General features: G+C 38.5%; 1 pseudogene; it reads right to left on the bottom strand.

The window, feature by feature from the left end:
• Positions 1–6,694: 6,694 nt before the first annotated feature.
• Positions 6,695–19,145, bottom strand: LOC103433460 (uncharacterized protein At4g17910-like; annotated as a pseudogene).
• Positions 19,146–67,350: the final 48,205 nt, after the last annotated feature.

Here is a 67,350-nt window from a genome sequence, read left to right as displayed (position 1 = left end):
GGAGGGCGATGCCTCTTCGATTTTGGGGCAAGCAATCTTGTTGGGAGTGTTTTCTCGAATGTGAGTAAAGGTTGGGCATGTTTGCTAGTCTACCTTGCCATGAAGCACAGAGGTTGACACACCGGGACTTTCCAATTATCCAGCAGTGGTATTGTTCCTTTACCCTTGTGGGTAATAATATGGTAGCTAGGCCGTCAAAATTTATATGTCTAAACTTTGTTAGTGTTGTTTCTTTGTTATTCTTTTACCCTTCTTGGTCAGAGCGATGTAGTGAGAGTTACAAGCTTCACGTGTCTTGACTTTGTCAGAGAACTTTGGCAAAGTTATATGTGGTACCCATGAGCTACTGTTGCGTGTGGGAAGTGGGTGATTGAACAGTACGATTCATGTGCTTTCTACTTCGCCAGAAATCTTCGACAGAATGCCCATAATTTTCGCAAAGCTGAGTGTGCGTGTGACAAGTGCTGACAAGGCTGGAAAAGTAGTCTCAACTTTGTCAGAGAACTTTGGCAAAGTTATATGTGGTACCCATGAGCTACTGTTGCGTGTAGGAAGTGGGTGATTGAACAGTACGATTCATGTGCTTTCTACTTCGCCAGAAATCTTCGACAGAATGCCCATAATTTCCGCAAAGCTGAGTGTGCGTGTGACAGGTGCTGACAAGGCTGGAAAAGTAGGTGCATCTTCGATTTCTGAGATCGACCCTCGTGGTCTCTGAACAGCCCAGCTTTTGAGAAAGCAAACCTCTTCGATTTCTGAGATCGGCCCTCGTGGTCTCTGGGCAGCCCAGCTTTTGAGAAAGCAAACCTCTTCGATTTCTGAGATCGGCCCTCGTGGTCTCTGAGCAGCCCAGCTTTTGAGAAAGCAAACCTCTTCGATTTCTGAGATCGGCCTTCGTGGTCTTTGAGCAGCCCAACTTTTGAGAAAGCAAACGCCTCTTCGATTTCTGAGATCGACCCTCGTGGTCTCTGAGCAGCCCAGCTTTTGAGAAAGCAAACGCCTCTTCGATTTCTGAAGCTTCATCGAGTGCAGATTTTTATAGAGGCTGACATTAAGTTCCAAAGCACACTTGAATATCCACCAGTAGAAGCTCCATTCTTGCACTTCTAAGATCTTGATTTGTCTGACCTCTTCTCTCTTCTACACTTTTGAAAATGTCTGGCCCCTCCGACCGTCATTTTGACTTGAACCTTGTTGAAGAGGTAGCCCCGCCTTCTCCAGACAACATATGGCGCCCATCCTTCGTCTCCCCTACTGGTCCTCTTACCGTTGGGGATTCCGTGATGAAGAATGATATGACCGCTGCGGTAGTGGCCAAGAACCTTCTCACTCCCAAAGATAACAGACTACTTTCCAAACGGTCTGATGAGTTGGCTGTTAAGGATTCTCTGGCTCTTAGTGTTAAGTGTGCAGGTTCTGTGTCTAATATGGCCCAACGCCTATTTGCTCGAACCCGCCAAGTTGAATCATTGGCGGCTGAAGTGATGAGTCTCAAACAGGAGATTAGAGGGCTCAAGCATGAGAATAAACAGTTGCACTGGCTCGCACATGACTATGCTACAAACATGAAGAGGAAGCTTGACCAGATGAAGGAATTTGATGGTCAGGTTTTACTTGATCATCAGAGATTTGTGGGTTTGTTCCAAAGGCATTTATTGCCTTCGTCTTCTGGGGCTGTACCGCGTAATGAAGCTCCAAATGATCAACCTCTGATGCCTCCTCCTTCTAGGGTTCTGTCCAGTACTGAGGCTCCGAATGATCCCCCTCAGGTGCCTTCTCTTTCTGGGGCTCTACCGACTACCGAGACTTCTCCTAAGCAACCTTTGTGAAGGCTCCCTCTTGTTTGTTTATTTTGACTCAAGTATATGTACATATTTGTAATTTATCGGGGATATCAATAAATAAGCTTTCCTTCATTTCAACGTATTGTGTTAAATCACCAAAGCCTTCTTCGCTAAGTTCTTTGAATTTTCTTTTGTTGAAGCTTGTATGTTGGAGCTTTGTGAGTGGAGCATGTAGGTTGAGGTAGTGTTCCCTTAATTTCCCGAGCGAGGACAACTTCTCGGTTGGAGACTTGGAAAATCCAAGTCACTAAGTGGGATCGGCTATATGAATCTTAGAACGCCATTGTGTTCTGTCATGTGTCATGTCCTCCGTTAGATCCAAGTACTCTAAGTCTTTTCTTAGGGTCTCTCTCAAAGTTTTCCTGGGTCTTCCTCTACCCCTTCGGCCCTGAACCTCTGTCCCATAGTCGCATCTTCTAATCGGAACGTCAGTAGGCCTTCTTTGCACATGTCCAAACCACCGTAACCGATTTTCTCTCATCTTTCCTTCAATTTCGGCTACTCCTACTTTACCCCGGATATCCTCATTCCTAATCTTATCCTTTCTCGTGTGCCCACACATCCAACGAAGCATCCTCATCTCCGCTACACCCATTTTGTGTACGTGTTGATGCTTCACCGCCTAACATTCTGTGCCATACAGCATCGCCGGCCTTATTGCCGTCCTATAAAATTTTCCCTTGAGCTTAAGTGGCATACGACGGTCACACAACACGCCGGATGCACTCTTCCACTTCATCCATCCAGCTTGTATTCTATGGTTGAGATCTCCATCTAATTCTCCGTTCTTTTGCAAGATAGATCCTAGGTAACGAAAACGGTCGCTCTTTGGTATTTCTTGATCTCCGATCCTCACCCCTAACTCGTTTTGGCCTCCATTTGCAGTGAACTTGCACTCCATATATTCTGTCTTTGATCGGCTTAGGCGAAGACCTTTAGATTCCAACACTTCTCTCCAAAGGTTAAGCTTTGCATTTACCCCTTCTTGAGTTTCATCTATCAACACTATATCGTCTGCGAAAAGCATACACCAAGGAATATCATCTTGAATATGTCCTGTTAACTCATCCATTACCAACGCAAAAAGGTAAGGACTTAAGGATGAGCCTTGATGTAATCCTACAGTTATGGGAAAGCTTTCGGTTTGTCCTTCATGAGTTCTTACGGCAGTCTTTGCTCCTTCATACATATCCTGTATAGCTTGGATATATGCTACTCGTACTCCTTTCTTCTCTAAAATCCTCCAAAGAATGTCTCTTGGGACCCTATCATACGCTTTTTCCAAATCTATAAAGACCATGTGTAAATCCTTTTTCCCATCTCTATATCTTTCCATCAATCTTTGTAAGAGATAGATTGCCTCCATAGTTGAGCGCCCTGGCATGAACCCGAATTGGTTGTCCGAAACCCGTGTCTCTTGCCTCAATCTATGCTCAATGACTCTTTCCCAGAGCTTCATTGTATGACTCATTAGCTTAATACCCCTATAGTTCATGCAATTTTGTACATCGCCCTTATTCTTGTAGATAGGCACCAAAGTGCTCGTTCGCCACTCATTTGGCATCTTCTTCGTTTTCAAAATCCTATTGAAAAAGTCAGTGAGCCATGTTATACCTGTCTCTCCCAAAACTTTCCACACTTCGATTGGTATATCGTCTGGGCCTACTGCTTTTCTATGCTTCATCTTCTTCAAAGCTACAACCACTTCTTCCTTCCGGATTCTACGATAAAAAGAGTAGTTTCTACACTCTTCTGAGTTACTCAACTCCCCTAAAGAAGCACTCCTTTCATGTCCTTCATTGAAAAGATTATGAAAATAACCTTTCCATCTGTCTTTAACCGCGTTCTCTGTAGCAAGAACCTTTCCATCCTCATCCTTGATGCACCTCACTTGGTTTAGGTCCCTTGTCTTCTTTTCCCTTGCTCTAGCTAGTTTATAGATATCCAACTCTCCTTCTTTGGTATCTAGTCGTTTATACATATCGTCATAAGCCGCTAACTTAGCTTCTCTCACAGCTTTCTTCGCCTCTTGCTTCGCTTTTCTATACCTTTCACCATTTTCATCGGCCCTATCCTTGTATAAGGCTTTACAACATTCCTTCTTAGCCTTCACCTTTGTTTGTACCTCCTCATTCCACCACCAAGATTCCTTTTGGTGTGGGGCAAAGCCCTTGGACTCTCCTAATACCTCTTTTGCTACTTTTCGGATACAACTAGCCATGGAATCCCACATTTGGTTAGCTTCCCCCTCTCTATCCCACACACACTGGGTGGTTATTTTCTCTTTGAAAATGGCTTGTTTTTCTTCTTTTAGATTCCACCATCTAGTCCTTGGGCACTTCCAAGTCTTGTTCTTTTTTCTCACTCTTTTGATATGTACATCCATCACCAACAAGCGATGTTGATTAGCCACGCTCTCTCCTGGTATAACTTTGCAATCCTTACAAGTTATACGATCCCTTTTCCTCATTAGAAGAAAATCTATTTGTGTTTTTGACGACCCACTCTTGTAGGTGATCACATGTTCTTCCCGCTTCTTAAAGAAGGTGTTGGCTAAGAAGAGATCATATGCCATTGCAAAATCCAAGATAGCTTCCCCATCCTCGTTTCTCTCCCCAAAACCATGGCCACCATGAAAACCTCCATAGTTGCATGTCTCCCTGCCCACGTGTCCATTTAAATCTCATCCTATAAATAACTTCTCCGTCTGAGCAATTCCTTGCACCAAGTCTCCAAGGTCTTCCCAAAATTTCTCCTTCGAACTCGTATCCAACCCTACTTGAGGTGCGTACGCACTAATCACATTGATAAGTTCTTGTCCTATTACAATCTTGATTGCCATGATTCTATCTCCTACCCTCTTGACATCTACAACATCTTGTGTCAAGGTCTTGTCCACGATGATGCCAACACCGTTTCTCGTTCTATTTGTGCCCGAATACCATAGTTTAAACCCTGAGTTTTCTAGATCATTTGCCTTACGCCCAACCCACTTAGTTTCTTGTAGGCACATAATATTTATCCTTCTCCTCACCATAACTTCTACTACTTCCATAGATTTTCCCGTCAAGGTTCCTATATTCCACGTTCCTAAACGCATTTTGCTCTCTTGAACTCTACCCTTCTGTCCTAGCTTCTTCACCCTTCCCCGTCTAATAGGATCAAAGTACTTCTTTTGTGTGTCCCGTGTAAAGTTGATAGGAGCATATGCTCCCAAACAACTTTGAGTGGAGTCGTTCGAAAAGAAGTTTCTATAGCCCCCTTGCTCATTTAACACTGCATCCGGGTGCCGATGGAGATACAGCGACCCTTGCTCACTTATCACTGTGCTCGGGCCACACAGCGCGCCACTTACGGGTGACGCCCTAGCTTTAGCGCGATTTCGTTCTGGATTCATTTTCATAAGGATTCGACGTGATCATGGAGTGTCGGCTGTCGACTACCTGACGCCCTCCCCCTCCTCCTTTATCCAGGCTTGGGACCGGCAATGTAAGATAAACTTACACGGCAGAGTTTTTGATATTAAGTCACATGATTATGCAATTTTGGTCGTTAAAAGACATGATTTTAATGCGAGGTTAACTACAAATTTTAGTCCTCTTATTAGGCATTTCACACTAATGTAAGTGAGTATAATACCTATTATAAGAATTAGGTAACTGAGTTGGATATCTTATAATACTACTTCTACATTGGTGCATGTTTATTATATTGGTATTACACAAAATTTTGACCCACTATTTAAGTGTAATTCCTATGAGTTCAATATATTAGAGCATGTTTGGTATCTTATTTGAAATTTTTTATCATTTTTCAAAACATTTCTTAAGAACATTTCTTGAAAACAATTTTCTTTAAGACTCAAAAACTTGATTGGTTTGCGATTTTAAAATTTTAAATCTTACGAATTAAACTAGATAAAGAGATCTAAAAAGAGGGGGTCACAGGAGAGGGAGAAAGAGGAGAAAGGAGGAAAGAAAGTAAGAGATGATTGAAGGAAAGAGAAAGGAGTGAGAGAAAGAACCAAGAGAATGAAGAGAGAGGATTGGAGGAGAGACGAAATGTAAAAAAAAAGGAGAGAAAGAAGAAAAAAGAGAGATGGATTTGGAGTTAGAGGGGAGGCTGAAGAGAAAAGAAATGAGAAAGTTTGTGTTAATCTTGAGTTTAGTTTTTTAAAATAATCCTACCATACAAGTTTTTAAGGCCTAAAACTTGAAAATTGTTTTTGAGTTTAAAAAGTTAGATTCAAGTAAAGTACCAAACAAACCTTTAGTATCTTACTCACTTTTTTTGACCTACTATGAGTTCAATAAATGCTAACCAACTGATTTTTTAAGCCCACAACCACGCTAATCAATAAGTATGTTACTACAACAGTAACTACTTATTTAGACCCACTATGTAATGTAAAATCAGGATACGAAGCTTTCATATTTTAGGTCTTCATTCTAAGAGTGAAAAGGACATTTCCACAGTGGGGTCAAAAAAATGAGTGTGATATTAATAATATAAGAATCAAATTCTTACAATGTGCCAAAAAATCTGCTTAAGAGCGATTTTTATTTCACTATATTAAACTCATTAGTGTGATACCTACAGAATAAATGAAAAGAGACGAATCCCACATTTAATATATAACTCATCTTTATCAAACTTACACCATAGTAGCATAGTGTAATACTAATCAAACTCACGGTTATTGATTCTTTTATGTTGCTATCAAATCACCTTAACCACTATGAAGAGTGCCAATAGGGTCGCTCATATACTATCCATGAGAGAGAGAGAGAGAGAGAGAGAGAGAGAGAGAGAGAGAGTTGGGTGCCTCGGTTGTACACATAGGTGGCTCGGGAGAAGGAAAAAAAAAATCATTGTAATCAAGAGAGCAACAATTTTGTAGGAATTTCTGATGATTACATTGATATCATGTCCTTAACTAATTAGATTTTCAATTTCGACCTACCAAAATTTCAACCGGATGCCGCAAAAATATAGGAAACCAACGATGAAAGTCAGCGAAAATGTATAGGCAATTAATATAAAAAAGGCTTTGACTGCCGATGCAAACAGGGTATCCACCATCAAGTTCACCAAACCCGTGAGCAAATTCGCCTGCACGAAAAAGCAGTATCAGATTGTTTTAAGCATGAGAAATGTTGATTGAACCAGACAATCATTTAATGGTTGCCACAAGAAGCTTAAAAAGGTTTGCTGTCGTATACCAGAAGAAACGTCCCGAGCAAATTGCGATTATACACTTCTTCAAGCGCTGAAGTTTTACTTCCGGGGAGAAAATCAGAGACCAGCAGTATTGCCAACACCTGAAAAAGGATTGACAACTTGAGTAGGAGTTAAACTGAAGGGAGGTTAGTCTTCTGTACAACTGTTGTTTTCTACAGATAAACATATTCTAAAGATGAATGAGGACATTTTCAATCACGAACATTATTCCATCACAACGACGATTTCAGAAGGGGGCACGCCATTTAAATTTTTTACATCCAAATCAATAATTTCAGAAGGGGACATGTCATTTAAATGTTAAACATACCAAAGGAGAAGTGAAAGTATCCAGACTCTAATCTTCGCCCATTTATTGCTTCTTAATGTAGCAGAGGAATGGTTATTGAATAGAAGAAAGTTTCCCAACTGGACACCAACAAGGTACATACCCCAATATCCTGGGAATGAAAACAATAAACTACTTTAAGCAATAAGAAGAAAATCTGCAAACAACACACTCGAAAGAGTATAACTCAGCTTTCTCTCGGTGCCATGCGTTGTTTATATTTTACTTCCATATAATTTCAGGTCTCAACATTTTGCATTTTTGTACTGTTTTTCTGTTTAACCTAATTGGTTTTGTAAATAATATATGCCAAGTGTTCAGCAGTTCACCTCGCAGCAGAAGATGGCGTTCTTTCCAGCTATATCAGAGATGTTTACGTTCCCCAAATACCCACGATTAGGTCATTCAATGAATTACATCATATGACTAAATGCAACCCAACTGCATCACGGCCAACTTATGAAACCAATTTCCACTTTGTTGTTTGAGTTACAGATAACACTAGGAAATATAGAGATGGGATTAAATGAGCTTAGTGCAAATGGTGATGATCATAACAATGATGCTAGATAATTTTAGTGACATTCGTTTATTACATGATAAATTTCACCTTCCATATTCAAAAGGGATACCATTATATAAGATAGGGTTTTAGCCAAAATTGTCTCTGAGATTGGCATAACTCATCACCTTGGTTCCTAAGATATAAAATCAATAGAATTGGTCCTTGAGTTTGTCCACCGTCAATCATTTTGGTCATTTTGTGAAAAATCTCTGTTAAATAAAGAGAAAATGACAAAAGCACCCTCAATTTTGTCAAATCATTTTGGCCCATTGTTTATTAAATTGAAGGTATTTTTTTCGTATTGGTTTTAATAGAGATTTTGACAAACTCAGGGACCATTTCTATTAATTTCAAATCTCAATGACCAAAGTGAGGACTTATGCCAATCTCAAGGACCATTTTGGCTAAAATGCCTAAAAAAATATAACTTCGGTATTGTATTAAAAAGAACAATTGACATACTTTCATATGGTATTTTGATTTAATTTAGAAGATATTATCAAGAACCTCCGGCTAAATATACTTATAATGCAAGCACATACTTCGTCTCCTTTTCATTCAGATTTTAAATCCTCTACATTTTCTTCGTCTCCTTTTCAATTCAGATTTTAAATCCTCTACATTTTCTTAATAATGCTTTGTTGTTGTTGTTGTTGTACATTTTCTTAATAATGAGTAAATCAAAAAGCGGCAACTCAGTTGCAAGATACTAGTCTTAGCTCCAAGCACCAAATTCTATTAATTACAAACACGACTCTGAATCTAGAGTACTTTCTCCTGGTCTGCAGAACTTAACAGTGTAAACTGAATGTGTTCTGGGGACATCAATCTTGGTGCAGACAATAGTATCAATCTTGAGATACTACTGTCTGTTATCACTTTTATCTCTCAATATATGAGCATAGAGAAACGTCATGACCATATTATATATATGCAGAGATTACGATTTAGAGTCTTCCTAAAAAGTAATCTGGGTGCAGCATTCATTTGGTTATCATACTACAGTATTGCTTGGGTCATCAACCCTATACACCGCAAAGATAACACTAATTCAGCTGCTTTTCCAAAAGAAAGTATGCAATAAAATGGAACGTGTGTGATGTTTTCTTTGGTGCAATTACTTGGTATGATACATCATTATGGAAAGGGAAGCTTATATCTCTTACAGCATGATCCAACCTATATCAGTTATGATCAGAACAAAAAGATGAATATTTCGTTAAGCAAACTCAGTCATGAGATTCGAGAACATTAACAACTTGACTAAATAAATAGATCCCATCTTCTTTTATTGGTGTATAAAGAAATTTGTGCTTTGAACTTGACAGAGTCCAAATTATTCAGAAGATCGAATAAGCATGAAAAATATTCAAGCTCAAGCACTTACCAAATATGCTAAAAAACCCCTCCTTATTTTGGCTGATTATATCAGCTCCCCTTTCATTAGAAAGCAGATATGAGTTTAACCCATGCATCAAGCAAACTTGGTAACCTGGAGGATAGAAAACCAATTAGGCTACAGAATATTGTTACATCTACTCAAAGGAAAAAAGTAATAAACCGCATACACCATAAACAACATTGCACAATAAGATTATACCTACTAGAATTAACGAACCAAGAATGCCAGAATACTGTGCGGGAACATTAATTATGGATGTAAGAATTGATACCCCAGCAAGTGTGAAAAGGAAATTCGAATGCACTCCATATTCAACCACATGAACCTACAATGTGTAAACATAACATGACAACAAAATGAGATTAATGCAGTATAGAACAGCCTATTGAACACCTTAAAGTATTGAAATGATCACGATGCACTTCAGTGTTTAAACGGAATGACTTATTACAATAGAAGCTGAATAGAAAGGTCACCCCTCATTGTCAAATTGGCTTAAACTGAAAACTAGACATGACAACAATGTACATACCAAATTGACCTGATAATCCCTGATATCATAAACCTACCTGATAGTCCACACCTGTCGTAGAGAGAAGACGGGCAAACCCAAGGATGATTAGTGGACTAGCAGATTGAATAGCAGTCTTCCATGACCTTAAAAAGCATAAACAAACAGCATCATCAACATCATATTTTCAGACTACGACAGGAGGACACTGCGGTCCGTTTATACCATTCAAGATCATATCATACAAACAAAAATATATAAAACTATAGGTGTTTGCACCCAAAATGTGCCCATTTTTACTTATTTGGGCCATTGGGGTAAAATATGGTATTTGAAGGATTAATATGCAAGAAAGCTAACTTGGAAAGATATTTGGCTGCAAGTGGATGGGATTGGCACTATAATATTGTTTTCCCCATTTGTTTGGGTGGTGGAGGTTTGTCAAGCCTTTGTTTAATCAAGATACATGCATCCTTGCAAATGGGTTGGAAGGCAACATACGGATGTGGATGCAGAGAACATGTGAAAAAATCCAACTAGCTTCTTTTAAATGTTAGTTTATTACAAGTGGGAAAACATGTGATGAAAGCATATGGTGGAAATGCAAGTTCCTCTTTTAATATTATTTCTCCATGCAAGTTGGCAAAAGCAATGCAAGCTGCCCAAGTTTCTTTCAGGCAAGTACAAGGTTCTCAGCATGTGACTCTTTTCAGATCTCTATCTAAAGGGGCAGATGCATAAGGATTATGGACACTCAATCAAACAAACAAATACAAGCACAAACTCTGCTCGAACCAGATTTGCCTTCACGAAATTGTAGTTAGTCCCCAAGCCTTCATCCTTTTCAGGATCAGCCCTTACAAAAGCCATCTTTTGTCTAGTTTATTAGCTCTACTGCTCACTTGTAGTATCGATCTCCTTTGTAGTTTTCATGTACAACTCATTTTCAGTCATTTAAATTACAAGCACTCTGCAATATTAGTCACTTTCCTCTGTCATTTACATTTCCGAGCAACTTTGTCATTTACATATTGTTCTATCTCTCCATATAAGTAAAGTCCTTATTTTTAAGGCAAAGAAAGAACCTTGATTTGAGCAACTCCCACTCAAATGGCACAATCTCTTGATTTGAAGTCAAAAGGCACAACCTCAATCATTCAAATCTCGTCTGCTAGCGGTATCTAGTAGTGGCATGCCCGCACCTACCAATCTCGTATGTGAAGTAAATCCCTAGCTTGCCCGGGAGGCCCATGGCGGATTTAGGGAGCAAACATATTTTGGCACGCCCGGTGGGATCCTTATATAGAGTTAGATTATGAACAATCCTTATGTTCATGATTTTTCTCAATATGCTTTTTCGGAGTATGAGGAGGATGACAGTGTTGAAGAGCGCCCAAGCTATGGCTATCACATAGAGCCAACCTATGAGTTGCCAACTTATGGGTACATGGCTGAAGAGTACTCAAGTCCCATAAAGCATGATTGTCGGCCAGCTAATGGCTATGATGAAGTTTATTATTCCTTTGAAGACAATCACATTCATGATAGGCCAAAAAATGGCTTTGAGTATCAAAATGCTTCCAATGAGTACATAGAGCCAATATATGAGATGCCAACTCTTGATCATCAGGATGAAAAACTTTACAAAGAGGATGTGGGCAAATTAGAGAAGGTGTCCAAACTCCATGTGGCAAGCATCGAATATGGTGAAGAGGTGACTAAGTGTTTTAAAAGGGTGGAGGAAAGCTATACAACTTTTGGAGAAACTTTGAGAAAGTTGATAGATCAAATGTGTCAAATCCCCTCTACAAAGCACATTCACCCTACTACAACCAAGGAAGAACAAATCATACACGTTGATGAAGGCCAAACAATAGCCCCACCCAATGAAAAATCCATGAAAATGGATATGGTTGTAGAAGACCAAGTAGTTGTAGGCCAAACACCAACGCTCGGGGGGCTCGAACTCACACCTCATGTGGAGCTCGAAGAAGAAGAAAAAAGCTCGTACACTCATCCCCGCCAACACAAGCATGTTATCCATATCGAGATCTCAAGGATGGCAAAGCTCGGGATCAAACATGAATGGCCACCTCCTATGGTTCCCAAGCTACATAGCATGACCAATTTAAAAGGTGGATCTGATCTTTCTATACTCAATTTTAAGAAGAGAAAAAGATTTGAGTGTTAAGAGGAAAATAACACATCAGCAGCCAATGGGCTCCTATAACATGCCCGAATGGCTTTCCCTTCTATTATCCTCTTGTGCATTTTTTTTTAGTTCCTTTCTTTCTCATTTTCTCTTTCTCTCTTTCTTCCCTTTTTGTCGGAAAGGGCCTTTCTTTGGCTTTTGAGTTATTAGGCAACAAAAAACAAGAATATATATATATATATATATATATATATATATAACCTTTTCTCATACTCTACCCGAAAGGACTGTAGTTTATGTTTCTATTGCCCGACAAGGGCTTTCTTTTTGTTGTTTTGATTTGTCAGAAAGGGCTCTCTCTCTCTCTCAGTCTTTTCCCTTTTGTTTCCTTTCTTTCTTTCTCTTTTCCTTTCCTTTTCTTTTTCTTTCTATTCCTCTGTTTTGCTTACTTGCCCAACTTGGGCAGATGTTGTCTTGCCCAACTGGGTTATCTTACCCAATGAGTGGTTGCCCAAGGGAGCTGCAATCTTGCTCGATGGGCAGGACGCCCGTCGTTACCTTCCAACATACAGCCAACATAGCAGCTGCAGCTTCAAAGCCAGCCACTACACTTCAGCCTTCATCTTCAACTCACCACTAGTTGGAGGAGGTGTGCAAGAAAGCTATGTGCCAATTTTTACTTATTTGGGCCATTGGGGTAAAATATGGTATTTGAAGGATTAATATGCAAGAAAGCTAACTTGGAAAGATATTTGGCTGCAAGTGGATGGGTTTGGCACTATAATATTGTTTTTCCCATTTGTTTGGGTGGTGGAGGTTTGTCAAGCCTTTGTTTAATCAAGATACATGCATCCTTGCAAATGGGTTGGAAGGCAACATACGGATGTGAATGCAGAGAACATGTGAAAGAAGCCAACTAGCTTCTTTTAAATGTTAGTTTATTACAAGTGGGAAAACATGTGATGAAAGCATGTGGTGGAAATGCAAGTTCCTCTTTTAATATTATTTCTCCATGCAAGTTGGCAAAAGCAATGCAAGCTACCCAAGTTTCTTTCGGCCAAGTACAAGGTTCTCAGCATGTGGCTCTTTTCAGATCTCTATTTAAAGGGGCAGATGCATAAAGATTATGGACACTCAATCAAACAAACAAATACAAGCACAAACTCTGCTCAAACCAGATTTGCCTTCACGAAACTGTAGTCAGTCCCACAAGCCTTCATCCTTTTCAGGATCAGCCCTAACAAAAGCCATCTTTTGTCTAGTTTATTAGCTCTGTTGCTCACTTGTAGTATCGATCTCCTTTGTAGGTTTCATGTACAACTCATTTTCAGTCATTTAAATTACAAGCACTCTGCAATATTAGTCACTTTCCTCTGTCATTTACATTTCTGAGCAACCTTGTCATTTACATATTGTTCTATCTCTCCATATAAGTAAAGTCCTTATTTTTAAGGCAAAGAAAGAACCTTTATTTGAGCAACTCCCACTCAAATGGCACAATCTCTTGATTTGAAGTCAAAAGGTGCAACCTCAATCATTTAAATCCAATCTGCTAGCGGTATCTAGTAGTGGCATGCCCGCACCCACCTATCTCGTATGTGAAGTACATCCCCAGCTTGCCCGCGAGGCCCATGGCGGATTTAGGGAGCAAACAATAGGAAAAAACAAACCATTAAAGAGTTAACAAAAATGATGATAATATTTAAACATAATCCCAGGATTTCTTGGAAGTTGGGACCTTCAAGAGACTAGTCATAAGATATTTGTTCCATTGGGGTGCTGCTAGTTTGGGAGGAACACTCAAACCTCCATATATTTCCATTATTCCGAAACACGTTATTCTCTTAACTTTTTTTTTTATTGCTGTTTGTCTAAACTTTCAAAAAAGATATGCCAAGAGAAAAGAATATCTTAGGAGTTAGAACAAATAAACATTTGCAAATTTATAGATGTATGCTATATGCGCACACACACACACACCTACATGAGAGAAGAGAGAGAAGAGAGAGTTAAGACGTTACACTAACCTTGATGATATATTTCGTGCTTGCCGTGAAACTAACGAATTTGCTATGACAAATGAGCCAACCCCAAGATCCATCTGACAAATTCATGTATGGAAATTTTTTCACTAGTGGTCATTTCTCGATTTAATTTTCACAATAGATATTCATTAAGTAGAGACGTTTAACACATGCGATGTAGGTCTCAAAGAAAAAAGAATATCTAAAATACAAACAATAAATTAAGAGAAGCTAATATAAAGGCACAGGAAGAAAAAGAAGTGATAGAAAAAATATGATCCGAAACAATTCTACTATTCTTATTTTAAACAAAATTTGGACAATTCTACTATTCTTATTCTAAACAAAATTTGGAACTAGTACCAGAGAACTAGTGAGCGCCGGTAACTTATGATTGCATCCCTAAGTCTTGTACTATATTGGCTATTGATAAATAATGAAGGAATTATTCATGAGGGTGTGGTATGATATCAAACGAAATTCAGAGATAGCGAAATTCAGACAGAATTAAAAAGTTCGCGGCAAATTGGAAGCTACTCATCAATTGATGGCAACCCAGAAGGAAATGCTAGTAATGGAACATATGTTATTTGACTTATCAATTTGAAGAGTAAGGTGGTACAAGTTATACTCTAATGAAAATGAACAAAATCTAGTCAAGTCAACACTGTAACAATAGGCTTAAGAAGATCGCAGTTTCGTTCCATATTGCTTGCAAAATTCTTACCCAGCCCGTACCATAAGTCTCAGTCTTGGCATATCTTCTAGGGAATATTCTGAAGTCAACAGTCAAGATACAAAGGCATGTGATGATCATCTGCAGCAATTACTTTTGTTCACACGAAAAAAATAGTATAAGTTACAGGAAATTTTTTATAGTAAAAAATTATACTATGCAGACCTAAGTGAAACTGCATACCGTAGCAACTCTGTAAGACGAAACATTTTGCCTTATAGAATAAGGATCCTCCTTCAAAGTAGAATAAGAACCAAACCTACATTTAAGTGAATGCAACTGTGAATCAGTCTACTATATCCAAGCATAAAAATACTCTGCTACTCATACAAACATCTTCTAGGATTGTGAACATGGCATGAATGACTACTCATAATGGGGGGAATACTGAAAAGAAGTAACATATTTACCTTTTTGCTGCAATACTGAAAAGCAGTAACAACATCAACAAAGTCGCCCAGATATACATCCACTCTGCCAAAACCTGACATGAGTTATGATCATAGTGAATATAATATGACATGTATCCCTGGATAAGAACAATGTGACCACAACAGAAGACCCGACTCTAGAATATACAGTTACACACTATCAATTTTGAGACACTTTGATGATTCATGAGCAAAGGCACTGCTTTCAGAAGTTTAAAAAGTGGTGGAGAAAAAAGGATTGCAATCTCCACTCTAAAGATTACTTAAAAGCTTGGATCCTTCCAAAACTCAGGGTTTAAACTTTGGTATTCAGGCACAAATAGAACGAGAAACGGTGTTGGCATCATCGTGGACAAGACCTTGACACAAGATGTTGTAGATGTCAAGAGGGTAGGAGATAGAATCATGGCAATCAGGATTGTAATAGGACAAGAACTCATCAATGTGATTAGTGCGTACACACCTCAAGTAGGGTTGGATACGAGTTCGAAGGAGAAATTTTGGGAAGACCTTGGAGACTTGGTGCAAGGAATTGCCCAGACGGATAAGTTATTTATAGGAGGAGATTTAAATGGACACGTGGGCAGGGAGACAGGCAACTATGGAGGTTTTCATGGTGGCCATGGTTTTGGGGAGAGAAACGAGGATGGGGAAGCTATCTTGGATTTTGCAATGGCATATGATCTCTTCTTAGCCAACACCTTCTTTAAGAAGAGAGAAGAACATGTGATCACCTACAAGAGTGGGTCGTCAAAAACACAAATAGATTTTCTTCTAATGAGGAAAGGGGATCGTATAACTTGTAAGGATTGCAAAGTTATACCGGGAGAGAGCTTGGCTAATCAACATCGCTTGTTGGTGATGGATGTACATATCAAAAGAGTGAGAAAAAAGCATAAGACTTGGAAGTACCCAAGGACTAGATGGTGGAATCTAAAAGGAGAAAAACAAGCCATTTTCAAAGAGTAATCACTTAGTGTGTGTGGGATAGAGAGGGGGAAGCTAGCCAAAGGTGGGATTCCATGGCTAGTTGTATCCGAAAAATAGCAAAAGAGGTATTAGGAGAGTTCAAGGGCTTTGCTCCACACCAAAAGGAATCTTGGTGGTGGAATGAGGAGGTACAACAAAAGGTGAAGGCTAAGAAGGAATGTTGTAGAGCCTTATACAAGGATAGGACTGATGAAAATGGTGAAAGGTATAGAAGAGCGAAGCAAGAGGCAAAGAAAGCTGTGAGAGAAGCTAAGTTAGCGGCTTATGACGATATGTATAAGCGACTAGATACCAAAGAAGGAGAGTTGGATATCTATAAACTAGTTAGAGTAAGGGAAAAGAACACAAGGGACCTAAACCAAGTGAGGTGCATCAAGGATGAGGATGGAAAGGTTCTTGCTACAGAGAACACGGTCAAAGACAGATGGAGAGGTTATTTTCATAATCTTTTCAATGAAGGACATGAAAGGAGTACTTCTTTAGGGGAGTTGAGTAACTCAGAAAAGTGTAGAAACTACTCCTTTTATCGTCGAATCAGGAAGGAAGAAGTGGTTGTAGCTTTGAAGAAGATGAAGCATAGAAAAGCAGTGGGCCCAGACAATATACCAATCGAAGTGTGGAAAGTCTTGGGAGAGACAGGTATAACATGGCTCACTGACCTTTTCAATAGGATTTTGAAAATGAAGAAGATGCCAAATGAGTGGCGAAATAGCATTTTAGTGCCTATCTACAAGAATAAGGGCGACATACATGAACTATAGGGGTATTAAGCTAATGAGTCATACAATGAAGCTCTGGGAGAGAGTCATTGAGCATAGATTGAGGCAAGAGACACGGGTTTCAGACAACCAATTCAGGTTCATGCCAGGGCGCTCAACCATGGAGGCAATCTATCTCTTACAAAGATTGATGGAAAGATATAGAGATGGGAAAAAGGATTTACATATGGTCTTTATAGATTTGGAAAAAGCGTATGATAGGGTCCCAAGAGACATTCTTTGGAGGATTTTAGAGAAGAAAAGAGTACGAGTAGCATATATCCAAGCTATAAAGGATATGTATGAAGGAGCAAAGACTGCCATAAGAACTCATGAAGGACAAACCGAAAGCTTTCCCATAACTGTAGGATTACATCAAGGCTCATCCTTAAGTCCTTACCTTTTTGCGTTGGTAATGGATGAGTTAACAGGACATATTCAAGATGATATTCCTTGGTGTATGCTTTTCGCAGACGATATGGTGTTGATAGATGAAACTCAGGAAGGGGTAAATGCGAAGCTTAACCTTTGGAGAGAAGTGTTGGAATCTAAAGGTCTTCGCCTAAGCAGATCAAAGACAGAATATATGGAGTACAAGTTCAGTGCAAATGGAGACCAAAATGAGTTAGGGGTGAGGATCGGAGATCAGGAAATACCAAAGAGGGACTGTTTTGGCTACTTAGGATCTATCTTGCAAAAGAACGGAAAATTAGATAGAGATCTCAACCATAGAATACAAGCTGGATGGATGAAGTGGAAGAATGCATCCGGCGTGTTGTGTGACCGCCGTATGCCACTGAAGCTCAGGGGAAAATTTAATAGGACGGCAATAAGGCCGACAATGCTGTATGGCACAAAATGTTGGGCGGTAAAGCATCAACACGTACACAAAATGCGTTTGGACATGTGCAAAGAAGGCCTACTGACACTTCGGTTCGAAGATGTGACTACGGGATAGAGGTTCAGGGCCGAAAGGGTAGAGGAAGACTTAGGAAAACTTTGGAAGAGACCTTAAGAAAAGACTTAGAGTACTTGGATCTAACGGAGGACATGACACAAAACCGAGCGCAATGGCATTCTAGGATTCATATAGCCGACCCCACGTAGTGGGAAAAGGCTTTGTTGTTGTTGTTGTTGTCAATTAAAGAACACTTTCAGTGTAAACTAAAACGATTGGAAGTGTAATGAGAAGAAAATCAAGGGACAATGAAGCCATGTAAGCCGCCCATCCCTTAGAACCAACTACTGCATCATCATTTTTCTTTAGTGCCACATCTATGGGAAAACAATCACACAAAAAAAAAAATTATATAAGAAAAACAAACATATTAGCTACAACGCACATCAAACAAGCTTGGAAATAAGAAGCTTATGGTAATGTGAAGGGATACAGTATAAACGCTAAATTGAATGACTACATTTCGTGTTGCTGAAAACACAGCAAGATAATGTTAGAAACTATGAGATAGACTCTTTTGGAGACTAGAATGTAGCCCCGCCAGACGATGTTTCTATCATATATGTAAAATCTAGCATACAGGACATGGCGCCTAACCGTGACCGCTATCATGCACACACACACGCACAGGCATACAACAACAATAATAGCAAGGTTTTGTTCAATAACCAAATCATTAGAAGGATAATATTTTGGTAATTTGAGAATATATTGAGAAAAAAAAAAGTTGGATTGGAAAAACGAAAGTCCTTGTGGCTTACCAACAACACGATGAGAGCCAACTTTGTGCCGCAGAAGTAACAGAATCTGACAACAACGTAAGAAAACTATCAGAGTTCACAAAAACAAAAATACAAACAACATAAAAGTGCATCAGCATTATTGTTCTAAACTTAAAAAATGCGAAACGAAGAAGAAATATGAAATATTAGGTCAATTTACAGGGATTATTGTGGTAAGCGCGGCAATCTCCATCATTGATGATCCGCTCAAATTGCTCACAAACCTGAAAAGGTTATCAAATTGCGCAAAACAAAGTTAAATTAAAATATAATCAACAGTTTAGTAAAGCAGATGATTTTAGAAAGAGTGAAAGAATAGTAACTTTTCTTTTAGACGTTTGTTTGGATTGAAGGAGTCGGGAAGAGAATCCATGGATAAAAGAGAATAGAGGTGAACTTCGCCGGAGGATTTGATACGACCCAATTCTCTAACCCCTTAATCAACCTGCAAGTCACAAAGGATAGAGAGGGAGAGGGAAGAAAGAGAGAGAAAGACAGAGACAGAGACAGAGACAGAGCAGAGCTATTGAATTGTTTTTTGGTTTTGTATTTCTGTTTGTAAATTTTGATCTGATACAATTGAGGGAGCTCAGCTCCTTTTATAGGCTTTTACACCTTTAATGCCAGCTGGCATTTCAAACAGACATCGCTAATTAACAGGAATAAGACTAACAAATCCAATATTAAACCCCTAATAGTGATTAAACCAAATCACTAAATCCTAAGTTCATAACATTGCCTACCCCTTAAGAACAACGTTGTCCTCAAGGTTAAATTGAAGAACTGGTTGTACTTCTCAATTACTTGCTTCTGCATAACATGCTCCTATTTGCAGCCCTTGCAATTGCTTTTCCAAGAAATGATTTCTGCCTATAATGTCAAATGGAGACCCACCATGGACCTGCAACCCATCTTTTGATGCTGCATCACCAATAATGGTAGTGGAGTCCGTAAAGATTGTCACCTTTCTGGCTAAACCAAGTTGCTCAACTGAAATGTTCTCAACTAGTAGACTCAGATCACTGGCTCCCAAAACAACATTGACATTTGCTTCCTGAGTTTTGTTTGAACTAGATAGGATGGATTTACCAATCATCAGCAACTGAGCTACTGTTGAACACCGTCATTCTGGTAATCTATAAAGCCCCTCTGAGTGAAGTCTCTCCAATCTCACAGTGGTACTACGAATTATATTGTTAACATGTCCTGCCAATGCACTTTTGAACCCAGTCACCATATCCATAGCCTTGCTCACACTTAAATCATGCAAACTCTCCATCTCATCAATATATCCACCATCTCCAGTTTTTTGCTTTTTTCCTTTATTCAAAGCTTCAACACTTCTATCCCATTGTACCATAAAACTACCTAACTTGGTTATTTTTGTAACCATGTTAAGCCACTCTGTCTTGACAGTTTTAGAGTAGAGTATCATCTTAACAATTTTAGCCGTTGCATCTCCCGGATCCCATAAAGGCCTAAAGTCAAGATTATAAGTGAAAAATAAAGAGAAATCAGCAAGCAAATCAGTAACCAAGGCACCAAAATTATTTTTCAGCTGACCTTCGAAAGAGCATACTAAATCCAAATAGGTGCCCATAGTGCATTCTTCACTCATTCTCGTCATTGTATTTGTTATTCCGTTCCCAGCAAAGTCATTACTCTTGTTAGCTACCTCTCTAATTAGAGCTTCAACAACATTTGCCATATTATGCCTTGTCACATACATCACATCTGAAAATGACCAGCCTCTCCACCACATGTGACAATAGCCTGCAGCAAGTGCAGCAACTGGAAATAAACATGAAGCATAATTCCCACTAGAGGAAGAATTCTCATTGTAGATGGTTACAAAACCAGATGAGGTTAACTACCTGATTTCTCGAGCCAATTGTTGAATTTGAGCTCTAATAACTGCACTATCAAACTTCTCCAGCAAGATATTAGCTTCATTTACACCCTCTAGTATATCCTGAAGCCGTGCATTAAGATCAGACCATCGTCGACTCCCAAAAACTATCAAACGGTTCAAGCCTTGTTCCATCTCCTTTATCTGTATGGCACTAGCAGCAGCATCATTCATGTTCCCAACAACCTTCTTAGCCTCTTCTGGTGACCTAAATTTAATAAACCCAAAACCTTTTGCCTTGACAGTTTTGAAATAAAGCAATAGCTTAAAGGTTAGCTCATCACCTTTTTTGATACAATCAGAAAAACCTTCACAGTTTGCTTGTCCTTCAATATCAATCATAACAGCAATTTCCTTCTCATTCATCCATTTGATCTTTCTAATGACATCACGGTGCCACTCCCTTGTGTTGTGACACATATTGAGCCTTGCCATATTCATTAAATAAAACTCTTCCAAATTGTTTTGTGAACTCAGAAGTGACCTAAATGCATTGACACCATGTTTGTCCAAAGTCAAGATACCTCAAGACATATCCGTCCAAGACCGAAGAAGATACATGCATGACTTTAAGAGCCTTTTCTTCTGACTTTCCAGCAGTAAAATCTAAAAGGTTGACTTCTTGCAATTGATCGTTGATAGATAACAAGATTGGCTTAGCAACACAAGCTACATCCATACCAAAGCTTCTCTTGCTAAAATATATATTGGTACACGATTTTTCATCATCCCTTGATGGCATTAATAGTTCCCCAGCCTTGTCAGCATCAATAAAGGACCTATGACCACTCAAAATATCACAAACGCTTCCACAGGTAGCAATAGCTTTCTCATGTTGCATCACCTGTAGTAGACAAGTAAAATGCATTGCATGATTGATGAGTGCAGCTGTGGGATAAAAATTGAGGGTACTTTTCACAATGGTTCTCTTGGTGCTTGGAACAGAGCATCACCCCTAGAATTTTTGCTAATCTACCGCCCGGATCCCATACATTCCAGAATTCACCCTCAGTTATGCAAAACTGAGAGCATACAACCATGTTATGAAAAAAAGGTGTCATTCGATCGAAGAGGTTTCCTGTAGCATCCTTGCTTTGTCTCTTAGCTAGTTCATCAAACACTTTCTCTGCATTCAAAACCATCACCAATTTGCCAACCTCATACATGTTGACCCACCCATTAATCTCTGCATTCAAAACCATCACCAATTTGCCAACCTCATACATGTTGATCCACCCATTAATCTCATTCAGATAAACATCATTCGTCCCTAATTTTCCATTAGTATAACATGCAAGTAAACATTTCAAAAACCAATGCCATTTGGCCTTCTTGTGTGACAAATTATGAATCAAAGATCTGAAAACCTCATGGCGACGTTTCGTGGTGTTTGTATGAGATAGACCTACAGATTTAGTAGCTCCTGCATTCCTAAGAGGAAAACCCAAAACATGGGCCATTATTGTAGTTTCCTTGGTGCTCAAAACGGGTTTGTGATTGTGAGTGTGGGCTGATTTAGTGCTAAAGGTTGCTGAAATCGGAAATAGCGGTGTTATGGTCACCATCGCAACGGGTTTGGTTTTCTCAACATTCTGCAATGGAATTGAGGCTGCTACAATATCATTTGAGTGTAGCGGCTGGCCGGGTGAATTTGCCAATGAAGCGTTCGAATTCGACGGTGGCCTGACAGGAAGATTTGCTAGAGCTCGTAATAACAGCAATGACGAGAGCAATGGTGGAATGTGATCAGTTGATGTAACGACTAGTGGAATTGTTTTCTGACCGGGATCGATTGCTGCAGCGTCATCGGAAATCATCGGGGCGGGATCAAAAATTCCTTCATCGCTGATAGCGAACATAGGGGTTAGAGTGGAGTCCCTATCACCGCTAAGAGCTAACTCATGGGCATGGTGGATCTTAGCAAGGTACGGTGCGAATAGAGCATCTAGGGTCTCGTGAAGCGAATCCTCGTTTGTAGCAACCACGAAAGAAAACGTAGGTGGGTGCGTGTGCGCAGGAGGGAAACCAGGATTCGAGAAGGATGATACCATTGATACGACCCAATTGTCTAACCCCTTAATCAACCTGCAAGTCACAAAGGATAGAGAGGGAAAAGGAAGAAAGAGAGAGAGAGAAAGGGAGAGAGAGCAGAGCTCTTGAATTGGTTTTTGGTTTTGTATTTCTGTTTGTAAATTCTGATCTGATACAATTAAGGGAACACAACTTTTTTTATAGACTTTTACACCTTTAATGCCACCTAGCATTTCTAACAGACTTCACTAATTAACAGGAATAAGACTAACAAATCCAATATTAAACCCCTAATAGTGATTAAGCCAAATCACTAAATCCTAAGTTCATAACAAAATTTGTGTTGGCCGGCGGTGGAGCTTTGAGTCTTGGTCCCGAATTATCCTACAACAATTCTTCAATTTACATACATAGCCATTGGGCTGAATTTTGACGCATAATTATTTACTATTACTTTTTTTAGGAAAAAGGTCCATTAAATCTTTCTTTTTTTAAATTTGTCATTCACGAAATTCAAATTTAAAAAATAAAAATTACACCGTAGTATTAAGTGATAATAAACCTATTAAACTTGGATACTAACTATAATTTTTACATGTATTTAATACAATGATCATCTAGCGATCCAATATTCCTGTGAATATATATGTATTTAATAAAAGCATAAGGCCAAGGGAAAATCAATCAAGCTAGACAGTTGAACCCCTTATCTAGTCCTATTATTCTCTCCCTCCAAATTATTATTTACTACAAGAGTTTATGCCCGCGCGGTGCAGCGGGTTGAAAAATTTGTCATGCAAATTTAAAAACTTCTAGATGAGTGTTTCAATAACCAGTATGCAAATTTGACGGCCTAACAAATAACTAGTGACACACCCTAACCGAGATTGAGGCATGCTGGCTGTCACGTGAGGGTGACGTAGCCATGTGCATAGTGCGGAAGCAATAAAGATAAGAAATATACGAATAAATAAAAACCGAAAGATGCTAATGTGCACTAATAAACAGGAAGTGCTAGGAGTGAGATACAAGTGTAAATACTTCTAATCAGAGCATAGAAAGTCTAGGTGCAGTCCAGTAGGACAAGTACTAATTATACAGTACCAGAAGACGTCGTACAAATATTTTATTCTGTCAGAACTGTCGAGATCCTTAAAGCCACCAACAGCAAGTCTACCTAAAACATGGAAGGGCACAAAACAGAAAATGTGAGTGGGCAAAAACAAATGTTTTTCAAAACCATTTCATCATTAAAATGCTCTAACCCCTCGCCATAAAACATGTATAAATTTCCCAAAAATAGAATATAAACATATGCATAAATATATATATATATATATATATATATATCTCAATTCAAATCATGCTTCATGTAACCATATTCATAAGTATGCCCTGCCAAAACATAAAATAGAATAAGTAATTCAGGTGAGAATAAGTTCATGGAAAATAACATATTAGCCATGTTGATGCACAAAATCAGTGAGGACTTTGGTACAACAGAAAGTATCAAGTTTGTGACCTTCGCTAGATTGCTCCGGTCACTAGTATGGATAAGTATGTAAATGGATAGAGATAGGGAAGCAAACACAAGATGTATGTGGTTCACCCAGATTGGCTACGTCCACGAAGTAGAGGAGTTCTCATTAATTGTGATGGGTTTACATAAGTACATAGGTTTAAGCTCTCCTTTAGTGAGTACTAGTGAATGATTTAGTACAAATGACATTCTGAAATATTGTGAGAGAATGATCTCTATTTATAGAAGAGAGTTTCTAGTTTCATTCTGACATTAACACGCGTTGTGTTGTGATTGGCTTCTGACGTTGACACGTTTCATGCTGTGATTGGCCTCCTGGTTGGAGGGAAACTCTTCTGGGCCCTTGATGGTATAATGTTGACCGGTGCTCAAGAGTTTTGGGATTGGTCAAGTATGGTACAATCAGTGCTCCCCTAAGTTCCCGAGTGAGGGAAGTTCCTCGGTTGGGGACTTGCAAGATCCAAGCCATTGAGTAATCACTAAACTCCTAAGTAACGAAGTGTGGTATCATTTTCACTTGCCTTATCTGTCTCATATGTAGATCTGGCATCTTCTCTTGAAGTACTTTTCCTCCATCCAAGGGTGGTATCTTCAACCGATGAAGATGCACAAGGTAATGTATCAATTTCACTTGAAGCTTACTTGTAGTTTCGGGCTTGGTCTAGTATGATACAAACCCTATAGTAGGAGTCCCCCAAATCACCGAGCTAGGAGATTTGCCGAAGGAGGTAACAGACAAGGTAAGCAATCAGACTTCCAAGCAAACAACCTGGATCAGAGGCTCGACTTCGGCTTCCGGTTGATTGTTCTCCTTCTCCTTATGTCATAAACAACAACAAGGATAAGGAGGAGCAAATGGAGAAGAAATGATGTGAGATACTTTTGCTTTTGAAGAAGTAACTTTCCACAGACTTATTCTTGAACTCTTCTAGAGGGTTTTCTAGTTTCCTCTAGAGTACAAGGCCGACTCAAGAATTTGAGGGTCAAAACAAGTCCATCAAATCTAGAGTACGTTCGACCTTAATGATATGGGATACTTTTGCTGTTGACAAAGTAGTGGATGTATCGGCATGTGTTCTGTTATGCTTGTCTCCACATGTTTCCTTGTATCCTTCTCACTTACCCTATTTATTCCTCTGGCAGATGTGGTATCTTCTCTGAAAGCATAAGATGTTAAAGATGAGTACTCGAGAGCAATGCCAGATAAGTAATAAGGCAAGGGGTTCCAGACAGTCAGTTCCTGACTGGAAGCTTGATTCCAAGTGCTGACTGATTGCTCTCTTGAAGGGAATATTATGAGATTCATGTGGGATTTCTAGTGACTAGCATGCATATACAATTCGAAATTTATATACGAAAGCAACGGAAGCATGTTATCAAATAATATCAATGCAATAGTCATGTAAACCCCCTTCAAGATGCATAGGTTTATGTAAGATGCATCAAAAACAAATTTATATAAGAACAAAGTTTAGGAGTAGTTTTATACCTCTTGATCTAGATCTTAGACCAAGGATGGACCACCTCCAAGCCCTTTTTGCTCCTTGAACTTCTTGAGCCTAGCCTCATTCCTTGCCTCCTCCACTTTGTTTAGAATGAGTGCTCCTAGGTTCTCTTCAAGTTTCCAAAATTGAAAACCTCTAAAGATCCTCACCCACTAGTGTAGTGAGAAGGATGAAAGAATTACCAAAGGGGTGAAAAGATGATTAGCTAAATCCCCCTATGGTGGCCGGCCCTTTGAGTGTTAGAGAGATATTTTTCTTTTTCTCTTTTGTTCTTTTAACACTTCAAAAAACCCTAATGAAACATTTGCTATAAAGTTCCTTTTATAGCCAAAAAGAAACAAATCAACATTTGACCTTTCTCTCCCTCCTTTGGGCGGCCCCTTTGTGTTTTTTGGGCTTTGGGCTTTCATTTATTTCAAGTCATTCAATGCTTGAATAAAAGCCCAATGGGTTTAGGCCCAATGGGCCCAATTAAACCCGAACGTTTCTTTAAGCCCAAAACGATCTTATGTCGCTTTTATGATTTCTTTAGACTTTCTAATTAATCACAACACTTAATTAATCCAATTAATTATTTCCATCATCCATTAGTTACTCACTACAAGAGTGTATTGGTGAACAATCGTTTTAGGTTCTAATTAGCAAGGCAGTGAGGTGATTGGCACCAATCTAATTGATTATATTTAATCCAATCACTTAGTGAATTAAAAACTTACTTTTAATTCACCTTCTTCTTTGACAACTACATTTAATTATCTAGAAGAACTCACAAGCCATGAGTGACATCTAACCATATATCATGGCTACCCAAGCTAATGTAGAAGTTGTTCGGAGAACCTATTCAGTTGGAATCACAATGTAATTCGATCATTATCTAAAACAATACTCTCAATCACATCACCAGGGTATGGATATATTATGTCAAACCCCTAATGTAATTATTCCTTCTTATAAGATTCAATTGAGTTGTATAGGAACGCTTTCCTTTATGACGCTCGATACTTCAGCAGAAGATTCCAGAATCATATCTTAGAGTATTCATCATCTCTTAACGAGGATTAGAGATTCCTTGTTGCGCATTCACTTGCCTTCATGACTAAGTGGCTTAACCCCGACTATGCCGTGGACACCCGCGGATGGAGTGACTTTGACATAATCAAAGATCAAGTGCTTAACCACAAGACAACGATGATGCCTCAGGTCAAAGGACTACTTACATTATTCCAACTATTAGAGTTACTTGCTTGACATGTGAGTAGACCTCCATGCAAGTACTCTCGTTCGATTGTGTTCATTGAACTCATTCCCTTAATGAGCACCTACATACTTGTCTTAGTGTCACTACACGAATGGGATGAAACTTTCCATCCTTCTAGTTGAAGCAGACATAGTATGTACCGGTCTATGCATTGTCAGTATCCCTCCGACAATCCTATGACCAGGAACCTTTTGGACGTGATGGTTATGTGAAGAAGGTCTTTGTAGTCTAACTTCATTAGATTACTTCTTCAATCGATCCATTGTCCATGGATTCACCATTTAGGACATATATCATTTATAGAGATAGTCCTAAATAGTATCTTTGCCATTTGATGTATAAAAGTCATCTATACATCCATTTATTGTCATGAAAGGTTTCTTCCAAAGATTGACTTTCAGGGCATATTTCCAACATCTCTTTCTCCTTGTCTTGCAGGTAAGAACAAGGCCAAAGGAAAAGACAGGGAAAAAGCATGATATGGGATACTCTTACTTTTAACCCTGATGATATAAGATATTGTTGCTCTGGTGTAGCTTGTTTGCAAAGGTATTATCAGGAGGAAAAGAAACTGAGTATTTCGAGAGACTCTGCTGAGAGTGCCCTCTCAGATGTGAAGAAAAGTTGAGCATTTTTTTTATTTGCAGGTCTGCCTGGCTGTGGAGGATAAAGGTCGACATATATAGGAGTCTCCCTAACAACAAGTAGTAGTGCTATTCCTTTACCCTTCTTGGTCATAGTAATGTAGTGGGAGCTGCAAGCTTCATGTGTTTTAACTTTGTCAAAACACTTTGAAAAAGTGGTCCGTGGTATCTGGAAAACTGATGTTGCGTGTGAAGATTGCAGACAAGCTTTATCCAAGGAAATCTGGCTCTCGAAGTTCGGAGAGCAGTGCCTCTTCGGTTTTTAAACAAGCAATCCTATCGAGGATCTGGCTCTCGAGATTCGGAGAATGGTGCCTCTTCGATTTTTGAGAAAGCAATCCTGTTGGGAGTTTGACTCTTGAGATTCAGAGAGCAGTGTTTCTTTGATTTTTGAGAAAGTAATCATGTTGGAAGTTTGTTTCTCGAGATTCAGAGGGCGGTGCCTCTTCGATTTTTGAGCACGTAATCTTGTTGGGAGTTTGGCTCTCGAGCTTCCGAGAGCGGTGTCTCTTCAATTTTTTAGAAAGTAATCATGTTGGGAGTCTGGTTCTCGAGATTCGGAGGGCGGTGCCTCTTTGATTTTTAAGCACGTAATCCTGTTGGGAGTGTTTTCTCGAATGTGAGTAACGGTTGGGCGTTTTTGTCAGTCTGCCTTGCCACGGAGCACGGAGGTTGACACACATTGGGACTTTCTAGTTATCAAGCAATGGTGTTGTTCCTTTTCCCTTGTGGGTAATAATAGGGTAGTTGGACCTTCAAAATTTATGTGTCTAAACTTTGTCATAGATCTTTGGCAAACTTATCTGTGGTACCCAAGGAGCTGATGTTGCATGTGGAAAGTGGTGCCTTTTCGGAATCCGGAGAGTGGTGCATCTTCGATTTTTGAACCAACAGCTCTGTTGCCTTTTCTTTTATAAGGGCACCAATTGTGTGCAAGAAGTAAATTCAGAGAGTTATTGCTTGTAGGAATTTTCCCCTTACTTCAGAGATTTATTGCACCTCATTTCTCCTTCATCATTTCTGAGAATGTTTGGCCCATCCGACCATCGTTTTGACTTGAACTTTGGTGAAGAGGCAGCCATGCCTTCTCAAGACAGCATATGACGCCTATCCTTTTTATCCCCTACTGGTCTTCTTACTGTTGGGGACTTTGTAATGAAGAATGATATGACCGCTGCGGTGGTAGCCGGGAACCTTCTCACTCCTAAAGATAACAGACTACTTTCCAAACGGTCTGATGAGTTGGCTATTAAGGATTCTCTGGCTCTCAGTGTTCAGTGTGCAGGTTCTGTGTCTAATATATGGCCCAACGCCTATTTGCTCGAACCCGCCAAGTTAAATCATTGGCGGCTGAAGTGATAAGTCTCAAAAAGGAGATCAGAGGGCTCAAGCATGAGAATAAACAGTTGCACAGGCTCCCACATGATATGCTACAAACATGAAGAGGAAGCTCGACCAGCTGCAGGAATCTAATGGTCAGATTTTACTTGATCATCAGAAGTTTGTGGGTTTGTTCCAAAGACATTTATTGCCTTCGTCTTCTAAGGCTGTACTGCGTAATGAAGCTCCAAATGATCAACCTTTGTTGCCTCCTCCTTCTGGGGTTCTGCCTAGTACTGAGACTCCTAATAATCACCCTCTGGTGCCTTCTCTTTCTGGGGCTCTGCGGACTGCTGAGACTTCTCCTGAGCAACCTTTGTGAATGTTCCCTCTTGTTTGTTTATTTTTATTCATGTATATGTACATATTTGTAACTTATCAGAGATATCAATAAACAAGCTTTGCTTCATTTCAACGTATTGTGTTAAATATAACAAGGCCTTCTTCACTAAGTTCTTTGAATTTTTCCTTTTGTTGAAGCTTGTATGTTGAAGCTTTGTGAGTGAAGCATGTAGGTTGAGGTAGTGCTCCCTTAATTTCCCGAGTGAGGAAAACTTCTCGTTTGGAGACTTGAAAAATCCAAGTCACTAAGTAGTCGTGAGACTTCCGAGTATCAAGGTGCAGTAGTATATGGTAGGAGTCCCCCAAGTCTCCGGTCGAGGGAGTTGACGAATGAGGCATTTCCTTTCTAAGTGGTAGCCCAAAACTCCTTCTTCATATATATTTGTTATGAAAGTTGTTAGGCCCAAAGAAGAGGAGGCCTAGGCAATTTTTTTTTTCAAAATTTTTTTTTCGAATTTTGTTTTTTTCAAATTTCCGAAAAAAAAAAAATATATATATATATATAGTTTAAAGCTTTGTAGGTGAAGCTTTGAGGTTGAAGCTTTGTTGGGTACCATGAATTGATTTTGCTTCACACTATCTTGATCAAGATAGTGTGAAGCTTTTGTAGGTGAAGCTTTTGTGTTGAAGCTTTGTAGGTGAAGCTTTTGTGGGTGAAGCTTTTGTGGTGGGTGAAACTTTTATGGGTGAAGCTTTTGTGGTGGGGGAAGCTTTTGTGGGTGAAACTTTTGTGGTAGGGGAAGCTTTTGTGGGTGAAGCTTTTGTTGGTGAAGCTTTTGTTGGTGAAGCTTTTATGGGTGAAGCTTTTGTAGGTGAAGCTTTTGTTGGTGAAGCTTTTATGGGTGAAGCTTTTGTAGGTGAAGTTATTGTGGGTGAAGCTTTTGTAGGTGAAGCTTTGGAGTTGAAGCTTTGTAGGTGAAGCTTTGGAGGTGAAGCTTTTGTTAGTGAAGCTTTTATGGGTGAAGCTTTGGAGTTGAAGCTTTGTAGGTGAGGCTTTGGAGTTGAAGCTTTTGTTGGGTACCATGAATTTATTTTGCTTCACACTATCTTGATCAAGATAGTGTGAAGCTTTTGAGAATTTGTAGTTGTTCTCCATTGATGAAGCTTTTGTTGGTGAAGCTTTGGAGTTGAAGCTTTTGTTCGGTACCATGAATTGATTTTGCTTCACACTATCTTGATCAAGATAGTGTGAAGCTTTTGTGGTGAAGCTTTGTTGGGTACCACGAATTGATTTTGCTTCACAATATCTTGATCAAGATAGTGTGAAGCTTTTGAGAATTTGTAGTTATCATCATAGATTTAAAAATCGATAATATCGGCGATATTTCGCCGATATTATCGTTTTTTTCATATCACGATATTTCGTGAGTATTCCGTTAATTTTCGTTAATATATCGCGATAATATCGATAATATCGCGATATTATGGATATTATCGCGAGATGAACCTAAAAATATTTGAAAATTTCTGAAAAGTCTCAAACATGCACATAAAGGGGTTCGAACCCCTCCCATCTAACTCCTTCAACGACTTGACCACCATACAACTTACGTTTTTATGAAAACATGCTAAACTATTTATATATATGGTTTTGTTTTGAATTCTCTTTGCAAGAAACAAATTTGCACATATTCCAAATTTTTTGTGGTATTATATTTTAAATTGTGTCAATTAATTACTTAGTCAATGGCATGTGGTTTTTAATTTTTCTATTTTTTTATTTGGTCACTTACATGTATGGTTGGAAAAAATTCCCGAAAATCCCAAACCAAACCGAAAAAGTCCCAAACCAAAACCATCCCGAAAAATACCGAAATTTTCGATATGGGATTGGTTTCCAAATCCCATTTGTTTGGTAATCCTGAAATCCCGAAAAATACCGAAGTATTCGGTTTCCTATTGACTTTTGGGTTTCTGTTCTTGAAAGCCATTGCTATGGTTGCTGACTACTCTTCACAATACACTTACTCTACACATAGTGATGATGAAGATAGTGAAAATTTTGAACCTCATAGGAACTCTATGTGGTACTTAGTCACTCATGTATCTTACCATGCAATGTATAAAGTGTAAAATATTGTACTAATTCATTATATATAAACGATTATGGTGTGTTTAAACTTCTTTCATTAATTATTATATATTTTCTACACTCACAATGTTTGCCAGCTCGCTATATAATCAACTTAAATCAGTTAAATCCATCATGCAATGCATTTCCTTCCAATTTTTTATGATAAATTAATAGATAATTGACTAAATAAACATCCTGTAAAGTTTCAATAAAAATTTCCAAGTTTTTCTTACAATTTCCGTGGTTTCCATGTAATTTTTATCGATATCGATATTATCCCGATATTTCCATCGATATTTCCGTGTTTTTGGACTACCGATATTTCCGATATTACCGATATTTTCTTCCTTGGTTATCATCCATTGATGAAGCTTTGTTGAATTTCCCTTTTTTTTTTTTTTTTGGGGAAACTAGAAATTTGAAAATGTGGGAGAGCCAACATATACAAATTTTGCTTCCACACTGTTGAGCGAGAGATTGTGATGCAAGCCACACCTTGTAGTAGTCGAAGGTTTGGATGAACCATATAAATTGAATTTGCTTTGAACAGTCTTGAATTTGCTTCGAAGGTTTGAGAATTATAATTGCCCTCCATTGATGAAGCTTTTGTTGGCACCATAAATTGATTTTGCTTCACACTGTCTTGATCAAGAGTGTGTGAAGCTTTTGAGAATTGTGGTTGAACTTCTTTGATGAAGCTTTTGTTGGCACCATAAATTGGTTTTGCTTCACACTATCTTGATCAAGAATGTGTGAAGCTTTTGAGAATTGTGGTTGCCCTTCATTGATGAAGCTCTTGTTGGCACCATAAATTGGTTTTGCTTCACACTGTCTTGATCAAGAGTGTGTGAAGCTTTTGAGAATTGTGGTTGAACTCCTTTAATGAAGCTCTTGTTGGCACCATAAATTGGTTTTGCTTCACACTGTCTTGATCAAGAGTGTGTGAAGCTTTTGAGAATTATGGTTGAACTCTTTTGATGAAGCTCTTGTTGGCACCATAAGTTGGTTTTGCTTCACACTGTCTTGATCAAGAGTGTGTGAAGCTTTTGAGAATTGTGGTTGCCCTCCATTGATGAAGCTCTTGTTGGCACTATAAATTGGTTTTGTTTCACATTGTCTTGATCAAGAGTGTGTGAAGCTTTCTACGAGTTGTAGTGTTTGCATTGTTACAGAGGAGAAATATCTAAAGCAGATGCAAGAGGGCTGAATAGCTTGATCTTTGTATGCCATGCACTGAAGTTGTTGTTGGCTTGCAATAAAAATTTGTTGGTGACTATAACTCTTGTTGGGCATAAGTGCTCCCCTAGTTGAGTTGTCAAGATTGAGGGTTTTTGAATATTTGTGAATGCTAGGAGTTCACATGTACAAGTTGTACCACTCGTCTTCTGGTAGGTGGAATGAATGGTGAGTTGCTTTCATCACTTGGTTGGTGGTACGAAGATGAGTTCCTTCTTCACCTGGTTGGTGGCATGAGTGGCAAGTTGCCAAATGATATTAGAGTATGGGTTGTACATGTCATCACCTGGTTGGTGGCATGAAGGAGAGTACGGGTTGTACATTTTATCACCTGGTTGGTGGCACGAAGATGAGTTCCTTCTTCACCTGGTTGGTGGCATGAGTGGCAAGTTGCCAAATGATATTAAAGTATGGGTTGTACATTTCATCCCCAAGTTGGTGGCATGAAGGAGAGTACAGGTTGTACATTTCATCACCTGGTTGGTGGCATGAAGATGAGTTCCTTCTTCACCTGGTTGGTGGCATGAGTGGCAAGTTGCCAAATGATATTAGAGTATGGGTTGTACATTTCATCACCGGGTTGGTGGCATGAAGATGAGTTCCTTCTTCACCTGGTTGGTGGCATGAGTGGCAAGTTGCCAAATGATATTAGAGTACGGGTTGTATATTTCATCACCTGGTTGGTGGCATGAGTGGCAAGTTGCCAAATGATATTAGAGTACGGGTTGTGTTGGAAATATGCCCTGAAAGTGAATCTTTGGAAGAAACCTTTCAGGACAATTGAATCGATGTATGGATGACTCTTATGCATCAAATGGCAAAGATACTAATTAGGACTATTTCAATAAACGATATATGTCCTAAATAGTGTATCCATAGACAATGGATCGATTGAAGAAGTAATCTAATGATGTTAGACTACAGAGACCTTCTTCACATAACCAAATGTCCAAAAAGGTTCCTGGTCATTGGATTGTCGGAGGGATACTGACAATGCGTAGACCGGTACATACTGTGTCCCCTTCAATTGGAAGGATGGAAAGTCTTATCCCATTCGTGTTGTGACACTAAGACAAGTATGTAGGTGCTCATTAAGGGAATGAGTTCACTGAACACAATCGAACGAGAGTACTTGCATGGAGGTCTACTCACATGTCAAGCAAATAACTCTAATGGTTGGAATAATGTAAGTAGTCCTTTGACCTGAGGCATCGTCGTTGTCTTGTGGTTAAGTACTTGATCTTTGATTATGTCAAAAGTCACTCTATCAGAATGTCAACGGCATAGTTGGGGTTAAGCCACTTAGTCATGAAGGCAAGTGTATGCGCAACAAGGAATCTCTAATCCTCGATAAGAGAGGAAGAATACTCTAAGATATGATTCGGGAATCTTCGGCCGAAGTATCGAGCGTAATAAAGGAAAGCGTTCCTATACGACTCAATTGAATCATATAAGGAATAATCACATTAGGGGTTTGACATAATATATCCATACCCTAATGATGTGATTGAGAGTATTGTTTTAGAGAAGGATCGAATTACATTGTAATTCCAACTGAATAGGTTCTCCGAATAAACTTCTACATTAGCTTGGGTAGCTATGACATATGGTTAGATGTCACTCATAGCTTGTGAGTTCTTCTAGATGATTAAATGTAGTCGTCAAAGAAGAAAGGTGAATTAAAATGAAGTTTTAATTCACTAAGTGATTGAATTAAATATAATCAATTGGATTGATGCCAATCACCTCACTGCCTTACTAATTAGAACCTAAAAGATTGTTCACCAATACACTATTGTAGTGAGTAACTAATGGATGATGGAAATAATTAATTGGATTAATTAAGTGTTGTGATTAATTTAGAAACTCTAAAGAAATCATAAAAGCGATAAAGATCGTTTTGGGCTTAAAGAAACGTTCGGGTTTAATTGGGCCCATTGGGCCTAAACCCATTGGGCTTTTATTCAAGCATTGGATGACTTGAAATATATAAAAGCCCAAAGCCCAAATCCAACACAAAAGGCCGGACACTTTAAGTGGAAAGGGAGAGATATTTAGTCAAGTGGTTGACTAGGTTTCTTTTTGTCTATATAAGGAACTTTATAGAGATATTATTCATTAGGGTTTTTGAAGTGTTAAAACAACAAAGAGGCAAAAGAAAAATAGCTCTCTAACACTACAAAGGCCGGCCACCTTAGGGGTGTTTTTACTAACACATCTTTCACCCTTTTGGTTATTCCTTCATCCTTCTCACTACACTAGTGGGTGAGGATCTTTAGAGGTTTCCTACTTTGGAAACTTGAAGAGAACCTAGGAGCACTCATTCTAACAAAGTGGAGGAGGCAAGAAGGGAAGCTAGGCTCAAGGAGTTCAAGGAACAAAGGGCTTGGAGGTGGTCCATCCTTGGTCTCAAGTCTAGATCAAGAGGTATTAGACTAAACCTTCACTTTGTTCTTCTCTAAAATTGTTTTGATGCATTATATATAAACCTATGAACCTTGAAGGGGATTTGCATGACTATAGCTTTGATAATTTGTTATAAATGCTTCCGCTGCTTTCGTATATTAAATTTGATTTGTATATGCATGATAGTCATTTTGAAATCCCTATATGTGAAAACTCATAATTTTCCCTTCAAGTGGTATCAGAGCCAAAGGTTTATGTATAATGTGTCCTTTTGGATTTTATGCATATGGGTATTAATGTTATGTATGACATATTATTGTTTCATTCAAAGTATGTTTATTTTTTTTTTCAATAGTTGAAAAATGTTAGTCAAAAGTTGAGAAAGATATGTATGCAAAAGATGTTTTGTATGCATGAATGAAAAATGAGTTTAGAACTAGTTTGACATATTATTTCTTCATTTAAAAGTATGCTTATCTTTTGTTTTTCAATAGTTGAAAAATGTTAGTCAAGAGTTGAAAAAGATATGCATGTAAAAAGATGTTTTGTATGCATGAATGAAGAATAAGTCATGAACAAAATTTGGGGTTTTGTTCTTTGTGGTTGGCACGGTTTTGGGGGTTTTTTTTTTGTGAGCATGTGTTTGTGTTTTATTGTAAGACACTCACACATCATTTTAAAGCTAGAAAGTAGAAACCTTGTCACTTTTGTTTTTTGGGTTTGAAAATCACCAAGAATACACAAATCTTGAAAAAGTGTTCATGGTTTTGTTCTTGGTGTTCATAGTTTGGTTTTGGGTGAAAATGGTTTTATTTGGTTTTCATGCATGGTTTTATGGTTTTGGATGATGTTTTTACCATCCATAACTATATTAAAACTTATAAAACCCTAGACTTGTCTAGGAGATTTCCATCACCTTTCTCATTAAAGCCTTTTAATGCCAAAACCAAGTGACATGCAAAATTTGGATTTTTTTCTACTTTGCATTGAATTAAAGCATGTGGGTGAGACTTCCCACCCCCCCCCCCCATTAATTGGCCGGCCACCCTAGTGGATTTATCCACTTGGGGGGGTTTTTTGTAATTTGAAAAAGATATTTTATAGTTTTGAGTATTTACGGTTTGATCCCTAACTTTTTCATATTTGCATTTAGGCCCCTACTAACTAGAAAGTTAAAATATTTGATTTTAATTTTGTTAGTTGTTTAAACTCGTAATACTATTATGCCCATATGCACTAAATCTAAATGTTTATGTTGTATTCCATTATGAGTATTTAAATGTGTTTAAGTAGTTATAAAATGGGTGACTATGGACTTATGCCTTAAACGATAATTGAGCTATGAGATAAGGCGCTAAAATCAAATTGTTTGAACCTTGGGAATGTGTTTTAATTACTGTTTAATTGGACCTTGTTACGTTTGACGTTAATCTATCTCTCCCCTTTTAGTATATGTAATTTATAGGAATTTGTACAAATCGGTTTGTAATTCTTATTACTTCTTAATCTCTATTCGTTAGTTGATTCCCTCTAGTGCTAGACTAGAGTTTCTTTAACTATTGGTAAGGAGACATAACTAAAAGAGGGTTTTGACATGAGATTAAAGATTAAATGGGTCCAATGCCCTAATTAGCAATGAATGATTGTCTTTCATTTCTAATGGCTCAATGAAAATGTTTTAATTGGATTGATAAGCACGTAATTAAATTGACACAACCTCCCCGAGTTTATATTCAACAATGTTGGCTCGTTGTTGCAATAACCTAATAAGTCCATGGTCATCCAAGAGCCTAAGATAACTATAAAGTCCAATTTCAAAGGAATGCAAAAACCTTAGTAGTAGTAGTTACTTCCAATATTTGAAAAATTCGTTTTTGATATTGATTTGTTTTTCTCAAAACAAATAGTGGGAGTATCATACGCTACTAAACTATAATGAAAACAATTAGTAGTTATATATATCTCCAATATTTTGAAAAATGTTTTGATATTGATTTGTTTTATGAAAACGAATAGTGGGGATATCATATGCTACTAATTTCATTAACTTTGGACTAGTAGTTGTAATAGGACATTATTTATTTGATTGTGATTAAATAAATAAAATTGATGAGACCTTAAAATCCCTCTACCAAACAATATTAAGTTGTAAGCGTAAGAGTGCTTTGAACACTTTTTCGTGGCCTTCCACCGTGGTAGGCTCCAAGCGTTTATGACTTGTACACCGCCTTCACCTTATAATGGGGAAGTGACAAAGTGCATGCTTATATTCAGGAGGAGTTTATTTAAAATATTTGATGAGGTGAAGGTAGGCAACGAGTGTGGCCAACATCGTATAATCGTGAGGTCATGCTTGAACCCCTATCTAAACCTGCATGGTGGGAAAGAACTTAACTAAGAGAAATGGTGCCAACATCGTATAATCGTGAGGCATTGTTCTCTAGAGGCCAAATAGATGGGTAATCAGAAGAGGTTGTTGTGAATGGGTAAGTGTACCCTCTCATTATTATTTTTGCTAGCTAACATCGTATAATCGTGAGGTGGGCTTGGTAATAGTGAGTCTCCCATAACCCGCTAGGAGCTTTCTTTGAAATCTCCCGGATTCCATCATGAGGGATATGGAATTTGCCAAAAATGGTGGGTGGTGTCATTCGGTTTAAAGACCCGAATCGTTTGACTTAATCAACAATCAATCTAATTATTTTATTTGTTTATGTATTTAGATATGGTTGGAAGCACACTCGCGAAAATACTCGACAAACATTGCCTAGAGGGGCACAATTTCCCATCATGGTACCGTAATGTCAAGATTCTCCTAACATTGGAGAAGATTGTTTACGTACTAGACAAGACTCCACCTCACATACCTCTCAGCCCTGAGGCTACTGAGGATGAACGTGCTAAGTATGACAAGCACGTTGAGGATGATATACAAGCCAAGTGCTATTTGTTGGCTTCCATGAATGAGGAGCTACAGAGACAGCACGAAGGCATGGACAGTGCATTTTCCATAATACTCCATCTTACGGAGTTATATGGTGAAGGGACGCGCAACCGTCGCTTTAGCACTGTCTGTGAGCTTGTAAAGACCAAGATGGTCAAGGGGGCTCCAGTACACCAACATGTACTGAAGATGATAGGATTCGTTGAACAATTGGAGAACCTTGGTACTCCACTTGACGGGGAATTGGCCCAAGACTTCGTATTGGCTTCTTTTTCTGATTCATTTGCGCAGTTCGTAATGAACTACAATATGAATAAGATGGATAGTTCTCTCTCTGAGTTACTAAATATGTTAGTAACTGCCGAGAAGACTATGAAGAAAGAGAACGTTGTAGGGACTGCTGCAGTAGCCTACAACAAGCCATCCTCTTCCAAGGCCATGCCGCAAGGCAAAGGCAAAGGGAAGGAGAAGAAGTCACCCACTTCTAAGCCAAAAGGAGGAGTGAAGAAAAAGAAGGCAATGGAGCCCAAGGGGACTTGCCACCACTGTGGAAAGGAGGGGCATTGGAAGAGGAATTGCAGGTTATACCTTGCAACTCTTAAGGACAAGCCACAAGGTATGGTTTATGTTCTTATCTTCAATTCTAATTGTTAGATCTTCTAAATATTTATATTTGATATAAAGGGCTAATCACTTGTATAATTGTATATAGGTGGAGGAGCCAAGTAGAAGAGGAACAAGCAAGGAAAAGTGTGGAGAAGAGTTCGGCCACCATGTTTTTGCTTACTACTTAGGAAGTTTGTTAGGCATTTAAAGATAGTCTTTAAACTTATTATGTGGCTTCATATGATGGAAGACCACTATTAGTGCCTAAATGTATAAAGGTATTTAAATTAGACTCTAAATGTATAGAGCTAATACTTTTTGTATTAAACATTATGAATGTTTGAATTATCATATTAATGTAATGTGAAGAATGCCTTTTCAATATACTATTTCCTTAAAGTAGTGTTATGAATTGAAAAATTGTCTTGTTGTATCCTAGATGAGATACAAGAGTTATATCACTTATTGTAATGTGATAACCAAACTTTAGATTTATCAATTATGGATAGATCTCACATGTAGGACATAAAAGGATACAATGAATCTTTAGATTTGGTTCCATTTGTCTACCTATGAGTTCTATATGAATTGACAAAAGTCTAGAGTATCCTTTCTTGAAGAAAAGGAAGATCACATTATAATGATATAAGTAATAAGAAAAACGTTTCTTATATGGTTATCACTTGAAACACAATGATCAAGATCACCTTGATTCAATTAGTAGTTTTGAACAACTAATTGGGCATTCTTTAAAAGGTTTTAAAATGTCAATTGTGTTAGTGATTAAACCAAGAAAGAAGTGTCTAAATCTATAAAATGTTTAAAGACTTTAGTCACTTAATGACAAGACATTAACTTAGTGAAGATTGAAACAAATGAGCTTGAAAGGGTTTTAAGCTACTACACAATGTCTTCTACCAATATAATCCACTTTTATACATTTTGAATGTATGAAATGATTTCTCATTAAAGTCATGAGAAATAGTGGGAGGTGTGAAAATGGATATAAACTTGAATATGATTGGTTTATAGTTGTCTAAAGGATAATAGTACTTGACTATTATTAAGAGTTTGTAATTTTAATTGTTAAAGGACTCAAGCTCTTCAAACGTTAAAATTCTATGTTGTGTGACATTCTAAAGAATAGTTTTTGAATGTTGGTTTCGTCAACCTAGCATAAAATGGTTATATGTTGGGAGTTGTCCATCATTCTCTTTTATGAGAACAAGCTAAATAACCAAGCATATGGACAAGTTGATGAAACAAAAGGGAATAAGTTTCAAAATGAGTCACAACATATGGTTTAAACAACAAGACAAACCAAATTCAACATCTCATGTAACAATATTGCTCTATGTAGTTTTGATAAAGAATTATATCAACCACCTAGAAGGAATGGTTGAGTTTCTATATCCTTAGAAGGAGCCATGCTTCACTAAAGACTTGGATAATTCTTATATGACTACATTAAAAGGTCTTAGTATGACTAAAACTTGAAGTATGGTGTATGACACCATATAATTTAAATGAATAGACTTAATGAAACAAGTTACACTTATCAAATGGAATTACTTGAGAAGGAATTCTTTTGTGTATGATTCATTTAAATTAGTGGGAGCAATATGCATTCAAATCAAGAAAAATATAATTGTTATTTTTGAATAAATGCTAAGTTACAACAAGGCCAGTGGGAGTGATGTCATAATTTGAGCAACAAGATGTGAATAAAGTCTATTTGATAGACTTGATAAAACATGGATGTTACTTGAGAAATGACAAAACATGACACGGTCAATTTTAAAGTATAGACTTGAAATTGGACTTATTGATATAGCAAGGCTATCTCAAGAATGTTATATGGGAATTAAATCTTAAATGTTGTAGATTTAAGAAAGCATTTTCCTATGTGATAGGAAATCACTTTCATAACCCTTATAATGAATGTGTCATAAAATCACAAAAGGGACACATGTATTGACTTGTGAAGTAGATATCCAAAGGTGAAGAAACCACTGAGTTTGTCACTTTAAGATATTACTATATCCCAGGATCAGAACCAAAGCAACTGATAGAGTATTATTGCCTTTAAGAAAGAAACATCAGAGTGGGACTCTGGAAGCGTGCATTCACTTAGGTTGTTAACCAAAGTGAAAAATAAGCCATTTTAACAAATGGAACTTCATAATGGATGAAGTACTAATCATATGAATGAATTGTTAGTATTGTACTACAATGTTCTCAAGGTTGGAGCAAAGTTTGTATAAAGTATACAAACGAAATATATGTCGATATATAGTTTTAGAAACTGCTTCAAAAGGTGTTTTGAATGGAAGGGGTTCTTATAGAACCAATGATTGAATCCAAACCATAAGGTCGTTAGTAGGATACTACGACGTAATGGGGCGATAGCTCAAGCCATGGAATCAAGGTCTCATCAAAGTATTCGAACACAATAAAGAGACATCATCAAATGTTTTGGAAACATTTGATAAGTAAATCCCTTTTGAATAATAAAAGGGATTAATACATAACCAAGTTAACCTACGAGCATAAACTCTCTCAACAAGATGTATAAGATACACTAGTGATTGACTTTAGTGCAGGTGGGAGATTGTTGAAAATATGCCCTGAAAGTCAATCTTTTGAAGAAACCTTTCAGGACAATTGAATCGATGTATGGATGACTCTTATACATCAAATGGCAAAGATACTAATTAGGACTATTTCAATAAACGATATATGTCCTAAATAGTGTATCCATGGACAATGGATCGATTGAAGAAGTAATCTAATGATGTTAGACTACAGAGACCTTCTTCACATAACCAAATGTCCAAAAAGGTTCCTGGTCATTGGATTGTCGGAGGGATACTGACAATGCGTAGACCGGTACATACTGTGTCCCCTTCAATTGGAAGGATGGAAAGTCTCATCCCATTCGTGTTGTGACACTAAGACAAGTATGTAGGTGCTCATTAAGGGAATGAGTTCACTGAACACAATCGAACGAGAGTACTTGCATGGAGGTCTACTCACATGTCAAGCAAATAACTCTAATGGTTGGAATAATGTAAGTAGTCCTTTGACCTGAGGCATCGTCGTTGTCTTGTGGTTAAGTACTTGATCTTTGATTATGTCAAAAGTCACTCTATCAGAATGTCAACGGCATAGTTGGGGTTAAGCCACTTAGTCATGAAGGCAAGTGTATGCGCAACAAGGAATCTCTAATCCTCGATAAGAGAGGAAGAATACTCTAAGATATGATTCGGGAATCTTCGGCCGAAGTATCGAGCGTAATAAAGGAAAGCGTTCCTATACGACTCAATTGAATCATATAAGGAATAATCACATTAGGGGTTTGACATAATATATCCATACCCTAATGATGTGATTGAGAGTATTGTTTTAGAGAAGGATCGAATTACATTGTAATTCCAACTGAATAGGTTCTCCGAATAAACTTCTACATTAGCTTGGGTAGCTATGACATATGGTTAGATGTCACTCATAGCTTGTGAGTTCTTCTAGATGATTAAATGTAGTCGTCAAAGAAGAAAGGTGAATTAAAATGAAGTTTTAATTCACTAAGTGATTGAATTAAATATAATCAATTGGATTGATGCCAATCACCTCACTGCCTTGCTAATTAGAACCTAAAAGATTGTTCACCAATACACTATTGTAGTGAGTAACTAATGGATGATGGAAATAATTAATTGGATTAATTAAGTGTTGTGATTAATTTAGAAACTCTAAAGAAATCATAAAAGCGATAAAGATCGTTTTGGGCTTAAAGAAACGTTCGGGTTTAATTGGGCCCATTGGGCCTAAACCCATTGGGCTTTTATTCAAGCATTGGATGACTTGAAATATATAAAAGCCCAAAGCCTAAATCCAACACAAAAGGCCGGCCACTTTAAGTGGAAAGGGAGAGATATTTAGTCAAGTGGTTGACTAGGTTTCTTTTTGTCTATATAAGGAACTTTATAGATATATTGTTCATTAGGGTTTTTGAAGTGTTAAAACAACAAAGAGGCAAAAGAAAAATAGCTCTCTAACACTACAAAGGCCGGCCACCTTAGGGGTGTTTTTGCTAACACATCTTTCACCCTTTTGGTTATTCCTTCATCCTTCTCACTACACTAGTGGGTGGGGATCTTTAGAGGTTTCCTCCTTTGGAAACTTGAAGAGAACCTAGGAGCACTCATTCTAACAAAGTGGAGGAGGCAAGGAGGGAAGCTAGGCTCAAGGAGTTCAAGGAACAAAGGGCTTGGAGGTGGTCCATCCTTGGTCTCAAGTCTAGATCAAGAGGTATTAGACTAAACCTTCACTTTGTTCTTCTCTAAAATTGTTTTGATGCATTATATATAAACCTATGAACCTTGAAGGGGATTTGCATGACTATAGCTTTGATAATTTGTTATAAATGCTTCTGCTGCTTTCGTATATTAAATTTGATTTGTATATGCATGATAGTCATTTTGAAATCCCTATATGTGAAAACTCATAATTTTCCCTTCAGGTTGTACATTTCATCACCTGGTTGGTGGCATGAAGGAGAGTACAGGTTGTACATTTCATCACCTGGTTGGTGAGAATAAGGGCAAGGTGTTGAGGCACATTGTAGCAAGTGTCGAAGACACAAAGTATGTTGAACCCTTTCGAAGCACAGTTGGCTTATGTATAGATGTTTTAGAATGTATGATGTTTATGTATGAATGTCTTGGAATGTATAATGTTTATGTATGAATGTGTTGGAATGTATGATGTTTATGTTGATTGATATGAGTGATGTTTATGAATGTTTTGCTATGCATGAAGGGATCCATGCTTTTGATATGTGAACCATGTTGGTTGTAACACTTAGTATCACATACTTTGTGTCAAAGTATGCATGTTGAAGCTCTGAGTTGGAGTATAAGGGTAGGTCAGCGTAAACCAAGTGTTCCAGTGCTAGGAAAGCAAAAGACTCAGAAGAAGTTGTCTGAATTCCCTCTTCTTTAAATATTTGCCGAATGGCTTGTGTGACAAAAGATCTCAAGCGGTTGAGAGTCAAAACATTTGTAATGTGTATGCCTTCTTATAATAGCATTTCTTTCAGTACCTAGTCCTCCACTTTGAAAGAGTGAGGCTTGGCCCCATAGTCATAATAGTCGACGGTACGTTTACCCCTGGTTGTCTTAATACAAACTTTTATCCCTCTTGTTGTAATGGGCTTGCTGAGAGTAAAAATCCTTCTTCTTACCAAGAGACAGATACGTTTGGTGACTTAGCGAGTAGCTAAATAAGGAAGGAGATGATGCAATGGGTGTCTGAATGACCAATATCTCTTCACTTGGTAGAACTTGACTTCCACTTCCCATTTGTTGATAGGGGTTAACTATATGGGGGTTCCCTTGGTACGTCCTTGTTTCGACGGAGGCATGGTTGTAAGCCTGTGCCATCACCTCAAAGTAAGTCTTCCAAGTGTTGACATTGATCATATACTTGAAGAAACAATCACGTAGGCCTGCCGTGAAGGCCTTGAGGGCGGTCTTGTTATCTGCCTCAGCGCAGCGAGAATACTCATTGCTGAAGCGACCAGTATACTCTCGTAGTGACTCGTTCGGCTTCTGGTGAATAGTGTACAAGTCATCTGCATAATGCAAGTGATTGTTCTAAAAGATGTGTTGAGAGACAAATAGTTTCCTCAATTCCTCAAATGAGTCTACTGTCTCAGGTGGAAGACGGCAATACCAGTTAAAAGCTCCGCCAGAAAGGGTGAAGGGGAAGAGAAGACATCGCTCTTCGTCGGTGTGCATCTGATATGCCATGGTGGATTCAAAGAGATTAAGGTGTTCAATTGGGTCCTCCCTTCCAGTATAGAGTTGTAAACCAAGCTTTTGTTTTGTCTTCACTTGAGGGGGTGTCAAGGATCCTTCTTGTGAGAGGGCCAGGCTTGGGTTGGTTCCAATCAAGTATCTCGGCCTGACGTTTGGCCTTTAACTTGTTTACTTCCTCAATGAGCTATAGGACAAGGGGGTCATGAATGGAGTTATGTACCACTGGAATTTTCTTTCGTAAGTCTTCATCGCCTCTTGGAAGTAGAAAAGTTTGAGCATGGGCGTGTGGTTTTTTCTTGGATTCGCTATACTGACTTCTAAGGTGGGTCTGTCGGAATACCTCAGAGTACCCCATACCTTCATGTTCCTTTGGGACCTGTCGTTCCTTCCCTAGATTGGCAGCTAGCCTGGGTCGTAGGAGGGGACCGAGTCTTTCAGAAACCCTTGGGTCATTGATCTTCAATCATATGTGGAGGGGATTCTCTCGACGTTACTTTAGGAAGTTTTAGCAGTTGCAAGAAACGGTTTTCGATCCTTCCAACCCTTCTGCAATGAGGTGTCTTCCTCCACCTCTTCTACTTCGGGTCAAAGCATCTGGGTTGAGAGAAGTCTCATGTTGATCAATGTTTTGATGATTAGCTCGCTTCTCATCAGGGATACCCATGTCGAAGGGAGGTAACCCTTCGTGTTGGGGGGCACCCAGATGATTGTTGATGTCCACAAAGGCAACGAGTTCGCGTGTTTGAGTACGCCTAGTTTCGTGGAGCGTCTCAAAGAGCTTCTCATATTGCTCCTGGAGGACCTCATTCTTCATTGCTATCTTGTTGTTCTGAGCTTCTAGCTTATCGACTTTAGCATGAAGAGCAACCCTCTTTCCTTCATTCTTTCGCTGCTTCACACTAGGTGCAAGAAGGGTGTCATTCTGTGTGCTGTGGCTTCCTTCGATCCCCATGTTGGAAAGGGATACTTGGTCAAAAGAGAGTGTATGAATGGTGGAAACTAGCTTGGTAAAGCTGAAGAGAGCGGGAATAAGTGTCATTCCCACAGACGACGCCAAATGTTGATGCACAAAATTAGTGAGGACTTTGGTACAACAGAAAGTATCAAGTTTGTGACCTTCGCTAGATTGCTCCAGTCACTAATATGGATAAGTATGTAAATGGATAGAGATAAGGAAGCAAACACAAGATGTACGTGGTTCACCCAGATTGGCTACGTCCACGGAGTAGAGGAGTTCTCATTAATTGTGAAGGCTTTACACAAGTACATAGGTTCAAGCTCTCTTTTAATGAGTATTAGTGAATGATTTAGTACAAATGACATTCCGAAATATTGTGAGAGAATGATCTCTATTTATAGAAGAGAGTTTCTAGTTTCATTCTGACATTAACACGTGTCGTGTTGTGATTGGCCTCCTGGTTTGAGGGAAACTCTTATGGGTCCTTGACGGTATAACGTTGACCGGTGCTCAGTAGTTTCAGGATTGGTCAAGTATGGTACAAACAAGCCGGAACCCCTGTAAAAGTTTATACGGCTGAATTCATAGCTCATTAGTCAGTCTAGCTAGAGTCACTACAATGACCTATACGGCATTACACTGCACACAAGTCGAAACCACTAAAAGGGTCTATACGACAAGACTGGGTGTAATATAATTATGCTCAATACTATGCTTTCATGATAGCTGGGCTATAAATTGCTAGTCACCTACGAGTCGGAACCATTTATGATGGTCTGTACGACAGGACTGTGCACCTAAATTGGATCTAATGTGAGCATATGGTGCGGGAGGTGACATTATAAACAGGCATGTACCATGTCTCGAGCTAATCACTAACACCGGGGTGCAGTATAAGCTCAATGTTTCTCAATTAATCACAACCATTCAATACACATTCACCATTCATAAACTCACTTGGAACTTACCTGAGCGCCCACAACACCAAATCACATTTATGCATGCAATTCTAACTCATGGTTTAAGCACAAATAAATAGGCATGGCATTTTCAAAGTATAACTCATTTCAATGCATTGTCTGGGAAAAATATCAAGCATATACGATATACTTAAAACCAAAAGCCCACTCACTTGTATGTCGAAGGGTCGTAGCCCCCAAGTCACCCTTGACTGCGCTCGTCTTCGGGATAAGTCTCCCCTCTATGTGAAACAACTATAAAAACGTTAATTTAAAGCACATAACCAACACTAGCTAATAACTTCTCATACATTGCTCATATGAGGTATATAAATACACCATCGTGATCTACAAAACTCCACGAACATCCCCATATTTTTAAAATAATTTTTGGACGTCTTACGCGCCACCATGCTCCGGCAAGGGCACGGCAACACGTGCGACCATGCGCAGGGACTCTAACGGAATCCCTTAACCCCGTTAGGAATATTTCATTAAATAGTAATGGAATCCGTTAAACTAACCAACGCCGTTAGGAATATTCCGTCAAAGTTGACGGAATATTCCGTCATCCCTTACCTTCGAACTTCAGCGACCGTTGCCGTTGCCAGAAACTGGAAAACTTTAAAATTTTCATTTCTCATCCATTTCTCTACCAATTTGTATGAAACTTAAACCAATTTAAAGCTTAATACGAATAGAACACAACCATACCTTTCAAAATCCCTAAAACCCACGGAACTCGCCAAAAAATCCCTCGATAATCCGGCTAAACCTGCAACTCGTCGAAACTCAACTTTTCGACGTCCAAATCACTTCAATTTTCTTCTCAGAGCTTCATGAAGACAATCTAAAGCTTTCTATGCCCTTAAAACTCCTAAAAACCTCACAATAATTAGTGCATGAACAGTACCTAAATCGGAGTTCAAGAGAAACTAGGGTTTTCGAAGGTTTGAAGTTCAAAAAATAGTACGAATGGACTCAGGAGCTTGTAGGGAACAAGAACGTTACCTTTTTAACGTCGATCCATGCCTGAAATGGAAGGCTTGGAGTTTGTCCGTACAAAGTTGACAGAAACAGAAGAAAATCAAGAGGGAGGAGTGAGAGAGAGAGTGCACGAGAAGGAGAAAGAGAGAGTGTGTTGGAGTGTGTGTGTGTGGTTCAAAATTGTTTGACTTCCAAACAACCACAAAATCATAACAACTTTAAGTCCTAATTGGTTCCAAATATTAGGGACTTAAGGTATTAGTTCACTTCCAAACTTAAATCACACAATCACACAAAACGTCTGAGGGCAAAATAGTCATTTCACATCGTCAAAACTGAATATTTTGAGACGGGCTGTGACAACTAGCAAGTGAAGCAAAATAATATCATGTGCTAACACGGAACTAAAACAAAAGGAGGATTCAAAAATTTCTAGAAAGGCATCAATTCACAAAACACTTCTTAGCGTAGTTTTCCAAAATATAATGTACTTGCATAAGAAACAGAGGTAACATACAGTTTACATATATTTTGTTTGTGCATGCAACATAACAAAATATACGTCTTGCAAACTCTATTAAAAACAATACTTCCAATTCATAATTTAACAAAGTATTCATGTTCGTCAAATTCATTCAGCATACATAATAATTAAAACACAAACATAATAATTAAAACAACACATGATTCAAGTCTCAATGGTTTTCAAATCTCTCTTTATATTTCCTCTTGAACTTCATCGTCGTCATTAGTAAATATCACATCCTCCAAATTGGTTCATCAAGTCAAAGGTTTGCAATTTCGAGCACACCTGCACGTTCCATACTCAAAGAATCAAATTCATCCCCACCCAAATTCCACATCTTGAATTTACCTTCTTTATAAGGGTTGGTCCTCCTAGTTTTGTAACCAAGTGAAGACACGGAATATAATGTCACATTTTCTAAGCATAGAATAAATAAGAGATGTAAAACTAAGTATGTGTTCAAGGTCACTATGAAATCCCGCTCCTGGATTTTACTATTGTAAATTATGTATTATGTGTTAGCGAGATTTTAAATTGTTTTCGGAAATTTATGAGTTTTATTAAATTTAGATTTTATTAAACTAATTATGATTTTTCAATTTTGGTCAGAAATTGTTAAAAATTCGTAGACATACGACGTCACACTAAGTACAATTTGACAAAGCTCAATCGTAGGAGCGCGTAGGCGAAAACTGTTTGTGAATCGAAGTTGAAACGCAGAAATTAGAGGCATTTAAAAAAAATACTGGAAGCTACCAGATGGCAATGCGGGAGAGGGGGAAAAGGAGAGACGCAGGAGATAAAAGGGGGAGAGGTGACCAATCAAGGGGAGGAGAAAGGAGGGAAAAGAGAGAAGGGGAAAATGAGGGAATCGAATCCACCTCCTTAACTCGTTTCCTGCATGACCCGACCCGACTGCAGCCATGGATTTTGACTCCAACTCTGGTGTTTCTCCGATGATTCATAGTGAAAAAAAAACACATGGGATAGCTCCATAACCTTCCCTCTTTCATTTTCATCAAAAATCTGATATAAATTGGTCCCATTTCGTGTGAATTGAAGCCGAGGGCTTCATGGGGTGCACGGCGGTGATCTACCATTTCTGAAAGGTATTATGACGATTACTACCATAAAAATGCTTCCCTTGAACCCAGGAGGAAACCCCAAGCAAGTATGGGTGCGACGGAGTTACGGATTTGACGAATCGAAGCTCACCATTTCTAGAGTTTCCGACAGATCGAGGGCAATTTCAGCTATTTTCCAACCAAATTGGACTTCAGCCCAGGTATGCAAGTTTTTCCCCTTATTGTGTTCTACAATTTTGTAAAATTTGGTAATTTTTGGAGTTAGTCGGAAAATTAGCTTTCTGTTTGCCGGAAACCACCGCATGCGGTGGCGCATGGCTAGAGGGCCAACTTTGTCTTCCTAGGCTAAATTCAATATTCTGATTTCATATTTGACCTTCGTTCGATGAAATTCCATCGTTTGAACTTAGTTCCATTAGGATCTACCACTTGACTATTGTAGCAAACGAAGATCTGACCATTAGATCATCACTAAATGTTAATATGTTATCATACATATTGTTTAAGGACTCTCAAAATGTATGGATAAGATATCTGGCAGGCGGATCTTCCTGATTGTATTACTAGGGTTGACTTTGTTGAAAATGTTCCTAACTATTCTTAAGTTCAAAAATTGGTACAACTAAAGACTAAGTAGAGTCTAGTGGGACTATATTGGTTAGTGGGCTATTCTAGTTAATATATACCTCGATTTACGTGTATGGGACGCAATATTGTGATATATATGTGTATTTAACTTCTTGTTAAAATAAATGAGATATGATTGCTAGTTTGAAAATATGAGATGGAACATTGTTAGAAATATTCCGTAGAACTCATTTGTTTGGGTGACCAGATATTAGGTAGTTAAGAGGAATCGCTATTATGTATATTTGAAATTGTGATTCATAATGAACTGACGTAGGTTAATGTGATTCGATATTCGTTTTTTTTTATTTTTATTTTTTTTTTATTTTTTTTATTTTTGTGGAATCGATAGTGTGTATGCTAGTAATTATAATTTATTTATGTTGATGTATATTTTGTGATGATGTGACTGCACCATGTAGTAGTAGTACATGGATGGTTCCGTCTATTTAATCCACATTAGGGAACCATACTATTCATGAGTTACACCTAGTTAATCCGCATTTGGCAACCCTCGTTACCTAAGTATGGCCGTACGTAGTTTAGGGGTGATCCAGCTTGGTTAATCTGCATTAGGTGATCATTGCTATCAACATGTGTAGGAGTGACGCCGCCTGGTTAATCCGCATTAGGGTGTCACTACCTACTTGGTTACTTATTGTAGGCTTCGGTCGAACTGTGTCACTCTAGCCCTAGTTTTTAGTGTATTTGTGAACAATGGTTTTGAGAATCTTGTGAATTGAATTAGAAAAGCCATTGGACTGCTGGGTGAGTCCTTCGGGATTTCTAGCGATTCAATTATGATTTCATAAAGTATGAATTTATAAGGTATGGATATGATTGTTATTATTATGGTCAAATTAGTTAATTAATGTGGCTAGAGAATGGTATTATGCTTCGTTAGTTCTTTATATGTTACATGATGCGAATTGTGGTATTGTGTTGAAAACCTAGTGATTTATATGATTGATGAAATGAAAATCTCGGTTGTCATGTGGGTTCGCAATAGGGCCTTGAATCTAGTAATTCATGCTTGTCGAGTTCCAACAATTGTTTGAGGAATGCTATGCCTTCCTACTAGAACGTTCTGTGATAAAAGTTGGAGTGTAGTGAGTGGTGAACTACGAATGGCTTGATCTTGTCGGAGGGTACGTAGGCAATGTAACAAAGAGGTTAGATGCAACCATAGAGTAAACGAAAAAATTACTACGCAATTCAAATCTTGAGTTGTGCTTTGTCCATATCCTGGAGGCGGGGTATGCTAGATATACGGGTACTTGGTGACGTCACGTGTCGATCATGGATGTATGTCGGGATCGGGACGTGACTGTCACACCAAAGCTTGTCACTTGATATTTTCTCTTTGATACTTCTTGCTTTTTCCACACAATCCTCTTGGTACGAATCTCATTCCTCACTAATCACCATTCTTTGTAAGTAACGCTTTATTTCCTTAAATTTCCTCATCATCACAATCATGGAAGCAAAGCATGTATCAACAATTGCAAGAAGCTTCAACATCGAATAAGAATTAAAGATGGCCAATCTCACGAATGCACTCATTGAGCAAATTGCCAATGAATTGAGCCTTCTTCGTCTCACCTTCATAATTAACCACCTTCAAGAACATAGTTCCACTTTCGCAAGCGGCCATAATATCGATAGGTGGTCTTCTTTGAGAATCTGACCAACCATCGCTACACATGCTTGCACCGTTTTCTCTCCACGAACTCATTATTGGATTTAATTTCATCTCAATGTGATTATTCTTCCTTTGGAGAAGTATAATCCTCAATGGATTATAACCCCGAGGCCTAAAATCCGGAACCGGATACTTACAAGCATATGTAAAGGCTTCGACATAATATGGGTTCTAGCAAGATTGAATGACAACCCACTTGTATAAAACATTTTAGCAATGGGAGCATCCAAATTCTCTCTACGTCCAATGGAAGTTTTCATCAATAAATCTTGCAGCTCCCTTTCTTTTCTTTTGACCAAGTCCACTATCCATTATGGAATCCAATGTGTCAAATTCTAAATCAAAGGAAGTAGACTTTGCTTGATGTGGTGGCTTTAGTAAGCACATAAATAGTTCTAGCTTTGGCAAATTTTTGCCTCACCTCTGCCTCATCAACCACTCGTTTCATGTCCAACAATTTCCTTTGTGTAACTTTGTTGCAAGGTCTAACCTCACCTCCTTTGATTTTCAACAAATTATATTTAACTCTAGAGTAGCACCCAGTAAAATCTTCTTTACAATAATTACACTTGAAGCTTACGTTCCCTCCACCCTTCACCACACTTGTTTCATGTTTTGTAACATACTTCCATAGAAGAACATTTTCATCATAAAATTGAGGTTGAGAAGATGCATGTAGTCAAATTAAGCAACTAATTCAAATTATGCACACCTAGTCAAAATTAAGCAACTAATTCAAATTATGCACACCTAGTCAAATTAATAGGCATATATTATCTTTGCAATAGACAACCAAATTCAAATCAATCAATGCCTAATTAAAATATGTAAAAATATTCACACCCAATTCATAAAATAGAAAATTGAAACTAGGCAAACCAATAACACAAAACATCTTTTCTCTGACTAGAGATGAAAAACGCATGGATAAGTATGTAATCATATTCATATATGCTTAAACACAAAGCATAAAAAATAATATTTCAATATCTAGTGATAATTGTATTTCGAATTTTAATTGACAAGGACAATGGATTCTAATTGATATTTCAAATTCTAATTGACATAGACTATGAATTTTAATAAAAGAAGAAATAGTGATAATTTGAATTCGAATTCATACTCATATATGCTGTTATTATCTATGAATTCTAATTGACACCAAGCATCAAAACATCATATATGCTTTTTCAAGATTGAAGTGATAACAAGAGGGTAAAATAACAAACATTTACTGTAGGATTCAGAGAAAAGCATGGTCGAGGATTGAGAGAAGAGCAAGGCCCCTCGACTGCTGGTGAGACAGAGAAGTTATACCAAGTGGTGAGAACATGAAAAGTTATGACGTAGCCTTCTGTCTCGAGTCTCGATTGGTGACTGCTGCAGGAGTCTCTTTGAAATAGAGGAAGAAGAGAAGTGTAGGAATGGGGAGGCGTAGTCTTGCAAATTAGAGATTTAGGTTAGGTGCATTGTTTTTAGGTTTTAGTTTCTATATTACCGTGATTCAGGCATTTTTTTAAGTGACCTATGTTCAAAGCATTCAAAGGTTCCGATTGTTTTTTTTCATAGCTTTGTGGAAAAATGGGCATAATTTGTACCACAATTATCTGTGTATCTAGTGTCTACATATAAAATTTCGTTGAATTTAGATAAGTGTAAGTCAATCTAATAATTATTTTTCAGTTGCTGGTCAGTAGGAACAACAATCTAGTTTTTGTGATATTAAGTAGTGAGATAAAACAATCTTCTGCAGGAAAGACCATTTTTTCATATGTTACAATTGACAAATCTTTGTGTTAATAAGGAAAATCAATACGACATTTGTGTGCTACTTTGTGGTATGCTTGGTAGTTTTCTTGTTCAATTTTATCATGGCAGTATGAGGCACAACTTTGTTTGGTGTTTTGTTGCAGACAACATTAAACTTGTTGATCTCGTAAGTGAATTCAATTTTTAGCCACTCTAAAAAACAAATGTCAATGTCCCAGGGGTTCATAGTTGCATGAATTGCATCTCCTTTTAGAGGGAGAAAAATTAATAAGATAAGTAAATGAATTAGGTTCACGGTTTTACAAACATACTAATGGTCCGTGATTATCAAATAAAAAAATGTAAAATAAATAAATAAAACTATAATGAAACAAAAAGTCACACACCACAACTTATTTATACGAATAAAACCATTACAACTAACAATTACAATAAAGCAATCCACCGATTATGCCAAGTATACTGTAGGTAGTACACTAGTGCATAAGCTATATATGAAACTTTAAGCATTGAATTTTTTTCACGCACCAACAGCCAAACAACCATTTTTAACTTCAAATAATTTTAACGAAACCTAAGCATAAAACCAATTCCAAATTTTTTGAGAAAAAAAAAAATAATAAACGCACTTTACATACCCAATACAACCCTTACGCAATTTAACCTAAAGTTCGATTTGCAAGGCGATCCAAAAACATAAAAGGGCTATCTTTAATAACCCCGATGATTGTGATAAAATTGTAATGTTTAAAGAATTTTAACAGAAAAATAAGCACAAATACAGAACGTTACCTCTTTAACAACCAACGCACAGTCCATATTTGCAGGTTGACAATCAGCTCCGATAGTCCTTGTTATCCAAAGTCTGCATATCCTCATTTGTAGTTTGTCCGCCGGCCTACATGGGTCCAAAAGACGAATCAAGATAGGCTTCATCAATCTAGATAGAATAAGAATTTATAAGCAAACAAAATTATGAAATTGCAAAAGCATATTCATGAAGCATTATTGACACGCCCCAACCCCAATTCCCCAAACATCAGGGTAGGTACGTGTTGGCCGACACTCAAAGTTGACGCAAGCCATGTAGGATTCATGAGTATTAAATATGAATAAGATAATAGAAATTTAATTATAATTATTATGCAATTGAGGAACATGTTCAGAGTATACACTAATCTAGAACACTAAAAAGAAAGTAATATAAAATCAAGATGGTTTAGAGGACTCGAAGATGTTGATGCGAGAGTGTCTTGACACCGGGATTGTACGCCTCTATTCTAAGTCCTGAGGGGGCACAAAACAAACATGAGTGGACCAAGTTTATATATATATATATATATATATATATATATATAATACTGAAACGGTTATCAACATACTAACCCCCAAAGTTTTATGAAAACTCAATAACGTAATATATAGTAGGTTTTTCCGAAATCCCTAGCATGCCATAGAACATTCATAAAACATATCTCATATATATAGTGTGCTAACTAGTGGTATCAGTATTAGTATCTATTCAATCAGAACCCTTCATTTGCCAAACAGGCCATTTAGAACACTTCCTTCATTTGCCAAACAGGCCCAACCTACGCTCGACACGAAGCTAATATAAATATCATTGCCAAACAGGGCCAACCTATGCCCAGCACGAAGCCAATATACATATCATTGCCAAACAGGCCAACTACGCCCGGCACGAAGCCAATATAAGTATCATTGCCAAATAGGCAGAACAGTGACCACTAGATACGCAAAAAAATATTGAACATAATCTTTCCAAACATAGGTACATATATCTCAAAATCATCTTCATAGTATAAAGTCATCCATCATCTATACTATAAAGAAGTGTGTGAAAACATGTTTTAAATAGTATATCGTCATCCATCAGATACCCTACAAGAACATGGGTTCTATAGAAAATATGGTATTCCAAAATAGGCTCAGTATAGCATGATAATCAATTTCTCATACAACGTTCACAAAACGTATTTAGTAAATCATACTTTTCATGTATGCATTTCTACTATAAAACATGCATTTTACAAAGGGTCTACTCGCAGTACTTCGCCGTCGAAAAGCTGCACAGACTACTGAAGGCTGAACGCCACAATATATGCACCTAAGCACATAAAGGGCTCCATTAGTCAAACTCTACTCAAATGATTTAATTTGGAAAAATGGACATTGGAAACGGGTCCAGGACGTCGAAATTAGCCTAGAAGGGGTTCCTAACAAAAACCCGAAAAACGGTCAAAAAGGCAATGTTGACTATTAACCGGTCAAAGTCAACGATCAAAGACAATGTCAACTGGTCAAACCGGGTCAAGGGTATTGGGTTGGACCGGGTTGGGCCTAAAGGGTTTGGGTCCAATGGGTTTTAGGGTTTAAAGGATATTGGGCTTGAAAGCCCGGCCCAACCGCTTTTGAGTTTTAATATAGAAAACAAAATAAATAAAAATAAAAAGGGTTTAAGCCTTTTGGGCTTGGGTCTTTAGGATTAGCGGGCCTAAGGGTTAATTGGGTATTGGGGTCCTCTAGGCTTTGGGCTTTGGGTTTATGGGCTGGGTAACCCAGCCCAAAGGCCAAGGTTGAGGGTGGTTTTCAGGCCACCCTTTGGCCGGTTTCTGGGTTGATTTTCCAAGGCTCTTAACTTTTTCGTTACTCAACCAAATCAAGTGATTCAAAAACAAAAGTTGTAGTACTTGACGAGAGGAAGAGAATGGTACCTTTTATGATGGCTAATGCTCCATGGTTTGGTCGAAAAAAACCTTCAAAGGGGCGGTGCTAGCAGAAAAATTTGGAAAAGCTACTCCGAGCTATTTTTCTACGATTCACACGTATACACAACCTAAAACAAGCTTCAATCTAACCCTAAAACACATCCCAATGGCTTTTAGAAGCTTACCAATGTCGAAAAATTACGAAAATGTCGGGGAATATGGTTAATAGTGAAAATGTTGCTAGAGGATTCCTCAGCTTGTCACTGGGTTTCCAAAGCTCCCCCGTCCACCTAGTGATGGTTTGTGGCTGCTGTGTGTATGTGTGTTTTAGAAAGGAGGGTTGTAGAGAGAGAGGGCATGACATGAGGGGGAGAGCTAGAGAAAATGAGAGAATGTGAGAGGGAGAGAGAGAGAGAGAGAGAGTTTGATAATTTTAGAAAAAGAAAAAGGGAGGACTTGCGGGTCCAACAAGGGAAAAGGGAAAGAGGGGCCGGGTAGGGGAGATCAAAATGGAAATAAGGACCCCACGGGCACACACATTAGGACCCAAAAACAATTTTAAAAGAAAAAATATCGCAAACTTAGTGAAATTACAAATTATTTTGGGGGTGGGGCTTCACAATCTACCCTCCTTGTATAAAATTTCGTCCCGAAATTTGAAATGACTTGCTAAACTAGAAAACTTGAAAATAGGGAGAAGCAAAAAGGGAAAATGCCACACACACACACACACACACACACACACACACACACACACACACATAACGAAGAATTCAAGTCAGAGTAGTTGCACAAAAGGGAAAATGCCACACTGTCATGATATGGTTGCAATGATTTCATCTTTCATGCCTCTAGGCTCATACCTTCTTGCCCATCAGTGCAAACGTAGAAAACATACTTTATAAAGGTATAAAGCCGAAAGCATAAAATAGCTTAAGGTCAAAAGTAAGTCCATAAAATACGATAACGTCAAATAGATATGTACTAACATAAAGGTCGAAAACTCGTACTGCACTTAAAATTGAAAACGGAAAAACTTGACCAAACCTTTGTAACTTGAAAATACGTTAAAATTATAATAAGGTAATTTAAAATACTTGCACTAAAAATCAAAACCAAAAATGAAAGTGGGGTCTCGCCCAAGCATTCGAGACATTACGTACTCTGAGAACAAATGTGTCTATGGGTCGAGCCCTAACAATAGTAAATCCGTAACAACTGTCGTAGACGAGTCTTCCTGCCCACTCGCTTATCGAACCCAATGAATAAGTTATCGATACCATAGTCGGCCGCAAGCGATATTGATCACACATTTGTTGTCTTGATAAGCAAGCATTGAATTCCTAAGGGTGCACAATTTTCCATATTGTAATTTTGATCTTCTGAATACCATTTTGCCCTGCAAGAGCGTACAAAGATTGTCCAATTCTTGCTTCAACCGTGCCATCGTACCATTCCAGAGCACACTAATCGGATCTACTAGAAGTGTTTCGACATTCACGTACTCACGAACAATAAGGTCCTAGAGTGAAGTAGTGGAAAGATGAGTTGAGACGAGCACATATCGTTGGAAAAGAAACGATGTCATGCCTATGAATTATAGTAAGATGGTGATACAATCCGCTGACCTTCTGTACTAAAACCTTCATCCAAACCCTTACTAAAAAATGACTCAAACCTCACACTCACTTGGAACTCGTCTTGGTAAGTCTGGTAAACTTGTGAAAAAGGTTATGCTCCTAACATTCTTGTCTGAATCGATATGAACTGGGTGCACACTTCCGTCGAGTCGATTGATCGTGAATTCCTCACTGATTGAGTGAGAAACCATGTCAAGAAATCTATAAGAACACTCAAGAATTTGAAGGTCAAAACAAGTCCATCAAACTTGAGTACAAGAACAAGATTATTTCGCATTCCACGACACCTTGTGAGGATTTCCCATTTCCAACGATCGCAACCTTTTTGGAAATCGATGAAAATAGCGTCTACTGCCGAAGAGTCTCCCGAGAAAAGTATTTATATGCCAACAGAGAACCATTTGAAGGATGTACCTTAGGATCCAAGAAAAGTGGCTACCATGTTGATAGTAGACCCAAAAGCTCGAGCCAAGCAAGTAGAAAATGAGAAGTCACCTTCCCCAATAAGTAGTATCTCTTGGGAGCCTTTGTAGTGCTCAAACCACCTCTCCATTTTTGCGTAGTAGCAGATTTCTAGTCAAACAAGGTCAATGTTGGTCGAAAGAAGAAGGACTCACAAATGATCAACCTAAAAACCCAATGAGAGAACGCACCTTTCAAGAGAAGTGTAAATTCTACATGTGCTTAAGCCATAAGACAAGTGAACATAATGCATCCTCCTAAGGAAGTATTTAATCAAAATGAACTCAACATTCGAAGAATTTGGGGTGAAATTAATAGTTGATGGTTAGGGAACTTGACTTCGTCGTTGGAGTAAGCAAAAGGGTTATCAATAGCACAATTGTCGAGATTTGTTCTAAAGTTCCACACAAATTTCTTCAGTGGGAACGAGTCCGAGAACATCAATTCAATCCCACCAATTACCACTTACTAACTTCATCACAACTAACACGCACTTCTAAAATTTTGAGCAATTTCCACATAGATATGACTTTGCCCGCCATTCCTAGGGAACACATGTCGCAGAGTGACATCATCGATTTAGATTTCCAGTTGGTCTTAACCAACTTGTACCATTAAGATTTTTCTGTTTCCCAAAAACTCCTATGTAGATCCGACTCTGCCCGCAATTCCTACGGCACGTATGTTGCAGAGCAGCATCACCATCTCGAATCTTCAATTGGTCTTAATCAAACTTCATCCCACTGATGTTTCGAAATCATGCCACTTCAATGTAAAACTGACTCTACCCGCAATTCCCAGGGAATGCAGGTTGAAAAGTATCGATTCGATGTTGAAAATCATTGTCGAGCCAAAAATAATCAAGAGGCAACACGTGGATTTTTAGGTGAAGAGGACAAAATTACCCTCGAGACACACCGGGTTTCCTACACGCGAGCAGTGGAGAATCATCCATCAACCGAGTCAAGAGTGCCCAAAAATAGGTAACAAGTTCAAATTTATCTCATCCATCTTTACTCCATATCCTCTACAAGGAAATCATTCCATAATCTTCAAAACCTTCCACATAAATTACATAACCTCCTAAAAGCATTCCTTTTATTATGTTAATTAGCCAATTAATATATTTATTCCTAATCAATATATTAATTACCAATTAAATCACCAAATAACACCCAAAATATACATAAAGGACCAGCCATGCCCTATAAATATTACTCATTTTTCTCTAAAAGGGGAGGTTCCACACTCTTGCAAAACTCTCAAAAACTCTCCAAACACGTTTCTCTCTAAATTTTAACTTTGACATCGGAGGTTCTTCGGCCAAAGCCCCCCACTCATCATGGGCACGTGAGGCTCTTGGCCTTGACCCTAAGGTGTTAATTGTTTTGTAGGTGCAATTTTGTCCAAGAAGAAGGAGGTGGAAATTTGCATCCACAAATTGGTGCTTTCATTGAGAGTTGAAATTCACACTCGTAGAAGACTCTCGCATAAAAAGCGATCCATGAGACTTAATGTGATCCTAAGGGGAGCGGCACTACCACCACAAGGTTCTACCACGAGAACCACCGCGATGGCCACTATGGTGGCCACCTGCGGCGATGTCCATGGCACCACTACCACGGCCCGAGCCATGCCACCAAAACAAGCCCAAGCTGTGTCATCCAAGGCCCACGAAACCAAGACCATGACCCAAGCCATGTCACTCCAAGCCCAATGCGTTGCTAAGTAGAGCTCAAGCCTCGCACTTGCGTGCATCACACGTCGAGCAGCCTACTCCCGTGGCCCAGCCTACTCCTACCGAGCAGCCCACTCTCGTGGCCTAGCCTGCTTCCGCCAAGCAGCCTGCTCTCATGGCCCAGCCTGCTCCCGCAAAGCAGCCCACTCTTACAGTATAGCCTGCTCTCGTGGCCTAGCTTACTCCCATGGCCCAGCCTGCTTCCGCGGCCCAGCTTGCTCCCGTGGCCTTCCAAGCAACCCAAGTCGGCCCAAAACTATCTCAACCATTCGGACCAACCATTGAATCGGGGGTATTTTCACCATGTTTCTCCACGGATTTAACATTTCCCAATTCAAATCTTACGTCTGGAGCTTACCATACTTCCCCTACTCAAGGAGACATATTATTTCCAAGCTCTTCTAATCCAAATGGCGAACAACACTTGTCTTGACAAGTCATAGAGTTAATGAGCACCCTTGCATAATAGACAACCTTGGTGAATCAACTCTTGCAACGCATCAGGATCTAACATGTCCCAGACGAGGTGTCCCAAATAAGGACAAGGGCAAACGAACCTCTCCACCTGCGTCCCAGCAAGCAACCACTCGACCAGTCACGAATCGAGCGTTCTAACGGAGTACACTCCCGACTGGACCCCCGAGTTAACGTATACTCCTGTCTTAGCGCGTGGATGAGCGTGCACTCTTAGTTAAGCCCACGGAAAAACATACACTCACGGTTGGGGCCACACTCTGATAATCAACATGAGCAACCTTCTAGGCGAAGTGTTCATCGTAGCAAGGCCCACAAAAAGCATCATCCACCTCACATCGGAGTAGGCATCATAGTGAACAGAGATAAGTAATCACTCAATCTGGCTCAAGTTCAAACAACAGCCTCCAAGTTACTCGCTCTCCTACTATAAACATACCACACCGACTGCAGCCGCGGCATAGAAGAGCCAAACACATGGAAGAGCAACCTAGACCAGCAGGTCACGACCGAGGGCAGCCGAGGGCTCTGCCACCCCAACAAAGGCAAATTCAGAAAAAAGTAGAAATACTCCTAACCGAGCGATTGTGCAATTTCTCGCGCAACGAAGCTATTGACAAAGCATCTCAATGAGACATGACCAACATAAGCGAGTCATCTTTCAATGACAAGATCGAGCAGACATGACTACCCCACATAGATTGTCGGATATAAAGACTTTTTCTGTTTCGACAAACGCAGCAGCTCAGACTAATGGCACGTCAAGGGCAGATGAGTACCAGAATGACACACCAGCCCGACTACCAAGAACCTGGGGCAGACCTTATTCTCAACACTCTAGACAATTCCTCCCGCTGTGCATAACCTGGCCTAAGCCAGCCCTATCTCTGATTTCACAACCATGCCTGCCTACTCCACAGCTCCCGGCAGCCATTGATTTATCAACATGGCTCATAACTGTGCCAATCTTACACCATGGCTCCTAGCTATGCCGATCTCGCCATTTGGCTCGTGCCAACCAAGCCTCAAAAAAGCACATGACGAAACACCTACTGATGGCATAATAATTCTAGGAGCAGCTCACTGTGCTTACACCCTTACACGAGGTCCATAAGCAGTTTGAAGTCTCAAGTAGATCGCCAAACATGACCTCGCATGCTAAGGATTATTTCGGTTATCCCAACAGTCCAGTTTTCCTTAGCTGCACTCACGACAACGACTTTCATGCTCTCTAGTGTGAAAGGATAAACTAATTGCTCTCCAGTGTGAGAAGGTATCAATTCCCCGACACCCATATGGGTCTACTCTGCAGTGCGAGAGGATAAACTAATTGCTCTCCAATGCGATAGGGTAAACTAATTGCTCTCCAGTGCGAGAGGGTAAACCAATTCCCTGACACCCAAAAGGGTTTGCTCTCTAGTACGAGAGGATAAACTAATTGCTCTCCAGTGCGAGAGGGTAAACCAATTTCCCGACACCCATATGGGTTTGCTATCCAGTGCGAAAAGATAAACCAATTTCCCGACACCCATATGGGTTTACTCTCCAGTGCGAGAGGATAAACTAATTGCTCTCCAGTGCGAAAGGGTAAACTAATTCCCCGACACCCATCTGGGTAAGCTCTCCAGTGCGAGAATGCCACATAGCTTAAAAGATCAAATGCTTGAAGATCAACTAGGCAGCAAATGGTCAAGGGGCAGCAGCCACTTTTGCACTTAACAGTTCACTCATCCGACACTTCATCTTCAGCAACTCCGATCTTGGTAGTTTTGTCCTTGACTGCTTCATCTATAGCAGCTAAGAAATCAAACTCAAGTAGTTTCCTTATTTTTGGCAAGCAGCCCAAACATGGCAACCCAAACCGTTGCCCATGCCACACCACTTCCTTGGCCCATGCCAAGCTAATCCTTGGCTTCAATTAAGATGAGCAGCACAAGCAATAGCCCCTACCATATCACCTCCTTGGCCCATGCCAAGCCGATTCCTGGCCCCTGCCAGCCGACGTCCTGCACCATCCCAATGACTGCCCTGTGGCAGCATCACCCAAGAAAAAGACAAGAAGAAATTAAGTTTTTATTACGTTGGTGCGAAATGGAGAAGACGAAAAAAGCAACAAAAGACAATTATTTGCACGGGCAAGATGTAGAAGATTGCTAGAGGAAGGGGAAAAAATATCCTCTAAGCTTTCTCTCTCTTGTAGGGTAGAATAAATCGCTCTCCAAAGTTAATTTAACAACTCACTTAAGGTGGACTTAAATAGGCTTTCAGAGAAATTTATTTCCTTTTCCTAGAAGGATCTAATTTTATATTAAAGAGGGAATCTACATCAAAATAGGAAGCAGTCCTAAGTTTCCTAGAGCAAAATGATCTCTACACCTGCTGCTTTTTTCTACGAGCAACCCAGCAGGTGTGGGGGCATTTGTGGAGCCAAAAATTATCAAGAGGCAACACGTGGATTTTTAGGTGAAGAGGATAAAATTACCCTCAACACACACCGGGTTTCCTACACGCGAGCAGTGGAGAATCATCTACCAACCGAGTCAAGAGTGCCCAAATATAGGTAATAAGTTTAAATTTATCTCATCCATCTGTACTCCATATCCTCTACAAGGAAATCATTCCATAATCTTTAAAACCTTCCACATAAATTACATAACCTCCCAAAAACATTCCTTTTATTATGCTAATTAGCCAATTAATATATTTATGTCTAATCAATATATTAATTACTAATTAAATCACCAAATAACACCTAAAATATACATAAAGGACCAGCCATGCCCTATAAATATTAGTCAATTTTCTCTAAAAATGGAAGTTCCACACTCTTGCAAAACTCTCAAAAACTCTCCAAACACTTTTCTCTCTAAATTCTAACTTTGGCATCGGAGGTTCTTCGGCCAAAGCCTCCCTCATTCATCATGGGCGCGTGAGGCTCTTAGTCTTGACCCTAAGGTGTTAATTGTTTTGTAGGTGCAATTTTGTCCAAGAAGAAGGAGGCGGAAATTTGCATCCACAGTCATCTAACAAACCATTTCATCACCAATGAGGCACAATCCCGACACAAATTTCTTCTTCTTTAATAAGATGTGACAATTCATAGGGTGATGAGGATTGCATAATCGTGTCGAATGACAACAAATCTGAAAGTCGTGAGATCTAAATGATGTCATGATCGACACACTGCTACTGTAACAGAAGATCCTAGGTATGCTCTGGACAAACCACGCTCTGATACCAATTTGACATGCCCTAACCCCGATATTCCACAAACACTAGGGTAGGTACCTGCTGGCCGACACCCAAATGTGACGCAAGCCATTTAGGATGCATGAGAATTAAATATGAATAAGATAATAGAAATTTAATTATAACTATTATGCAATTGAGGAACATGTTCAAATCATACACTAATCTAGAACACTAAAAAGAAAGTAATATAAAATCAAATGAGCAAAGGAATGGGTCCTACACCGAGAGGACTCGAAGATGCTGATGCGAGAATGCCTTGATGCCGGGATTGTACGCCTCGATTCTAAGTCCTGAGGGGGCACAAAACAAACATGAGTGGACCAAGTTGATATATATATATATATATATATATATATACATACATATATATATATATAATACTGAAACGATTATCAACATACTAACTCCCAAAGTTTTATGAAAACTCAATAGCGTAATATGTAGTAGGTTTCTCCAAAAACCATAGCATGCAATAAAACATTCATAAAACATATCTCATACATATAGTGTGCTAACTAGTGGTATCAGTATTAGTATTTATTCAATCAAAACCCTTCATTTGCCAAACAGGCCATTTAGAACACTTCATTTTCCAAACAGGCCTAAACTATGCCTGGCATGAAGCCAATATAAATATCATTGCCAAACAAGCCAACCTACGCCTGGCACGAAGCCAATACAATATCATTGCAAAAATGTTCACAAAACGTATTCAGTAAATCATGCTTTTGATGTATGCATTTCTATTATAAAACATGCATTTTAGAAGGGGTCCACTCGTAGTGCTTTGTCGTTGAAAAGCTGCACAGACTAGCGAAGGCTTAACGCCACAATATATGCACCTAAGCACATAAATGGTTCAATTAGTCAAACTGTACTCAAACGATTTAATTTAGGAAAACAGACGTCAGAAATGGGTCCAAGACGTCAAAATTAGCCTAGGAGAGGTTCCAGACAACAACTTGAAAAACAGTCAAAAAGTCAACGTTGACCGTTGACCGGTCAAAGTCAACGGTCAAAGTCAAAGACAACGAGTCAAACCGGGTCAAGGATATGGGGTTGGACCGGGTTGGGCCTAAAGGGTTTGGGTCCAATGGGTTTTAGGGTTTAAAGGGTATTCGGCTTGAAAGCCCAGCCCAAAGGGTTTTGGGTTTTAAAACATAAAACAAAATAAATAAAAATAAAAAAGGATTTGGGTTTAAGCCTTTTGGGCTTGGTTCTTTAGGATTAGCGTGCCTAAGGGTTAATAGGGTTTTGGGGTTTTCTGGGCTTTGGGCTTTGGGTTTAAGGGCTGGGTAACCCGGCCCAAGGGCCTGGGTTGAGGGTGGTTTTCAGGCCACCATTTGGCTGGTTTCTGGGTTGATTTTCCAAGGCTCATAACTGCTTCGTTACTTAACCAAATCAAGTGATTCAAAAATGAAAGTTATAGTACTCGACAAGAGGAAGAGAATGGTACCATGCAGGATGGCTAACTCATCATGGTTTCGTTAGAAAATGTCTCGAAAGTGGCGGTGCTCGCCAGAAAATTTGGAAAAGCTACTTCGAGCTATTTTTCTGTGATTCACACGTATACACAACTTAAAACAAGCTTTTATCTAACCCTAAAATGCATCCCAAGGGTTTTTAGAAGCTTACCAATTTCGAAAAATTACAAAAATGTCAGGGAAGACGATTAATAACGAAACTGTTGCTAGAGGGTTCCTCGGCTTGTCACGGGGTTTCCAAAGCTCCCCCATCCACCTGGTGATGGTTTGTGGCTGCTGTGTGTATGTGTGTTTCAGAGAGGAGGGTTGTAGAGAGAGAGAGCACGACATGAGGGGGAGAGCTAGAGAAAATGAGAGAAAGTGAGGGGAAGAGAGAGAGTTTGATAATTTTAGAAGAAGAAAAAGGGAGGACTTGCGGGTCCAACAAGGGAAAAGAGAAAAAGGGGCCTCGTAGGGGAGATGAAAAAGAAAACAAGGGCCCCATGGGCACACACATTAAGACCCAAAAACAATTTTAAAAGAAAAGAATATCCCAAACTTAGTGAAATTACAAATTAATTTGGGGGTGGGGTTTCACAAATATCTATATCAGTAGTTACAAAAATGGAGGGTCAAGGAAAATAAAAAATTAAATAGATAAACACAAATCAACACACCTTCATGTAAAGCATTCAAAACATCTTTATAAACAATTTCTTTTGTGTATCTATAAGGAATATCACCATCATGAGCAATCACAATTTTAAGACTCTTTGTTTGAGGTAACTCTGGACAGTGCAACATATAGTTGTCCATGATAAAAAGCATGTTGGGAGAGAAATAACCCAACAATTTTCATCAATTGTCCCTGGTTCTTATTGGTTATCATTGCATAGCAAATTCTAAGAGGAAATTTTTGCATTCACATAATAAATGGATATTTATTTTGCGATAACTCGGTGATAATTCTTGGGATGTAAACTTTCTCCCCACTATTTTTATCTGTTAAGACCCTCACTTGCATAATTATATCACTTAATTGTATTACCATTCCATTACACAAACCTCAACTTTGATTTAAATTCCCAAGCAACATTTCTAGCATACCAAGTTTCAATGACAACTTGTCATGCAGCAGACCAGCTAATTCAAGTTGGTTTAAAAATTTCGGATAAAGGATATCAAGATTCTCAACATTTTCTGTCAAAGAAGAAACCAAATCAATACTAATATAGTTGCGACTTTCTCAAGGCATCATACTCAGCATAAAATCATTTATTTCAATCATCATATTGTTTCGCGGTGTCACAATATCTCTTTCTTTCAAATAGGATACATCATTGATTTTTTTTTCTTGAAATATGTGTATACGGATGAAAACATCCTTTTAATAGGATTTTCATTAAAATTAATGAAAAAATCTTGTGGTATTTCAACCAAAGAACTCTCTTCATTTCTTGAAAATATAGATTCAGCAGTGGCACTATTTCCAATTTTCAATCTCCATTTTGCAAAATCACTCAACTCTTGTTTTTCGAAGGTCATTCAAACTAGTTTTTGAAAGCCTCATGTTTTCTTCAGGAAAAAATAATAGTGAAATAAGGCTAAATTTAAGAACTTGTAAATGAAGCTTCAACAATGTCGTCCCTATTTCCATTTGGAACAACAGGTAAAATTTGTCTAAAATCATTTTCCAATAGAATTGGTTTCCCCCAAATGGCAAATCATCTAAACTTGATTCTGATATTTTGAGAAGATTACGGAGAGACCTATCTAGAGCTTCAAACCATCATTAATATTCATTGGTGCTTCATCCTAAACAATAAAAGCTGCATCACTAATTAATTTTGCAAGATGAGTTGATTTTCTGATTTTACATAGTGAACAATATGTAATATTAATAGATATTTTAAACATAGAGTGTGCAGTCATTCTACCAGGAAGCAAAAGGGAGGCAATTCCAGATGAAGTCAGTGTCAAAACAACAAAGTTTTGTGATCTAATTTTAGCTATGATGGTGGTCCACAAAGAAGTCTTACTAGTTCCACCATGATCATCACAAAAAAAATAAAAAAAATAAAATCAGATTTGTTTGGTTATGAACTGCTTCAATGACACTATTATAAACAATTTTTTTTCTTCTTTTTATTCAACTATGTGACCAGTAGTGAATGCTTCTTTTCAATGATTCAATGTTATAATTTAACTCCTCTCTCAAGCTCCTAATCATAAGTCAATCCATCAACTCTTTGTTTGGAACTGGAAGATGATGTTTAGACAAAGAATTATTTGAAATTGTGAATAGTTTCTTTAACTCGTAGAAAAGAGAATTTTTAAGTTCACCTCATTCTTAGACATGTTTGCAACCTAAAGCATTGATCATCTTATTGAAATGTCATCACACATTGCCTTAATTCAAAGGATGAAGCAATGAGAGCCGCTTCTAAAATTGCATTGTTCCACTCCTTATCATTCCCAATAAATCAAGTGAGTTGCATGTAGCCTAGATTGTGGGTTGAATGACACCTTTAATTGTTCTTAAATAATAAAAACTGAAGG

This window comes from Malus domestica, chromosome 16 (assembly GCF_042453785.1).
Source record: "Malus domestica chromosome 16, GDT2T_hap1".
NCBI lineage: Eukaryota > Viridiplantae > Streptophyta > Magnoliopsida > Rosales > Rosaceae > Malus > Malus domestica.
Note: the sequence above shows the minus strand (reverse complement) of the source record. Positions and strands in the feature narration are given on the sequence as shown.